Source organism: Nicotiana tomentosiformis, chromosome 7 (genome assembly GCF_000390325.3).
Source record: "Nicotiana tomentosiformis chromosome 7, ASM39032v3, whole genome shotgun sequence".
Classification (NCBI taxonomy): Eukaryota; Viridiplantae; Streptophyta; class Magnoliopsida; order Solanales; family Solanaceae; genus Nicotiana; species Nicotiana tomentosiformis.
This window is the reverse complement of record NC_090818.1, coordinates 53,142,916-53,215,004: the sequence shown is the minus strand read 5'-3', so window position 1 is coordinate 53,215,004 and position 72,089 is coordinate 53,142,916. Positions and strand designations below refer to the sequence as shown.

Here is a 72,089-nt window from a genome sequence, read left to right as displayed (position 1 = left end):
ATTTTGAGCATTTGCACTTCGCTCGGTAGTTTACGGGCATGAGTAGCTCTGTATGATGTATTATGACTTGTGAGAATCGTCGGTTTTGATTTTCAAGTTATTCGGAATCGAATTGGAAGAATGGATTTCTTTATTAAAGCTTTAAATTGGGAGAGTTGACCAAGTTTGACCTTTTGTGAATTTGAACCCAGAACAGAGTTTTGATTGTTCCATTAGCTCTGTTGGGTGATTTCAGACTTAGGAGCGCGCCCGGATTGTGATTTGGAGGTCCGTAGTGGAATTTGGCTTGAAATGGCGGAAGTTGAAATTTTGGAAAGTTTGACCAGGAGTGGACTTTTTGATATCGGGGTCGGAATCCGATTCTGGAAATTGGAATAGGTCCATAATGTGAAATGTGACGTGTGTGCAAAATTTGAGGTCAATCGGACGTAATTCGATAGCTTTCGGCATCAGTTGTGGAAGTTGAAGTTTCAAAGTTCATAGATTTCGATTTGAGGTGCGATTCGTCGTTTCGATATGGTTAAGCGTGATTTGATCCCTCGAGTAGGTTCGTGTTATGTTATTGGACTTGTTAGTATATTCGGACGGGGTCCCGAGTGGCTCGGATGAGTTTTAGACGATGTTCAGATCATTTTCACTTCATGTGCAAAGCTGGAGGCTGCTGGTTCTGGTATGATCGCACATGCGGTTGGTTTGCGCATGTGCGATGGCCGCAGAAGCGACAAAGGCGTCGCAAATGCGAGAATAGTGATGGGTGAGGAAGACCGCAGAAGCGGAGATTTGGGTGCAGGTGCGGCAGCTCGAGCGCAGGTGCGGAGTTGGAGGGTATGAGCAGAGGTCATAGGTGCGATGTGATTTTCGCACCTGCGGTGGCGCAGACGCGGGCAGCGAGTCACAGAAGCGGAAATGGTGAGGAAGCCGGGCAGCGCAGGTGCGAGGTGTTTCCGCAAATGCAGTGGTCGCAGGTGCGACGAATTTTCCACAAATGCGGATGTGCTGGGCAGAATGTTATATACAAGGGTTCGCGATTTTGGCTTCATTTTTACATTTTCAAGCTCGGATTGAAGCGATTTTTGGAGCAATTTTCACCATATGAATTTTGGTAACTGTTCTCTACTCGGTTTTGGTTATATTCCATAATTCTATCTTCGATTGTAGCTTTTGGTTGATGAATTTTAAAGAGGAAATTCGGGGTTTTGACCTAAAGTTTCATAATATGAATTTTCGAGTTTTTAACATCGAAATGGAGTTGGATTTGAGTGAAACTAGTATGGTTGGACTCGTAATTGAATGAGTTGTTGAATTTTGTAAATTTTGTCGGGTTCCAAGGTGTGGGCTCTGGTTGGGCTTTTGGCCGGTTTCGCGCTTTTGATTCAAGATTTAATCTTTTTCGATCGGGATCGGTTCCTTTAGCGTTGTTTGATGTACTTGAGTTGTTATTGGTTAGTTTCGAGCTGTTCATAGGTCGAAACGCACGAGATGGTATCTTTGGAGCACCGCTTGGCTTATTCGGCAATGATATTGGCTTGTTCGAGGTAAGTAACTCTTCTAATATTAGTGTTGAGGGTATGAAACACTGAAATACGTGTTATGTGATTGGTATTGAGGTGACGCACATACTACGTGACGGGCGTGTGGGCGTGCACCATCTGAATTGGGACTCTGTTATTTCCATGGCACTGTATATTAGTCCTACTTTGTTGATATCCGTGTTTTCATCATGTGATAAAGTAGTTAAGCTGTCAATCATGCTTGATATCATGTTTAGGCATTTTGCTGATATTGTTTGGACCCATAGTGATCGTTTCTTACTGTCATCTCACTGATTTCATTGACATTTCATACTCAGTCATATTCATGCATTCATATCATGTCTCAGTCTCAGTTATTTATCGATACTTCATATCATTGTTGTCGGGCTAGTTTCATGACATTGTGAGCCCGTGAGTGAGACTGGAGAGATTGATGACTGAGTGAGGCCGGGGGCTTGTTTGTGAGGATCTTGTCACTATAGCAGGTGATTTGTCCGTACAGCACGTGAGTTGTCCGTGCGATTCTAGATGTTGATATTATAGCACCTGAGTTGTCCATGCGGCATGTGAGTTGTCCGTGCGATTCCAGATATTGATATTATGGCACGTGAGTTGTCCGTGCAGCACGTGAGTTGTCCGTGCGGATTATAACGCTTGGGCTGAAAGGAGCCCCTCCGGAGTCTGCACACTCCCAGTGAGCGCAGTCGACTATAAATAGGGATCGAATTGCACGCCGCAGTGGGTATGGTACAACATTGAGTGTTTGAGTGTGTTGAGCATAGTGAGAGAGAATGCGAGACAGTGAGATTGAGTACTCTGAGTGTATGAGTACATGAGCTCACCATCGAGATGCATTGCATTTGACATGCGTACTTGAGATACATGCATAGAGGTGCATTTCCATCTGCTACCCAGTTTTGGGGACATTTATGATTTTACCTGTATCTTTACATGTAGGCATAGATAAGTACCTTCCTCATGCTATCTGAAAATGAAACATCTTTCTATTTGTTGAAAGGAGTTTTGGGAAAAATCACAGTTTTCAAACTTACTCGTACATTGGCTTTTCGGTAAAAGATTTAGATTTTTACTGAGATACTTGAAAAAAAATGCCTATTTTTCTGGAACTGTGAGCGAAGTGAACCTTTTATTTCAGAGATACTCGTTTGTTACTTGTACTATGCTGTTATGAACTATTGTGGAATATTGGTGTTGGACCCGACCCCTTTTTGTTAGCTCGCCACTACTTTCAACCTAAGGTTAGGTTTGTTACGTATTGAGTACATGGGGTCGGTTGTACTCATACTACACTTCTGCACCTTGCCTGCAGATGTTGGTTGTTGATGTTGCTGTATTCGGTGGGAGCTGGATTGAAGATGTACCTGCGTTTCGGTTGTAGGTGCCTCTTGTTCGTGGTAGCCTTAGATCTATAAAACTCTGTTTATGTACTTTTCAAACAGACTATGTATTTATTTCATTTCGGCTTTGTAAACTCTATTCTTAGAAGCTCATGATTTGTACTACCAGTTCTTTGGAAATGTATTAGATTCAGATATTTCTTTACTTAATTGCTTTATTAATTGTTATTGGAATTGGTTAGTGGTTAATTGGCTTACCTAGCGGGTTGGGTTAGGTGCCATCACGACTAGCCGGATTTTGGGTCGTGATAATTCCCTCTCTCTTTGTAGCCATTTATATTACAAATTAAATTATATATTTATTTACCCAAAAAATCGGATAACAATTGAATTTATACGTGGTTTTAAGGATACGTGATCTAATTTGATGCAAAGCGAGAAATTAAATTTAATATGAAAGAATAAGTAGAAAAGTTAATACAAAGCATGCATATTGAACAACTTAAGCCTCCCAAGGTTAATTTCCTTCGAATTTAGATATGATATTATTGAAACCATAATAATATGAACCAAGCTCGGAAAAATGGTATCTTGTTCTCTTAAGTATGTTACAATGTGTCCCAAGACTTACTCCATTCCCTTTTTATATATCGGAAGATGAAACCTTTAAGACATTATTTTATAGGAAATTATGTAGACCGTTGGCTCTCTTTTTGACTTAATCCCGTAATTTCCTTTATAATGATTGGTCAATGGCGAGAATCACGGATACTTGTCATGTGAATGGGTAAAGCTTTTCTTCGAGGCCGTTAGGAGCGGGGTCGGTCGTGTCCCCGATAAGCTCGCAAATCTGACGGTCTTGTTTGAACTTCGACTCTCGATATCGAGCTCAGTTATATCGGTACCTTCGATCTCTTATGCCGAGCCTTGACCCATTATTCCATATGCCTCGATCGATCATTGAGCCCGGTTCTACCCGTATACAGATAGTCTCCTCATTTTTTGGAGAGTAAGAAATTAAAAACGATATGAACCCTCGGTCCTTACTTCGATAAATCATGACGACGGGTACATGACGTAGGTGATAAGAATAGTGGAAACGTCCCGTCAGTCCAGTCTTCGAGGCAATAAATATATGTCAGTTGACGGTCGGCTACCTCGGGAGACGAACCGCCGCTTGAGGAACCTATAAATATCCTTTAATCTATTTGTTAGAACTTTTACGATCAAATACTTCTTGCGTTCTAAGAACTTTATCTTCTTCATCTTCTAGTTTTCTCAAAGCTTCCCCTTATCAACAATCTCTTTCCTTCATAAAAATGGCATAAAATTCAAAGTCTGTTGCCCAAAAAGAAACTCTTTCTTCTTCAAGACCTTCTGAAAATACTTCTAACGCTGTTACTGAGGAACCTCCTCTGAGATCATATATTCCTACTGGGTTCCCTACTATGGCTGACTTCAAGGTTGAGAATACGCCCATGGTACCGGGTCAATGTGAACCGGTCTCGAGGTACATGTGTACGATTTCGGACAGCATCATCGATAAAGTTAAAGAGGACTGCAACTGGGTAGACAAACTTGTAGTGGTTCCTACCTCTGAAGAATCAATCACCACCCACGTGGAGGGTTCTTAAGTGTTTACACTTACTGTTGATATCCAATTTTGCCCTCATATTTTTCTAAATAGTATATATATCTTTTCAAAATGTTATTTTGCATCATTACTTAATTTACAAGATTTATACAAGCATTTTTCATAATTTTTCATAATTTTCAGAGCTTTTTCTTGCATTAAAATTACTTGAATATTTGCTAATTATTCCCTTAAATTATTTGCAATAACTCAATAATCTCAATTAATTATTTTACACCCACACACATATTTTAAAATATTTTTTTTATATCGTTTCATATAATTATATCTATATTTTAGTTATTTATGTAATTTTTGCAATAATAGCCTATGTTCATACATAAGTGCTCTTTTATTACATTATTTGTGTCAAAATAGCATTTTATATTTTAATAATGCTATAGCATTTTATATTTTTATAATGCTAAATTATTATTGTTAGTCATTTTAGTGCATAGATAATATATTTATTAAGTATTTTTATAAATTATTTTTTGGATAAATTTCGTGTATTTAAATATAAGCCCGGTTTTAAGTCCAATTTTCGGACCAAAATTGGCCCAATAACCTCAGCAACCCAACCAAATGACCCATTACCTTCTGACCCGCCCATTTTCCTATTCAATCTCGGTCGTTGATCTCAAATGATCAATGACCCATAATAAATCCCTACCTCCCCTTATATCCCCATAACCCCAAACCCTAGAGACAAATCCCCCACCCCGCCGCCTCTGTATTCTCTCATCTCTCCCTCTCCATCCTTTAGAAACCCTAGTTGCCTCCCCAATCTTCTCCAAATCTGAGCAAATCATGGATTCCTTCTGTGATTTATTTACCTTTTACGCGTTACCTCGTTATTACTTGCAAGACTATTGTGTTACTTAGTACTTGCCTAAACTTGGCAAGTACCATCTCTCAGATTCGGGCCCGTTCAACTTCAATCGCTAAGATCTGGACAATATCTCGTCCATATACACGGAAGGATAGTTGATTTCTCATACCAGTAGATGGATTTTAAAACATTGAACCCTAATTAGGGTTTGAATTTCGATTTATTTCCTTTACCGGTTGCTTTATGATTGTATGCATATTTTTTCTTTCCTTGTTTATATTTGATTGACTTCTTTCCTTATTTACTCATCTGATTTAACTACTATATAAACCTCTCCCCTAAATCCCCTTAAACGGACCTTGATCACTGTTATTTTCTCACTCCCACTCATTCCACTACTCTAAAATTTGAGACTTTGGACGGCTGAAAGCCAAGGCCACCGGAATTCTATTACTCAACCTCTCTCAGTGTGAGCACTGCCCTGGGTTCATTTGAAGCCCTTGGGAACTCTGACGTATTGAGAATTTTGGGGTTTTTGTTGTTCTCTCCGTGTTACTGATAAGCAAGTTGTTGGTTCTTAATCTCTGCCTTATTAGCTCGTTAATTCTACAAATTGGTGAGTAATAAGACTCTGGCAATTTATTCTACTTTATTGGTGTTCATGACATTCTAATTTTTGTGAATCAATACGATATTGTTTGCCTCTGTTCATGTTCATGTTCGTATTTGATTTCATTATCCTTGCCCCTGTTTATCTGAACCTACTTGAATTCTAGGTTTCATGCTTGTTATACGCGACAAGGCGGGTTGCTCTGATGGTAAGCACCCTCCACTTCCAACCAAGAGGTTGTGAGTTCGAGTCACCCCAAGAGCAAGATGGGGAGTTCTTGGAGGGAAGGATGCCGAGGGTCTATTGGAAACAGCCTCTCTACCCCAGGGTAGGGGTAAGGTCTGCGTACACACTACCCTCCCCAGACCCCACTAGTGGGATTATACTAGGTTGTTGTTGTTGTTATTGTTGTTGTTGTTGTTGTTGTTATATGCCTGTTATACGTGCGCAATTGAATAATTTATGATTATTCTCAGCTTGTTATGCTACTCTGATTACTAGCTGCTCTTCAAAAGCCTTTCCTCATGCCTTGCCTTAGGTTTCTGCATTTCTTAAGGATGTTATCTCCTGCCCAGAACTTGTTTGAGTGAATTTCTTTCCAATGAATCCCTCATGCATGTTCTAGTGCTCTTATGATTACATAATCCTTATGTGTCCATTATTGTCTCAATGTTTTAGTCTCATATATTGCTACTTTGGTATTTGGTCAATCTTGCGTTCTTCAGTATTGCCAGGTTTCTAGTTAAACCCCAATACACTTGGTTTTACCATTATGGCTGGCTTAAGTTCTAAAGTTTGTATATCCTATGACCTTAATATTGACTAATCTTGCTACCATGATCTTTGGACTTAGAAACCTTTGTGATTAAGATTCTTATCGACTGTTATAAACCATGCCTACTTGCTTGTTTACTTGCCATTCTCTGACTATAACTTTGTTAGACCTTCATGCCTTAATCTCCTAGTTTTGAGTCTCTTTTAGGCCTATTATTGTGCTTTGCTATAATCCTGTGTTCTGAAAACTAAGTATGTATGCTTGCCATGTTGATCTAAGTGATATGCCTCCTCAATTCTACTAATGTTGCACATACTGCTCTTTCACTTATTTGAACTTATATTGTCATTCTTTACGCTAAAACTACTCTATTAAGACTGTTCTCTGTTGATCCTTCAATTTTTCATAATTAGATCCCCCGCTTAAAATTGTCTTAAGTTGCTTTTGACCACGTCTGTGTTTAAAACCTCTTTAGTAATAGTCTGTTGTCAATCATGTCCAAAATGCAAACATGAATTTGCTTATGTGTGTCCAGCCAACATGCCACACGAATTTACTTATGATTTATAGTCCTGGGAAATAAGTATGTGGACTTTCTACTCTGTTCAATTTGTTCAACACAAAGTCTATTGCTTGTATGGTCATGTCCTTCATTTGGGCCTGGTATTTGGTTCTATGTGATGCTGGGCTTGGCTGTTGGATCCAGGCTTACTATACTGATCTTATGAGTGGGAATTCGAGGCTACTAGAGCTGTCGAAGGCCTGAAAAATACTGGGTTATCTGTACTGGGCATGTCATTGGGCCTATAGTGGTATGCTTATGTAATTATTCAGATTTAATTCTGGGTCTGTAATAACCTCGTAATGGAACAGATGGGGTGATTAATAAAATGGGCAGGGTACTTTAGTTCTCGCACAGTGGGTAGAAAGCATGCCTATCAGACTTATGTGCTCTATTTGTTATTTTGACTCTTATGTGTTGCACACTAGTAGAGATCATGCCTATAGTAATCACACACTCACTCAACATGTTTACTATCAAAACATAAGCTTAAGTACTTTATTTGTTCCCCATATCTATTGTTGTGTGTTACTAGACAACATACCTGTAAGATCACTAATGCTCATCTAGAAATCATGCCTATAGGACTTTAATTGACTAATTTTCTATTGTTATTGTTATCATATTGCTCGCCTAGAAAACATGCCTATATGGGTTAAGTATCACAAAAATCAGTTTCAATTGTCAAGCGTTAGAAATCCTGCCTATAGGGTATTGTCACTCGCTTAAAATGGTTTATGAGATCAACGTTGTTAATGTTGGACTCTCAAACACTGTTTCATTGCTTAACTATGCCACTATTAGAAATCATTCCTATAGGACAATGTCACCTTTCTAAGACGCATATCTATAAAATCAGCGCTAATAGTTCTAAGCTTACAAATAGTTTACTGCCTCCTCGCCTAAGCCATTAAGAGCAATAATGTTGCATGCTGGAATTCAGAATCACCTAGAAACCATGCCTATAGGACTTTAAGTCTTAATTATGAAGCTATGCACTTCCTAAATTGCCCGCATGCATTTGCTGTTTATGTGTGGGGGCAAACTTGAGCCTTTATTTGTCTTTGCATGAAGTCCTACTTGTTTTGAATATCGGTTAGTTTTCCTATTTTAAGTAACCTAAGTAAGTCTAGAAACCACCCAAATAGAGGTCCAATGCCTCCTGGACCATAGGCATGGGACGGGTAGTGCACGCATAGGGTGCGACTTAGATTTGAATTAGAACGCTCTACGTAAACAACTTCAACATAGTAATCGGGTAGCAGGAGATGATAGTTTGTGCCCGCTGAATAATATAAGCAACTCCTATCAAAAAGGAGTTGCCAAGTATTATTTATGTCGCACGGGGTGATCCTTTAGGCTAAAAAACTTAGGACCCCCCTTTCTCTTTATACACTTAGTCATCTAATATAGACCGTTATAGTTGTATCCTTGTAGTCCTTAAGATTTGTACCAATTCTCATTGTGTTATAATGAAAATCATTGACCTCTTTTGTTTATTTAATTATCTTGCCTAATTATGATCCACATAGTCTTAAGTTCGGCCGGGACCCACAGTTGTGGACCTCGAAGAGCGCCTAACACATTTTCTTTGAGGTAATTTGAGACCTTACCCGATCTTTGGTAGCGCTGACTAGTCAATCAGAGTTATCTGCAAATAGGTGCCCTAACACACCTTAAAAATTATTTAGGGGCGACTCTTCTCTTTTAATACTTCCTTAAAAGAGTTGTCACACGTCGAAACCCGATTTCGCGAGAAAAAGGGGCGCGATACTTACCCTTTCACGTTGGGTCCTGTTGACCCGGTTATCATAACTATTTGCAAAAGGTATGATGTGACTCTTGGGCAGATACATCCTTTATTTTGGAGGATCATTATTCTGCTTCGATTCTTCGTGATCAAGGTCGAGGGATGTCCATTCACCATCGACCATCTCATGTGCCTGTATAGCCCTCGGCTTTGCCGAGGAGGGTTAACTAAGCTTGCTCGCCGAGCCACCAAGACATTATTCTCCAGTATCGACGAGGATCGAGACCGTGGCTGGCTAGGTCGATTTGTTCAAATGAGGACCTCGGACTTAATCCCAGCTGCGGACATGCCATTTCTCGAGAAATGGAATATGAAGCGTAAGTTTAGCCTTGCCTTCGGTGTTCTTTTTATTACTTTTCATTCAGTTGATTTCTCATTGATGTTATATAATGCAGTTGTCGCCCAAATGCCGAACCCCATTCCTGAACTTAAAGAGTGGGTCGAGGGCATCGCGAAATAGAGACCTTACTCCGAGCGTTTATGGCATGAGCTCTCGGGGCCGATGGGAGGCATATAATCACGGTAAGGGTTTTTCCCTAATAATGCATCTGATCTCATTTTTTCATCATCAATCTTTGATCCATTATTTTTTCATTTTTTTAGGTTTAGGAAAGGACGTCGAGATGAGGCCTCCCTCAGCTGATAATGATATACATGTCGACCCTCCTCCTCCGAAATAGGGTAAAGAGAAGAAGAAAAGGAAAGCTCTGAGTCCCTCTGCCCCTGAAAGAAAAAGACTGAGGAAGCGACTTACGCAAAAACCTAAGAAAACCAGCACCCGAGAACTTTCATCGGACTCACTCAATCATTTGAGGGACGAATCTGAGGAAGAAGAGAATTCTGAGTTAGTGGCCCGCGTGAGAAGTGGCTTCAAAATGCCTTGAGCCGTGGAGGCCGTAAAATAAGCAGTGGCCGAAGTTTTCGGGAGGGTCGAGACCGATTTGTCTCGATCAGAAGATAATGTCCCCAAGGAGGCGCTTGGGGTAATTGACCTCTTCGGGTCGCCTTCATTTACTGATTCAATGATAAACGAGGCCTAGACACTGAAAGGTAACCTCGGCGAGGGCGCCCAAGGAGCAGTAGATTCTCTTCACCATTTCTTCGATGGTCTGGATTCTACCGCCTCAGAGGATGTTACCAGGTTGGGCAACTTACCAGTACCAAAATAGACACCGTCCTCAGAAGCCGGCGGGCCTTTTTCAAGCCCTCGATTAGTGAACCAGTTCCCAGCTCCGAGTGTTGATCCTATTCCGAGGCGAAAAATTTACATGTCCATCCCGGAGGACGCTCAGGTTCTTTCTGCCCCAGTGGGGATTGCCAGTTATCTTCGGTGCTTGGTGACCGAAGAGGATCAAACACAAATGAACGAGGTAGAGGCACCCTGCCTGTTCAACGAAGCTCAATAGGAGCTGAATCGGGTAATTTCGAATGTCCCTTTATTATGTACTTAGCTTTAATCATAAATAATCACAACATTTTTCCTTTGTGTTTGTAGGCCTCGGTGCTTCATCATGAGGCTTTTCTTCGATACCGGTAAGAGTCAAAATGTTTCGAGGCCGAGGCCTGGGAGCTTGCCAAAAAGAGTGACGCTTACAAGCTTCTTAATAAAAAATCCCAAGTTGAGCTGGAAGCGGCTCGTAGGGAACATACTGAACTGGTTGAGCAGGTAAGGAGAGTTTTTGGAGTTAGTGATGATGAGTCAGACTCAGTAGCTAACAATTCGAACTTGTAGGTTCAGAATAAACTTGACGTGATCGAGCAACTCCGAGGTGAGGTGGATGTGGTCAAAGCTGAAACCGAGGAATGGAAGAAAAATATGGATCGCTTAGCCTCGGAGAAAGATACCTCTCGGACACAGTTTGCTTCCGTTGAGGTTCAGCTTCGGACTGTAAAGGAGAAGAACTTGGTGCATGCCAAAATGATCGAGGGACTCCAATCTCAGCTCAGCTCGGCTATTTCTGGTCAAGAGAATCTGTCCAAGGAGCTCGAGGCTGCCAAGTCAGAAGTTATTACGGCCCGGAACGAAGCTGATAAAAAAGTGGCCTAACTCAAAGTTGATGTCGAGGCTATCCAGGAGCAAGCAAAAAAAAATGGTGAAGCATGCAAGGTGGGAATCTCGAAGGGAGACTCTCGAGAGAGTCAATGCTCACAATTTCGACATATTGACCGAAATCAAAATGCCAAGACATGCTAAACCAATGCTCGGAGGCTAGCTTTTCCCAAGGAGGATTCCGAGGCGTCTGAAGAGTCGGGTGAGTCCGGTGGTGAAGAAGAGCCTGTAGGCGACGACGTATCCCTAGATAAGGATTAGGCCATTTTTTGTCTTTTGTACTCATTTGTTTGTTGAGGCCATTTGGCCTTTGTAAAAACATGCATCGGGACTATCTAGCCTTTGTAAATAAATTTTGATATATATGTATAAGGCTTTTTGCTTTCATCGTTTCTCAAATTTTTTCCTTGCTTTTTTATTTATCTTAACGACGGTTGCACTACCTTAGCATGAAATAATTATCTCGGAATGGCCTTAGCCTTTTAACTCGGGCGATGCCAAATAAGCTTCATGTCCTCGCGTTTATTAACTCAGAACAGCCTTACCTTTTTAATTCGGGTGATGCCAAATAAGTTTTTATGCCCTCGAATTTATTAACTCGGAACGGACTTAGACTTTTAATTCGGGCAATGCCAAATAAGCTTCATACCCTCGAGTTTATTAACTCGAAAGGCCTTAGCCTTTTAATTCGGGCAACGCCAAATAAGCTTCATCCCCTCAAATTTATTAACTCGGAACGGCCTTAGCCTTTTAATTCGGGCAATGCCAAATAAGCTTCATGCCCTCGAGTTTATTAACTCGGAACAGCCTTAGCCATTGAGTTCGGGCATTCCAAATAGGCTTTATGCCCTCGAGTTTACTAACTCGGAACGGTCTTAGCCGTTGAGTTCGGGCATGCCAAATAAACTTTGTGCCCTCGAGTTTTATTAACTCGGAACGATCTTAGCCGTTGAGTTCGGGCATGCCAAATAAGTTTTATGCCCTCGAATTTTATTAACTCAGAACGGTCTTAGCCGTTGAGTTCGGGCATGACAAATAAGCTTTGTGCCCTCGAGTTTTATTAACTCGGAACGACCTTAGCCGTTGAGTTCGAGCATGCCAAATAAGCTTTGTGCCCTCGAGTTTTATTAACTCGGAACATTCTTAGCCATTGAGTTCGGGCACGCCAAATAAGCTTTGTGCCTTCGAGTTTTATTAACTCGGAACAGCCGTTGAGTTCGGGCATGCCAAATAAGCTTTGTGCCCTCGAGTTTTATTAACTCAGAACGGCCTTAGCCGTTGAGTTCGGGCATGCCAAATAAGCTTTATGCCCTCAGGTTTTATTGATTCGGAACGGCCTTAGCCGTTGAGTTCGGGCATGCCAAATAAGCTTTGTGCCCTCGAGTTTTATTAACTTGAACGGTCTTAGCCATTGAGTTCGGGTGATGGCCACAGTCCCCGAGTACAATGAATGTTCGAACTCGGAATAAGGTGGCCCTTGATATCTTTCAGGTGTAGGAAATTATTTAAAAAATACAAGTGGCGTTTTTGAAGACGAGATGTTTATCTGCAAAGAAGAGTCTCCTTTTTTATTCCTATACATAATAGTCGTACATGTATACACGTTTTGTGCCGGGACTCGAGTGATTTGAGCGGGCATGGTTTATTTGACCGTTTGGCCCTTACAATAAATCCTGTTGATCGAGGCCCTTTAATCTCGAAGTTAAAATGTCATGTTAATTTTGACATCCCCAAGGATCTTAGCCCCAACTGTTTGGGGTTGATCGAAGAGAAGCCTCAAATGCGGTCGTGATCATTGTAACCGACCTTTGATTCTAAGTTAGCACGATTTACTTGTTGCCTCGTTAAAAACCTTGCCCAAAAAAATCCATTTGGGAAAAACACAGTTCAAGGAAAAAAGAGTGCAACGCGTGCTTTCAGACATAGGATCTCGTATCATCCTTTGTAAGTTGCCTGCAAGTGTCAACTTGAAATGTAAAAAAGAATAATAGAAGAAAGAATTGGGGCCGTACCTTAGCAATAATATCATTTTAAGTGAGATATATTCCAGTTGCATGGTAATTGCTCGCCGTTCATTGTTCCAAGCTTATAGGACCCTTTTCCGGTGATCCCGATAATTTGGTACGGTCCTTCCTAGTTCGGCCCCAATTTTCCTTCGTTCGAGTTTCGGGTGTTCAGTATAATGTTTCTTAATACTAAGTCCCCAATATTAAAATATCGAAGATTGGACCTTCGATTATAATATCTCTCGATCTGCTGTTTTTGGGCGGCCAAACGGACAAGGGCGGCTTCACGCCTTTCATCTAATAGTTCCAGGCTCGTACTCATAGCCTCGTCATTTGATTCCCTTGTTGCATGTCGGAATCTGATACTTGGTTCTTCGACCTCGACCAGTATTAAAGCTTCGGTGCCATAAACCAAAGAGAACGGGGTGGCCCCGGTACTAGATTTCGAGGTTGTGCGGTATGCCCATAGGACTTGAGGTAGCATCTCCTTCCATTTTCCTTTGGCGTCGATCAATATCTTTCTGAGGTTTTGGATTATGGCTTTATTGGTGGATTCTGCTTGTCCATTCCCACTGGGGTTTTAAGGAGTGGATAAGATCATTTTGATCTTATAGTCTTCAAGAAACTTGCTTACTTTGCTGCCAATAAACTGTTTTCCATTGTCGCACACAATCTCGGCCGGTATTCCGAATCGACATATAATGTGATCCCAGATAAAATCGATGACTTCTTTTTCTCTCACATTTTCATATGCATGTGCTTCCACCAATTTAGAAAAATTGTCAGTCATAAATAAAATAAATTGGGCCTTACCGGGCGCCCGTGGAAGGGGGCCAACGATGTCCATCCCCCATTTCATGAACGACCATGGTGATAATACCGAATGTAATGGCCCTCATATTCGATGAATCATCGGAGCATGCCTCTGGCATCCATCGCATTTTCGAACGAACTCCTTTGCGCCTTTTCCATGTCAATCCAGTAGTAACCAGCTCTGATTAATTTTTGAACCAATGATTCGACGCCCGAGTGATTTCCACAGGTACCTTCATGGATTTCCCTCAAAACATATTCGGTATCTCCTGGTCCAAAACATATTGCCATCGGTCCATCAAACGTTCTTCTGACTAAGGTTCTATCCTTGGATAAACTAAATCGGGCTTCCTGGGTACGCATGGCCCTAGATTCTTTTGGGTCTGAGGGTAGTTTTCCGGTCCTGATGTATTCCATGTATTTATTTCTCCAGTCCGAGGTTAGGCTCGCCGAGTTGATTTCGGCATGGCCTTCTTCCACTACCGATCTCATAAGTTGTACGACCTCTCTTGTTTTAAGCTCGTCTTCTTCGAATGATGATCCCAAGTTAGTGAGGGCATCGGCATCACTGTTCTGATCCCGAGGTACATGTTGCAAATTCCACTCTTTTAACCGATGTAACATCACCTGTAACTTGTCTAAGTATCTCTGCATTCGCTCTTCTCTGACCTCAAATGTTCCGTTAACTTGGTTTACCACAAGGAGGGAGTCGCACTTGGCTTTGATCACTTATTCTCCCAAGCTTTTGGCTAATTCAAGGCCTGCAATCATGGCCTCATATTCGGCCTCGTTTTTAGTCAATTTCACAGTCTTAATAGATTGTTTAATTATATTACATGTTGATGGCTTTAGTACGATACCAAGTCCGGACCCTTTGGCATTCGAGGCCCCGTCTGTAAAAGAGGGTCCATATTCCCGAAGGTGTCCCCGAGTTAATCAATAACTCTCTTTCGACCTCGGATATCAGGGCCGGGGTAAAATTGGCCACGAAATCTGCCAATATTTGGGACTTAATGGCGGTCCGAGGTCGATATTAAATATCGTACCCGCTTACTTCTACGGCCCATTTGGACAATCGTCCCGAGAGTTTGGGTTTATTTATAATGTTCCTTAACGGGTAAGTAGTTACGACACATATTGGTGATATTGGAAGTATGGTTTTAGCTTCCTCGAGGCACTTAGCAAAGCGAGCGCCAATTTTTTCAGTTGGGGGTATCTAGTTTCAGCCTCACCCAAGGTCCGGCTAACATAATAAACCGAAAATTACGTACCTCGTTCTTCCCGGAAGAGGACTCCACTTACCTCTATCTCTGATACTACCAAATACAAGTATAGTTGTTCGTCCGTCTTTGGTGTGTAAAGCAGCGGTGGGCTCGATAAGTATCTTTTGAGCTCTTCTAGGGCTCGTTGATATTCGGGGGTCCATGATAAGTTATTTTTCTTCTTCATCAATGAGAAAAATTGATGGCTCTTATCGGAGGACCTCGAGATGAATCGCCCCAGGGCGGCGATGCGCCCGGTTAGTCTTTGCACGACCTTCACATTGTCCACTACCGTGATATCTTCGATAAATTTGATCTTGTCAGAGTTGATCTTGATTCCTCGGTTGGATACCATGAACCTGAGAAATTTACCTGACCCGATTCCGAATATGCATTTTTTCCAGATTCAGCTTCATGTTGTACTTCTTCAATATACTGAAGGTTTCCTGCAAATGCTTTAAATGGTCCTCTGCTCGCAGGGATTTAACAACATATCGTCAATGTAAACTTCCATCGATTTTCCTATTTATTTTTCGAACATCCGATTTACTAGGCGTTGGTATGTGGCACCGGCATTTTTTAATCCAAACGGCATTACATTATAATAATATGTGCCATTTTTTGTGATGAAGGAGGTTTTTTCCTGATCACTCGGGTCCATCAGTATTTGGTTGTACCCGGAATAGGCATCGAGAAAACTGAGGATCTCGTGGCCGATCGTGGCATTGATCATACGATCGATGTTGGGCAAAGAAAAAGAGTCTTTGGGGCATTCCTTATTCAAATCTTTGTAATCTACACATATTCTTAGTTTATTCCCTTTTTTAGGGACTACCACTATGTTTGCTAACCAATCCGGGTATTAAACCTCTTGAATGGATCCTACACTTGATGAAGATTTGATGGTACTGCTCTCATATGGTGGATTCATGGCCTTTCGAGAAGGGCATTGTACCTCATATCCCCTTCGATCACATAAAACTTGGACTCCCGTATGATTCTGGCGGTGTTGACCGGTAACGTTATCTCCCCTTTGGTGGTTTCACATACCATGTTGAACCCGTTTAGGACTCGGACTGCTGGCATGATCCTGTCTTATAGACCGAGTTGTTCTACGACCTTCGATCGAATAATGTTGGCCGAGCTACCTGGATCAATTAACACACATTTGATTCTAGTTTTATTTATAAGTACAGATATTACCAGTGCGTCATTGTGAGGTTGTATGATTCTTTTTGTGTCCTCATCGTTGAAGGATACGGCTCCTTCAGGTATGTTGTTTCGAGTTTGTTTCTCCCTGGTGACGGAGTTTCTGGTGCATTTCAACATTGGCCCTTGTGGGATGTCGACTCCACCGATGATCATATTTATGACGTGTTGAGGTTCGGTATCTTCTTGTCATGTCGGTTTGTTAGAATCCCTGTTTCTAAAGTGGTTCTTGGCTCGGTCGCTCAAGAATTCTCGAAGGTGCCCATTGTTGAATAAACGGGCTACTTCTTCTCTCAGTTGTCGACAATCTTCCGTTCTATGACTGTGAGTGCCGTGATATTTGCACATCTGGTTAGGGTCCCTTTGAGTTGGATCAGATTGTAGAGGTCGAGGCCATTTGGTATCACTGATGCACCCGATAGCAGATACGATGGCGGCAACATTGACATTAAAGTTGTACTCCGATAGCCTTGGTGCTTCTTTAGGCACGATGGTCCCGTCGAATCCATTTTTGGTCATGAGCCCCCGGTTGCTTCGACCTCGATCACTTCTCCTGTTGTTCCTCACGGCCCCCACCCACTGATCCTTCGATATCCATTATAGGGTCGATATCGATCCTCGTTTGATCTTGGTTCACGATCGATGTCGCTCTTGGATCTATCAAGAGCCTTGGCGGGATACATAGACTTCGAATGTGCCCCGAGTTGATCATCTTCGACTCTAATTTTCGATTGATACCGATTGTGTACATCGGTTCAGGTAATGGCAAGGTATTCTATCAGGCTTTGCTTTAATTACTGCGAAGCCACCGAGCTTCGAATATTGAGTCCCTGAGTGAAAGCCTGAACAACCCAATCATCAGCGACCGGCGGCAGATCCATTCATTCCATTTAAAAACGGGACACGAACTCTCTGAGCATCTCGTTTTCCTTCTGTTTGACTTTGAAAAGGTCCGATTTCCTGGTTTCGACCTTGATGGCACCAGCATGTGCTTTTACGAAAGAGTCTGCAAGCATAGCAAATGAGTCAATAGAATTAGGAGGTAAGTTGTGATACCATATCATGGCTCCCTTCGACAGGGTCTCCTCAAATATTTTTAGCAAAACAGATTCGATTTCGTCGTCTTCTAAGTCGTTCCCTTTGATGGCACATGTATAAGAGGTTACATGCTAGTTTGGATCAATCGTTCTGTTGTACTTAGGTATTTCGGGCATACGAAATTTCTTGGGGATCGATTTTGGGGCCGCGCTTGGGGGAAAAGGTTTTTGCACGAACTTTTTGGAATCCAGTCCCTTCAATATCGGGGGCGCTCCTGGATTTGAGCTACCCTGGAATTATAGGTTTCGACCCTTTTATCGTTCGCTTCGATCCTCTTTTCCCATGACTTTATCCGCTTTGTCAGCTCCTCGAATATTTTTATAATTTTGGGGTTAGTCCCCGATTCTTGTTCATTCGATCTTACCACGGTCGGTTCCGTTCTGTGGGTGACTTCTTGGGGTGGATCGGGTTCAACCCTGATCGGTGCCTGGGTTTGGCTTTGCAACTGAGCTATCGCCACCTATTGAGCTTGCAGCATTTCGAAGATCATGCGCATACTAATCCCGTCTTCTTCAATGTTTTGTGTGTTTCGAGCTGCAGATCGGGCTCCACCACGGACGCTATTTTCAGGGTCGGTCCGCAAGTTCGCGTCTATGGCCATATGTGAATTTATATCGATTGGATCTGCAGTCTGAATCCCAACGACATCAGCGGGTGGGCCTGCATTAGCGGGCGCCATGTTGTTATTCTCAGCTTGATGATCAGCCTCATTGTCAATATGTAAAGGTGCAGTTGAGAGTTTGCCATTTTCGGCCCGAGATCAAAGATACTCCAAAGAACGAGTGTAAAGTAGTATGTGTTATGAAGGTTTATACCAAATAACCACTATTATCCTTAGCCCCACTGTGGGCGCCAAACTGTTTACCCAAAAAATCGGATAACAATTGAATATATACGTGGTTTTAAGAATATGTGATCTAATTTAAAGTAAAGCGAGAAATCAGATTTAATATGGAAGAATAAGTAGAAAAGTAAATACAAACCATGCAGATTGAACAACTTAAGTCTCCCAAGGTTAATTTCCTTCGAATTTAGATGTGATATTATTGAAGCCAGAATAATATGAACCAAGCTCGAAAAAATGTTATTTTGTTCTCTTAAGCATGTTACAATGTGTCCCAAGACTTACTCCATTACTTAATCCCGTAATTTTCGCTATAATGATTGGTCAATGGCGAGAATCACGGATACTTATCGTGTGAATAGGTAAAGCTTTTCTTCGAGGCCGTTAGGAGCGGGGTCGGTCGTGCCCCCGATAAGCTCGAGGGCAAATCCGACGGTCTTGTTCGAACTTCGACCCTCGATATCGAGCTCAGTTATATTGGTACCTTTGATCTCTTATGCCGAGCCTTGACCTATTATTCCATATGCCTCGATCGATCATTGAGCTCAGTTCTACCCGTATACAATATTTGCTTCCTCTATTTCTTTTTAGATCTTTATTTGAACATGATTTTAATTATTTTCACTTTGTATCCTTCTAATATATTATTTGTTCCTTGATTTCCAAATATTTTTTAGATTGATAGTATCAACATAGATAAGATAAATCCATCTATATGTAGATTGAAGCGATATATTTGTTTATTTTAATTTTTATATATATATATATATACACACGTTTTAATCATATTATTAAGAATTTGAATCGAGAAAATTAGATCACATTGGACAAAACTTATTCAGTTTATCCACCAAAGATCTTGTACATTGAACTAAAATTTTCAAAATGGATAGAAGTGACTCGAACCGAATTAATTCAAAGCGGATCGAATCTACGAAATGCACCCTAATTCAATTTACTTCGCTAATGGTAAGTTTGCATTAAAATAGTGACACTCGTAGTTATCAAATCCTAGATCCACCTCTGTTTGAAGGGTAGGTTTCTTTTAGGTATAACAGGTAAAGGAACGATAAACCTGAGTAATGTCATCAAGGCACAGAGTAATATGCTAAATGACAGTTTGTTTTTTTAGATTTTGCTGTATCTTTTTATAGATTTGGAAGTCTAGACCAAAATCACAGTAGCAGATATAACACTGTTGATAAAACAAAATAACTTTTTTAACCATGCAATTACCTTGAAAAATAAAAATAAAACACCCAAAATAGAATTTTCGAAAGTAGCAAACACTTCAACCTTTGATTAATTCTAAAACGATGTGTTCTTCTTAGGAAAAACGAAACAAAATATCCAAAAGAAAACCTCTTCAAACCAATGGACACCGCAGCCCTCAATTAGGTTATTATAACTTTCAGATTCCACAAATCCAATGAAATTTGAACTTTGGTGAGAAATAGTGCGAAAATTACAGAGAAGAAGCTTGCTAAGGAGAACAAGCTAAAGGATAAAGCAAAACCTGAAAGCGATGACCGTCAATTGTCATAAAATTACCGAGAAACCATTTATTGAACAACGAAAGTCCACCTTCAGAATGACATAGTAGACATTGGAAGTCCACACTCAGATTGACATAATAGATATTTTAATATAAATTTATATGCTAAATGACCAAAATGTCCTCTTGGAAGCAGGAAAGTCAATGAAGAGTACCATGCTTCACCTGGTTTATTCGCACATCTTATGTAGGGAAAATTAGAACGACTAGTCATAGAGTAGAACTCAAACATAAATAGAAATTAGGTACTTGAACACCGAAGATTGTGGTGAGATGGATATAATCTCTCTACTCTTAACTAAAAATCTTGGATTTCAACCCTTTGAATGAAAAAAATTCTGATAGTCACCAGTTTTTCCTTTAAAGGGTCTTACACTGCATGAATCCGAATTAGTTGCGGTCTCAATCTGACATCGGACACTCGGTGAAAAGAAAAAAAAAAAGGGGGAAAGAAATTAGGCAGCTCACGTACAACAAACAGATTGACACATGTCCATGCCTAGTAAAATGTGGACCAACAGCCAAAGTACTATATATCTGGAAAAATAACTTGTAATCACATCAGTCCTGATACTGCACTTTGGGCACCCAAATTGCTGCTAATATTGCGAAGACTAAGCAGAGATGAACCAATATATCCTTTTAGAAGTCATAAATTGCACCTACTTTGATGGTTGATTCTCTTATATTTTGGAGTACTTTTGGGTCTTTGACAACTCAACAATATTATGGTTGTTAGGATATGCATCTCTTTCAACTTTCACTTTGTATACTGTTGAAGTCGAGCTCGATTTTGACCTGATAGATTAGCAAGAATCTCGACACGTATCAGCAAGGAACCAGTAATCAACAAATCAAGAGATTTTTTACCTTATATAGAATTGTACCTAAAGTAAGACTCATCTACTATATAAAGGGGATCTGATTATTTGTAAATTACATTGTAACATGCATCTCAAAGCAATAAATTATTATTTCTAATCATTATTATCTCATCACTTTGTTCCGGCGCCGATTGCAGCACTTGAGGGTGACCAACCTTCAAGGTCAAGATTGTTCAACCTGTGTGGTTTGCATTTACTTTTTTATCATTAATTTCAATTTGAATCTGATTTCTCATTTTGTATCAAGTTAGATCATGTATCCTTAAAATCGCGTATAAATTCAATTGTTATATAATTTTGAGGGTAAACACACTTGTTTGTCATTTACGTTTTGACAATTTTCGAGAAGTTTGTGGAAAACAGGAAACCTGCAAAATGTTTTGTTAAAAAACAAAATCCAAATTTTTGTTCTTAGAAATTTTAGTCAGTTGCAAGCCAATAGAGCCTTCTCATTTAATTAATTAGGACACAGTTCATTAGCTAAATGACTAAATGGCCAAACCAAACAAAGGCCTTAGGCATTTGGATTGCATACCAACCCACTGTCTCAGGTTTGCATAGTCAAACATCTTTGAATTTTATTGGGCCCCCCTAGAATATTGGTAAGCAATCGTAACTATTTGTCATTCTGATTATTAACCGTAGAAATATGGGGGCTCTACTGTTTAGGTATTTGCTCCAAGTGTTGGAGATAAAGAAATGTCATGAGTTAATCTACCCATTGATATAAGATTTTAGGTTAGAAACTCAGAGTCTCACTTGATTTTAGCTCTTCCGAAGTACATTTCCGTTTTAACTTTATCATTTCATGTGTCGATCCCCAAACTCCTATTTCTATCCTTGACACCATTTGATTATAATCAGGCCTCAAATGTATTTTTCTCTTCAGCTTAGACTGAATGCAGATGGCTTCATTAATCTGATGACTAATATAGTGGGTAGTGTGATGGTAATGATAAATAGATTAGCAATCTAACCTAGTAATTAGTAGGAATGTTGCCATCCTGTTAGCCCGCCAAGATTTAGCTTACTGTACCCAAAAGCCCATAAATTTTAACCAAATCATTCTCTGCGTCCATGAATAAACCTCACAATGAAAATGGGCAACTGACAATATTTAATTTTGAGCAAAAAACATAAATAGACAAAATTTAAGAAATATTACCACAAACTTAGCAGTAATAGGTATTTTACACACAAGGCAACTAAATAATTATATTCCTAGCAGAAAACTTTAAACCATGTCACTAAAATCACGCATCCTTAATGTTCATTTCCTTAAAAATAAAATCAACAAATGATTGTTATCTTTTATCTCTCTTCTAAAAATGGAATTGTCGTTAATTATGATTTTGTTGGCATTTTCTCTCTTTCAATTATGATAACATTTTATTTAGTGGTATAACCATATTTTATTGGTAAAATGTGAATGCTTGTATAATAGTTTATGCTTGGATGAATAAGTGATATATATATATATATATATATATATATATATATATATATATATATATATATATATATATATATCATATAAATCTCATAATACATTAAAAATTACTTAATAAGTATATTATGAAGTATAAATTAAAATAAATTTATTTGGATATACATACTATAATATAATTTTTTTTCAATATGATAAATATACACGACGTATTTTCGTGATATTAAATTTTATAGTAATATAAAATATACCATATATTTATTGTATAAATATTATATATTTAGGGCACATTATAGTTATGTAAAATATTACTATTATATATAAAGTATAGAAATGATTCATGAATGCTTCACTTTCGATAAAGCCTTTCATTTATTTAGGGGTTAATTTTATGGAAGGGAGAGAAAATAGTGAAAAGGAAGAGAAAAACATGGCTTAAAGTATTTTTAAATTTATTATGAAAAATTTATACTAAAAATATAACATAAATCTTTAAACTTATTCTAGAAAGATACCATGAATCTGCAACTGTTATATTCAAATGTAACAGAATATAAAATTTAATTTAAAAAATATGTGGTTATACATTGTATATGTCCGTGTTTATCCACGTTATTTAAAAAACATTCCTAGTATATTTACAGAATAGGTAAAAAAAAATGTGTAATATATATATATATATATATATATATATATATACACACACACACACACACACACACGTTAAATACTTATGAAATAATTCTAGTACATTGTAAATTTAGTTAGAAAAATGTTTAATTATATAACATGTATAATAATTGTATAATGTATATGCTTATATGTTTATATTCGTATTTTATTTAGAAAATATTTCTGATCTATTTAGAAATTAGAAAGGGTTTCTTTTAAAAAAAATTAGTTTTATGAAAGAGAAAGAAAATATGAGAAGCTGAGATTTTTTTACCAGATCATTAAATAAGATAGAAAAAGCGCTGAATTTTTTCCTAGGATTTTGAATAGGAAAGAGAAATATAATTTATGGATGAAAGAGAAAGATAAATAAGATAATTATTAAGAATCTAAACGTACCCCTAAATATGGGAAAGAGTTAGGGAATTAACAGTTACAATATCCTACGTTTGTTATAAAATGTGCTATTATTATAATAAACCAAAAAATGTGATATTAATTTGAATACTATTTTATAAGAGACCAACGATGTAAAAATCTCTTTAATTTTTGGGAACTTTACATAACTGTCACACTTTAAAAGAAATATAACAAATTCTTAGCATGAAATCCAATATTACAGTTGTAGCAGGAAAATATTTATATTTGTAGTAAACGGTTCCATTAAAATAGGAATATTAATTATTAATCCCTAAACATAAGCAATTTGAATGGAAAGTCAATAATTCTTTGTACAAAAATCATGAATTTTCTCTCTCTTTATCTATTAGCTTTCCTTCTTTTTCTTCATCTTCTTAATTTTGTTTTCTACCGAAGCCAATATATTTTCTAAATTTGTTCCATTTATTTTTTTTAATTATCTTTCTTAAGTTTTTCTCTTCCTTCTTTATTCCTTTCTTAACATAAAGATCTATGTTAAAATATACAAAGTGTATATATAAAAAAATATACATTGAATTAACACATATAAAATGACAAAAAATATACATAAAAACACATCTTCAATTAAGATGACACTTAGACATATGAAATATACATAAAAAAAATATCTTAAATTTAATTAAAATGGCATATAAATATACAAAAAACATATACATAAAAAATACATCCTGAATTAAAATGGCACTTGGCATATAAAATATATTTAAAATATACATTAAAAATACATCTTAAAATAAGATGGTACTTCACAAATAAATATACAACAATTATATACATAAAAATACATTTTGAATTAAAGTGATACTTGATATACAAAGTATAAAAGACGTATAAATCAATACATCTTGAATTTAGGTGGCACTCACATATGCATAAGATTTTCAAAAATGGAGTGAAGAAGATGAATGTTGGAAAGGGAGAATGGAGATGGACAAAAAAAGTACTTCTTGTGATTAGTGAGTCAGTTAACTTATTAAATGTTGAGCTTAATTTTTATAATATGCTAATAATGAAAAAAGTGCTCTTTATGGAATAAACAATAAATGATGCTATTTTTTAAAATAATAATTTAAAAAATGATTAAGCGTGTAAAAAAGCCTTAATTTTTGGTGGGTTAGTGACCATATATGAGATATTGGTGGGCCATAACTTTGGTAAGAGTAACTTGTAAAAATAGCACGGGCTAGTCAATTTTCGGACTGATAATTCAAAAATAGTCACTGTTTACAAAGTCATTGAAAAATAGCCACTATTTTGCTACAACACGGACCGGTCCAGCATAATATACTGAAGATTGGTGCACGTGTGTATGAACTTCCATCATATTATGCTGGAACTCCAATACGTAGAAAGTTCCAGCATAATATACTGGAGATTGGAGCACTTGTGTATGAACTTCCAGCATATTATGCTGGACCGGTATATTATACTGGAACTCCAGTATATTATGCTGGAATATTTTTCGGATTTTGAACAGTGTTTTCGTTCGGATTTATCTTTAAATGAAAAGTGACTAAATTTCGATTACTTTTGAAACTGTGGCTATTTTTCACTTATGACAAGTAGGAATAAGGAAATTCCTTTTTGAAAATTTAAATATTTAATCATAGATAAAATACAATTTATAAGCTACTCATAAAAAACGTAAGATCACTCACCATTTCTTATTGTCTCCATTTTTCTAAGTATTCGTTTATATCCGTGACATTTGTTCTTTTAACCATGATTGTCAAGGTAGATATTACCATTATTTTTAAAAAGAAGTGCTAAGTAACTTTGATTAAGCATTGGTTATTTCCGAAGCACTAAAAAGAAACATATAGCGAGCATAAGAATATAAAGTTTTACAAATTCAGTGCTAAGACAACAGTGAACAGGATCTCTCGAGTCTTAGAAATGGTTAGGGGCTGCGTGGGTCCCTAGGAATCATTTGGAAGTCTCATGCCTAACAACAATATAATCATCTTCTCCTTATTCTTCTTTGTCAAAAGGCAAAAGAAAAGAACAGTGAAAATTAGTTAGGGGTGCATACTCATTGCCCGTTGCCTGTTGGGTTAAAATAAAACAAAGAATGATCATCTTTTCCCCACCTAAAAGCCCAAAAGTGGACGATATTATTCCTTTCTTCAACTTTCATGCACTAAATCAGAGCTATACAATCCCACAAATTTCCCCACAATTGCGGACTCATCTCAAAAAGAACTTAAAATTAGTCAACTACGCAAATAAAGATTCTAATGAAACAATTTATCAATTAAACATTGTCGGTAAGCAAGAAAGATTTAGTTTTCTCGGAGAGGAATACGAGCTTTGCAAGTTTAATTTCTTGTACCCTTATATCATAAAACTTTCTCCCATTGTGATCAACATTTCCTTTCCTTTTTTTTTTTTTTTAATTATTCGATATCGAAGTCTATTGGCCCCACTAATTTAGATGGTATCAATAGACCTATTATGGGTGTAAAACGTTCTCTACCAAGAATTTTTTTTATTCATAGAGCTCAAATAAGAGTGTCAAGTGGGCCGGTCTAAACGGTCCCAATCCCAAATTAAACGGGCTAAACGGTCCCGGGCTAAGTGGTCTTTTTGTAGGGACCGGCCCGGGACCGTTTGATCCCGGGCTAAACGGTCCCGGCCCGCGGGCTAAATGGGCAAAGTGGGCCCAACGGATTTTTTTTTTAAAATTAAATAGATATTAGAGACAAAAGTATGTTAAAAAAAATATCTAAGGCAGTGCTTTATAAATTTTATTATAGAATTACGACCTAAATTTTATTTAACATCCTAAATTTTAAATATTCAATATTTAATTACGAATATAGCTTTTATATATATATATATACACTATACTATACTATACTATATATACATCTTATATCGAATATAACTTATATACTATACTATACTATACTATACTATAATATACTATACGTACATCTTATATAGCTTATATACTATACACTTAGTGTGTGTGTGTGTATATATATAAGCTATATATATAGCATAGTATAGTATATATACTAAATGTATAATATATAAGCTATATATACAGGGGCGGCCCAACCTCATTGGAGGCCTAAAGCAAAATCTTAATAAGAGGCTTATATATATATATATATATATATATATATATATATATATATATATATATATATATATATATATATATTATTTAATGAACATCGTTTTAAAAAAAATTAGACAAGTGATGATGGAGAATTAAAAAATGAGAACTTAATTTTATAAAATACAGAAAATTAAATGAATCTAACGTTGATTGCATCACAACTGAAATGGAAGAACCCAGAAAACATAAGTGACTCCTTTTTTTTAGTAAGTCCCTTTCTATATTTGGTAACAATTCAACTTTAGATTTTTTTTTTTACCATTAATGAGATGATTTCTAGCCCAAAAACTTCTATGATTTATTTAAAATTACAAGTTTCAAAAGTCTTCCTTTATTTCATAAAATCCATGTCCAGTCAAACACTTTCATATAAATTGGGGCGGAGAGAGTATAATTTATGTAAGAAAAATAAATAATAAGTTAGATTATTAGATATAGTTACATGACCAACTAATGAATAAAGAAATATAATTAAGTAAAAAAGTAAAATAAGATTGACAGAAAACTATTTTAGTTATATTAATTAGAGGAAGAAATCGAGTTATTAAAAATTAATATGACAATAAAGAAATAGATTTATCAATAATAAAAAATAATTATATAAATAATATACTACTATATATAGAGAATACTAGTAATTTTGGGGCATAAAGCAAGTGTTTCACTTGCTTAGGGTTGGGCAGCCCCTATATATATATATATATATATATATATATATATATATATATATATATATATATATATAAAAGCTATATTCGATAAGCTATATATACATCTTATATACTATATATAAAATGTATATATAGTATAGTATATATATAAATATTATAGTATAGTATAGTATAGTATAGTATATATATATATATATATATATATATATATATATATATATATATATATATATATATATATACACACACACACACACACAAAGTTGGGGGGTTAAATGACTATTTTATAAATAGCCAACAGCTATGTTTGACAGCCCAACGGCTATATTTTTTTAATTTTTTTTTCTTTTCAAAATATAGCTGTTGGGACCGTTTGACCCGCTAAGGGACCGGTCCCAAGTCTATCCGATCCCTTAACGAGCCAAACGATCACGGGCCTGGCAGGCCTAAAACATAGAACCGACTCAGGCCCACTAAAACCGAGCCAAACGGTACTGGCCTGTTTGATCCACGGTCCCGAACCGGGACCGGCCCACTTGACACCCTTCTCTCAAAAATGCGTCCTCTAATTAACAAAGAGTAAATCTTAACCATCCACCAAATGGTTCCCTTTTGTTATAGGTGCTAGTTTTGTCGTAATTTGGACGCGTCGGGACTCGAGAGATACTACAAGGATAGTCACAAAGCTTAGTGCAGAACAAATGTAAACAATTTGTAAATCTGTACTACTATAAATTACATAATGGGAACATTGCGTATTACCATGCTACCATTGAGATCCAAAATCTTGGATAGATCTAGGATTCACCCGTGCCAATATAAGGTGGGGATGAATGTTTGGGCATGGCTGATAAGAAAAAGAATTAAATAACGAGGTTTTGAAATTAAAAGTTATGAACATTTTTCGTATGAAAATCTCCTTAGTAACAAATTATATGCATGTTTTATTCTTGGTATTTATCTTCAATTATTTATATGAGGTGTTAACAATCTGTGAAGTGCTGATGCGAGGAGTTGAAAATTATTTATATGAGGTGTTAACAATCTGTGAAGTGCTGATGCGAGGAGTTGAAAACCAACTTAAATATTGCTTATCTTTGTTGACCAATTGTTGTTGTATTATAGAATTGTATTGTGAAAGAATTATACGAGCATTCAATATAAAATTTTAGTAGTCCACTTCGAGAAGCAGCGTAAAGCACTTTTTTGTTTTGTTTTGTTGTGAAGAACAACTATTCTGTTTTCTTGTCGTAACATATATTTTGGAGCTTCACGGATTAAAGAAGCTTAGTAAGAACTTTGGAGCAAGCTAATCTATCGATGATATAATTCAACTTGAGAATTAAATGATGTTATACCATGTAAAGGGAATATCTACCACCAAAGTTGAGGTGAGATGAATAAGAGGTAACATTTATTTGTATTTAGTGTCTATATTCAATAAATATATGACACATATCTTCACATAACTTTTATCACTAAATCATAATTAACTTATGCACATTCCTACCTTAATTTATGACTTAATTATGATAAATTAGTATTGTTTAATATAAGGCCGGGTGCATATAAGTTTTTCTATAAATAAGGGTGTGCAATATTCGGAGTAAACCTAAAAATTAAATCGAACCAAGCCAAACTTTAATCTGGATTTTTTACTTCTTTTAATTTTGTTTCACATTTAGAAAAAATTAAATTATTTAATAATTATATATATATATGTATACACACACATTATTTGTATTCTATATATACAATTTAAGGAATTTGACATTATTACTTCTCATTCTCTATAATATTTGTTGTTTTTTGGCATTCAAATATAACCATTCGATTATGTTAATTATCTTATTTGACACAACCGAATAACTAAAGCGAAAAGAAAAAAATCGAATCAAACTAAACTCATTTTGGGTGGGATTGAATTGTACTTTTTCAAAATTGAAAATCGAAAAGCCAAAATCAAACCGAAAAACCGAATACACACTCCCAACTATAGATAAAATTCTTTCATCCTTAGCTGGAGGTCTTGATTCGAGCCCTAAAAATAAAAGAAATTATGGTACAAAGTGCTTTCCACTTTAATAGGCCTTACACGATATGAATCCTAATTATGGGTCCTAATGCAAGTACCGAACATCTGATGAAAAATTTAAAAAAGAATATACATCTAACTCTAAATCTTATAATTAAAAATAATAGCTCAAATTTATTATTAATATTTTGGATACACTTACACAAGGGCGGCTCAAGCTTATTTGTGGCATAAAGCCAAAGTTTAATGTGAGACCTACCTTTTTTTGAAAAAATGTTATAATATATATCTTTCTTTGAAGTCTATTTTTCTAGATTTTTGAGATACAAAGTTGTTATAATCTTTTTATAATTTTTTTTTTCAAATAATTCCTTTTTAACTAATATAGCCAATCCATTTAATTTTTTTGAGACATTATTGATCTTAGTTAAGATTTTATCATTTTTTATTTTGAAAAACTTCTTTCGCTGAGGCAAATGTTATACGAATTAGTATTAATATTATTCTATAAGCAATATAAGCATTTGGAAAAGAAAAGTCTTTTTGTTTAGGTATATCGATTAGAGTAATATCTTCTACTTGTACTATTTCTTTGTCAAATCAATTCTAATTCATACGTTAGCTATTCATATTACCCATTTAAAAGTAAGCCAAACAGTTACTTTATTTACATAGCTAAAAAAGAAATCTTTCCTTTTATATGAGAAAATCTACTTTTGTACTAAAAGTATTAAATATTATTATTTTAAATATCTTTAAACCTATTATTTCTAAAAATGGAGCCTCCCAAATTTGAGAGCCTAAGGCACAAGCCTTATTAAGTATAACATTAGAGCCGGCCCTGCACTTACACATTTCACAAGCGTTGCCAATTATTCGGTAGCCAAAAGCTATAGTCAAAGGCCTCCCCTTAAAAGCGTTGCCACATAAAGTTTTGACAACGTTTTTCTGGCGTTGTCTAAACTTGGTGTGGTCTTAGGCCAATTTTATTGCAGTGACAATCAATTTGAGATACATATTTCTAACACTGAGCATGGGGTAAATCTTTAGTGATAGATCTGTCTTTACACTTCATATAGGAAAACAGTGTGTATTTGTTTGTTAGCATTGTCGTACGGTATGCAATATCAAATGTACAAATTAAACTTTTTCATTCAAGAAACCATTAACCTTAGAAATGCAACTTTGTCATTACCAATATAGTCAACGAATCCCATAATAATTAAGCATGATCAAGAGATCTTTGATCTAGATAATGGTGTCTCCTCTATATAATTAGCTCCTTTTTCCCTCTCTATTTTCATCTATTTTTTCTTCGTTTTTGTTCTAGAAAGGGGGAATGGAGAAGCATTTGTTCGGTGCAATTAAGGTCTTAAACACACCATTAGGGGGCGAAGTGTGTGGCCGAAGCTGGTCAACTGAACACCTTTCGCCGAAAATTATATTGTGCATAAGATAAAATATTAAATGTTATTGGTAAAAAAATAAACTTTAAACACCCTTACAAAACTCGCTGGCAAGGAATGTTCTGAATATTCTTATTGAATTTTCTGACCTCGCTACTGCCTACCATTAACTCAAATTAATTATTCATGTTGATCACTCTTGCTGGTTCAATATTTCACCAAAAGCGAGGCCAGTAATTAGTACTAGTTACTTAAGTAAGACTCAGTAAAAAGGAGACAAGAGTGACGAAGTAAAAGAACAAAAGAAGTTCTTTTTTTTTTTTTTTGGGGGGGGGGGGGGGTTGATTCTTTAGAATAATTTTTTCTTCTAGTGGTCCAATGACGTACAGTAAAAGGTGACCTGATAAGAGCTTTGCCTCTTAAATCATTCAAAAAGAGAGTATCCAACGTTCATGTTTTTATACTACTGGACTTTGTTCTATATATTCGCTCTTTTTTTATTTTAAAATTAAACCCCAACGTTCACGATTTTTTTTGGTTGATTTACATCTGCACCCTCACTTGTAAAATAGTGTAAGTATTTTGTTTTTGTCAAAAAATACCGTGTTATTTTCTCTTAAAATAGTGCTGTGATTCCTTCCCCTGAATTTTATGTTTGTTCAGAGAATCTACTCTCCGATGTGGATCTCACCATGTTTTTTTTTTATCCTGTCCTGTACTTTGGGAAGGGAGAACTGAATTTTCATATCACTAACTTGAAGTTTGACCAGCATTCCTAATGAATCTTCTCTAATCCACAATTAATTGGAATTTAAAAAAATAGTTGACATGACTATTTTTTGTTTTATAGTTCATACACCTGTATTTCGTTGTCCAATTTGATTTTGAATATCTGGTATTCTATTTATTAATCAGTCCATTTCCACAAAAGCCAAGCTCCATAAATGACAATATTCTTTTATCTCTAAGTGACATTATCAATTAGTACATTATTCTAGTGTGGACATCAAGGGGGAAATGATTTTTTATGATCTGCCAAATTTGAATGTTTAAAAGAAAATGATCGTGCAAATATCTCTTGTGTTTTATTTACTGATTTTCTATAAATAAGGTCATATAATTAAAAAATATCTGTAATGGGCCAAAAAAATTCGATCTGTTCATGTCTTATTTACCCATAATTTCATTTTCTTTGGTAGACTATGCCTAATTCACTCAATAATATCACTAGAGTATTATTTGGAGAGCACAGAGGCGGATCCAGAATTTAAATCCTATGGGTTTAATTTTTAAAGTTATGAGTTTATATTTACTATTTTTATAATTTTAATAAATTTTTACATATAAATTTTTACTCCGCGTCAAAAGTTATGGGTTCAGTTGAACCCGTAATCAGTACACTACATCCGCTTCTGGAGAGCACAATGTTTCCTTTAACTATAATTTATTGTAAACTAATATTGTAATATGTAAATTTTATCTTAAGGAATTAAGAAGTCGAAACTGAAATTGATTAATAGAAACTAGATGCATTGACTAAACTATACCATTCTTTACTACTATTAACTCTCTTTTATTTTTTGTAATTTTCTGAGGTCAGAATTCAGAATTTGGGGAGTCCAAGGGCTTAAAGGGAAAGTAAAAATGCCATGAATTTGGCTAGATCTTGCCGCCCAGTCCAACGTTCAATGGGTCCCAGCGTAGAATCCACCTGTCACTACCTGAATTGCTCCATAGCTCGCCACGTGGAAGCGTTACCCATCCCCATTAAATGCCGTTAAACCTTAACAGCCTTGTCCGTTAGTAAGAGTGTACATAAATCGGGTTGGTGCGAATTTTTTAATTACCAAACCAAACTAATTATATCGGGTTATTAAATCTAAAGATCAAACCAAACTAATAAAAATCGAGTTTTTAAATCTCAATTTTTTCTCGGATTTTTCGGGTTTTCGAGTTGTTTCGGTTTTCTTTTCATAAAGTCTTTATAGCACAAAACATAGAATTTGTGTTCCAAATATTTCTTTAATTCTAGTAAGGCAGAATTATATAAGGTATTTTTTAATAAAATAACATAAATATGAGATGATTCATGACATTGTACTAAAATATTCAACAATAAAGATGAGAATCACATAAAATAAATATTATTAATAGGTCATAATGAAAACAAACATAATTTAAAATTACTAATAAGATACTAAAATAAGTACGACTAATAAGTACTATTATTTACATGACTAAATCTAAAAGAAAAATAAGTTATACATTTTATCTAAACCATGAGAAAACTAAAAAATAGATATCCAACACTATTTTCATTCATAATACAATTGAATTGAATGTCTTTTATTATCATTAGTATTGATTTGATTTTGGTTTAATTTAGAATTTATTTGAGTTACTAACATTTATGGACTATAAAACTTATTGGAGCATCCAAAAATTATAAGTCAAAGTTTGAAATAATACGTTAAAAGATAAAATTATAAAAAAGCTTAAAAAATATTTATAAACTATACTACAATAAATATTCTCATGTATTAAATATATTTAAAACTTCTATACATATAATATCAGGTTGGGTTACAGTTTGATTTTTTTTAGTTAAAACCAAACCAAATCAAATATCATCGATTTTTTTTTCCAACACCAAACTAATCAAACCAAACCATAATCGATTTTTTTTTTCCGATTTAACTCAAATTATCGGATTGATGCGATTTGTCGGTCTGAAGTTTCATTTGTACACCCGTAACTGTCAGCTCCACTCCGTCAACTTCTGTTAAAACGAGACTCTTATTTTATTTCCAAAAGGGTTGGGTCCAAAGACTCCAATAAGAGAACGTTTTGATTTCTAAAAAACTTAAACATCTCTTTCTGGTTGGACTCAGAGTTTCAGGTCTCTCTGTTTTCTCTGTGTCCGTTGCATTAAATAAAACTCTTCATATAAGTTTGAATCCTTAATTACCTAACACGAGAAGCTCGTTCATATTTCAACATTTGCAGCTAGCGGTTCAGATCCAAATCCACAACATGAGTTTAAAGGCTTTTAAACTTCTAGTTTGATCTTCTTCATAGTTCTTTCACTTTCCAGACTCCGTTGCAATTTGCTTGCTTACTTTCTTCGGCACATACACAGTCTGAAATTCCAGTAAGTATTCTGTTAAGATATAGTACGTTTTAGTTATGTTAGTATGCTTATTTTAGGTACTATAGTTTTTAGTAGTCTTTTAATTCCATGGTGATTTATACGTATATCATTAGAAAAAGGAAAACTTTAAGTACATTTATTTCATATTATACTGGCATGAGATGAGATGAGCTTTGGCCTTAAGCGAGAATATTGGACGCAGTTGTTGTTATTGTGGTACGACAACTATGTTCATGCGACTGCTGCTTCACTTTTTTGGATTGCATTAATTCTCAGTTTCTTATTTAGTAAGTAATAATGTGCTTCCAAGACTGTCATATGTGTTATTTTAGTGAATTCTTTCATTCGTAATCATCTTAATTAATGTGATTAATTATGATCGTTCTTGAGCACTTGCTAGCATGCATGTACTAATTTTAATGCCGTTTTAGAATTGTTAAGAACTAATTTCATGATTTAATTAATGTTATAGAGGGGAAAATTAAAGTACTTGGCTTTGGCAGAGATAGGTGATTGAGGAATACTCAAAGATGCCGCAAGAGAATATTCACAATCAGAGCAACTCATTGTTCAATACTAGTAGCAGTGTCACTCCCGTCAAGAACTTGAGAGGATTGAAGAGTTTGGCTTACAACTCTAGTAATGAAGCTTCTTACACAGAGGAGATGTTCAACGACCGCGACTTAGCTCAAAGAAAAGCTGAAGAAGCAGGTATGTAGCTAAATTATTCACACACCCAATAATTTTTCACATTAAGGATTGAAAACAAGAGAGAAATCACCTAACTTTTTTTATCTCTGTTGAGATTTAAACATTAGTCTCCCATGATTTTCCTCTACTTCATCCACCCTTAAGCCACACACGCAAATATAACGGCTATTTACCTTTCTTGTTAGAAAATGTTGACTATAAATAATATGAACAAAAAAGAGTTAGATTATTCTATTTAGTGAAACATCCTAATAATATAATGGTAGTGGTGTTGTTGCACCAAGAATTTAAATTTAAGATGAAAAAGAGGAAAATAAAGAAATGAATATTGTCCGGCACATCATGATGTTGTGGAGTAGTTGGAAACTTGGGTATTAGCTCACTGGTCTTAGACTATCGCTGGAAAAATTTGGGCCACCCCCATTACTGTACTTTTGCCTAAAGAAAGTTAAAAATTGTGATAACTAATTGGGAGAATTATATTTTCCTTTAATGACGCTTTAAAGAAGTTCTTAATCATTAATCATTACACCAAAGTGCACTACCAACCTTACGCAACACGACTTGGTCTAAGATTGGATCCAAATAACATACATATGCTCTACTTTTATGTACATGTGGGGTACAATGCACTCATATATACTTGGTGTTGAGATTGTTTTGAACTTTTTCTTTTCCAATTGATTAATCCACGACTTCAGATTTTTTCTAACCCAGATAGCAATTTATTCAACATGTTTTGGCATTTATTTCTTGTGCCTTAATATTCGTACCTTATTAGTAGAGCTGTCAATATGGGTTGGCCCGCCCCACACGGGCTTTGTCATTTGATGAACTGGGCCAGACAGGTCCACTATTACGATGGGCCTTAAAAGGGTCAACCTAGCCTAGTCCTACGTGGGCCACGGGCATCCACGGGCCACCCCACCATTTTTAAAAATTATCTTTTATATTTTCCAAATTTAAGTTTTAACCTAAAATGCATATATATATATATATAAACATACTTGTTGGATAGAAAGGTTTTACAAAACTTAATAATTTTTGACATTGTTCTAATAGATTACTATAAAACACAACAAGAAAAACAATCCAGTGTAATCCACAAGTAGGGTTTGGGGAGGATAGAGTATACGCAGACCTTACCCTTGCCTTTAAGAAGGCAGAAAGGCTGTTCCGTTAGACCCTCGGCTCAGGAAGGGAAAAGAGGAGGGGCAACTAAAAGTCAATATTTAGTTCATTAAAAGTCAATACTCAAAACAAACTACTCAAAAATATTTTCAAAGTGCTCATGGCATATCCAACACCAACAAATTATCTTTATCAAGCACATTTGAATCCCATGAAACAATGATGTCTTAACATCTTCATTTTCATCTAAATCTTTAGTTATATGCAATATTAATCTGTTAAACATTAAGAAATAACTAAAGTTTTAATAACAAAAAATATTTAAATTCACATAAAAAAATATTACCAATTTGAGATTGGAATACTCTTTTTGTTATTTTAGTTCCCTATATTTTTTTATATCTTTTATATTTTTAATTAAATACGTTCATTAAGCTCACGGGCCGGCCCAGCCTAGCCTCGGTCAAGCCTCATGGGCCACAGTCTTACTTGGGCCGGGCTTAAAAGCATCAGTTTTAAATGAGCTCCAAAAATTTTAGCACGATCCTATTAAATCACGGGCTGGATTGGGCCTACTCAACGGGCCAGGCCCATGTCAACGGTTTACTTATTAGTCAATTTCCTCTTGTAAGTTCCCAATAACTTTTGTTAAGCATTTAAGTTTGGAGAGTAGATAGCGAAGGTCGTAACATTTATTACTAATCACTTGGAAATTCATCGTAATATGAAAGTGCTGTGTGGGTTCAATATTAGGACAAAGAAAATATGGTAAATAAGCCCTAGTCATTTATAGGACTATCGGAGAATGCAGTGTATGTGCCGCGGGTAAAGGTACATTCACTTGACTACTACTATAATATTTGAATATGTAAAATTATTTATGGTGATGTATTGGTTGTTAAATCACACTAACCCAAGGGAAGCTTCCAGTATAATTAATGACAAAGAAGGCTCAAAATTGTGTCGTGAGTTTGACTCTCAACCGGAATATTTTTATATTTTTTGAATCCCCTTACCTCTAAATTCCTATCGTCCATTTCTTCATCACATATAAGATTGAGGCATAAGGCTGGTCTACTTCAGAAGCCTCTACTTTTAGGTAGAGGAAACCTGGAAATGAAAGCAAAGTTAGAAAAGATGGGCTTTTGAGCTTCAAGTAGGGCTAGCTATGTCTTATACATTATTGAAATTTTATAGCTCAGATTATGCATAGATAAAACTTAAAATGACTAATTTCCTTTTAATTACTACAGATATTATAAATTTCTTCATGTTCGGAAAAGCTTGAATTGCAGATAAGTACGTATTTTGGTGGCACTCTCTCTCTCTAGAAGGAAAAGGAAGTGTCCTATAGTATATTTTACAAAGTACTAAGTAATAACTATTACTTCAAAAATAAAGATACTCCGCACATAACTACGTACTCAAAACTGATAGTTGATGATATGCAAGTGGAAAAAATTTATACAACAAAAAGGAAAAAAGGCGTAGCTGACAACGTGGCCAAGTTTGCTTTAACTATTGACAGGAGACTTTATAGAAACTTTTATCCAATCGAATTGTGTAAAAGTTATTGAATCAGTTAATTTGGCTGGGTAAATTGAGGGCAAAAAAGTAAGTGAATCAATCAGACTATATTAGTGCATAAAAATTCTTTATACTTTCTTATCATCTTAATCGGGGAAAAGGGTCCTCCGATATTCACTTCGAGTTAGTTGTGTGATGTTTTTTTCATTAAGAAAGGAAACATTCGCCTCACGATGGAAAATATGGTTAAGTTGGTGAAACACAACTATAGGTACAAAGTATAGTGTTAGAATTTACCGCAGCTTTTATTTGACAGAGTTCTCATTACTGAAAATGAAATAATAATAATAATAATAATAATAGTAATAATAAATTTTAAAAAAAAACACCTTCACTCATTTAGATTGGAGGTTGGAGTCACATAAAGGATAAATGAATTATGAATATGTTAATTCTCTTAAAATGGAATAGAGGTTAAACTAAAGAATAATGTTAATAATTAATACTCTAATAGGAGTATATTTTTCTGAGGGAACATATGGAGCTCAATAGGGAACACACCGTAAAAAATACTTTATAAATTATTAAAGTGGGACAAACAGTAAACATAGGGAGATTTGATTTGGGTTTAGACAATATAATAGTAATGAAATTTAATTGCCACCTTGCATGGGGGAAAATAAGCTATATATACAGCTTCTAAAATTCTGACAGAAGAGTTGGCATTAACTTGCAGCTGCAAGGAGGTGCCAAGCGGCGGAATGGCTGCGGCAGATGGACTCCGGTGCATCGGAGGTGCTCCCAAAAGAACCCTCCGAAGAAGAATTCCGTTGTGGTCTTCGCAATGGCCTCATTCTCTGCAACGTCCTCAACAAAGTCAATCCTGGTGCTGTTCACAAGGTACCCTCTCTTTACCCCTCATTCTGTGTTTACTCATACAGTTTAAATTTTATATATTGAAGTTGAGGTCACCCAACACATTAAACTTCAGGTAATTGTTTAAGCTATTTACAATGATAGTGCAAAATTCTTTTACAATATCAATGCAACTTAACCTATTATCGAAGGTTATTAGTTTTTCCTCTATTTTCCAAGTTGCCATACTCTGTTTCATATAGAGAATTACATGTTCTTCTAAGTCAACTTTACCTAATAGTAGGGGCGGAGACGGGATTTGAAACTGGATTAAGCATTCTAATCCATTTAAGTTACTGAATTCTAAATTAATAATTTATATATATTCAATATATATGGTTTTGACCAAAGTTAGTGGTTCGGCCGAACCCGTAAGCTATACTCCAGCTCCACCCCCTGTCTAATAGTGTAAAAATCCTTTACTCCATCAGTGCGAAAATTATGAACTTGTGCATAAAAGGTGGGATAGTAACTTAAAAAGTGAGCAGTTATATGTTACAACAAGTTAAAATATACTGTTAATTTTACAGTAAGTTAATTCTTATATACAACAGAGGTTGTACACTTAGGGATCATTTGGTAGCCGGTTAGAGAGGAGTTATCCATCTATTAAAACTAGGATAACTTTATACATTGTTTGGTTAAAAGAAGGGGAAAAAATAATCTCCACATGGAAGCTAGCATAAGTTATACAATGTTTGGTTATTTTTTCCTCTTTTCCACATAAAATGTATAGCATTGCTAATACAATGTTTGGTTCATATTTTTCTTTTCCGCATAATTAATACATGTTTAAGTTATGAGGGAATCTATGTATTATTTATGCAGAGTAGAATGTGGAATAACTTATACATTGTATTAGTAATACTTGTATTAAAACACAAAATGACAAGAATACCCTTTATTCAAACTTGTATTTTTTTGTTTAAAAATATATATTTAAACTATACTAACAATTTTAATAAAATAAAGTAAGCTAATAATAAATCACACTCATGTTACATTTATATTACTAATCCTTATATAACTACCGCATAACTAATCCCCGCATAATTAATCCATGCATAACTAATCCCAACATAACTCAACCTTGCATAACTTATCCCTGCATAACTAATACATGCATTACTTATTCCTGCATAACTAATACCTGTATAACTAATACATGTATAACTAATACCTGCATAACTCTAACCGGCAACCAAATGACCCCTTATGTCATATCTAGCCAAGTGTGTGAAACTATTTGATACATAGATAATAACTACTAAAAGGGATCCATGTAACATATTTTGTACTTAAATGGACAATGTCCTTGAAAGAAGGAATTCTTGAACGCCCAAGTAACTATGTGTTGGTACTTGAGATATAGGTGGTGATGAATTCGGTGGTTGATATGTCCTCAGAGGGTGCAGCCCAGTCTGCTATTCAGTACTTTGAGAACATGAGGAATTTCCTCGTAGCAGTTGGCAAAATGCAGCTTTTAACATTTGAAGCATCTGATCTTGAAAAGGTTAGATTTCCTCAGCTTTATTTCACCAGTGTTTTTCTTTGTATCTTCACAGATTTTGGTTCTTTCTCCTTGACAATTGGTGGGCGGGGAGTAGAATTAAATTTTTGGGGCCAAAGTCGTAGTAATGTACATTTTGTGTGTTTCGGGGTGGCAATGACTTCTTGTATTTATTTATCTGCAATATGCATAGTGTAATGTTAAAGGATGCTGTTAAGTTATAAAGCTCTTATGGAGCTGAGCTCTTGTTTGGCCTATTGATAATCCTCTTTAGTCCACTGGATCAATTTGTTCACATTGGTCCGGATTGTGCACAAGAGTGCTTCACATTGTTTTCCAAAATACAACAGTATTGAGCAAAAGTTTTGAACTTGTAGGGTGGCTCATCAAACAAAGTTGTAGACTGCATTTTGTGCCTGAAAGGATATTATGAATGGAAGGAAGCTGGAGGAATTGGAGTTTGGAAATATGGTGGAACTGTAAGGATCACGTCATGTCCCAAAGGATCACCATCCTCGTTTGGTGGTAGTGACAGTGCGGATGAGTCAGTGGATGACTCCGAGTCATCACAATTTGACCAGCTGTTGGAATTTCTCCACTTATCTGGCGAAGTCTCGTTTGAAGAATCAAATGCTGCAAATATACTGACCTTCCTCTTTGATCGCTTTGGTCTCGGGCTTCTACAGGCTTATCTTATGGAGCGGAATGGAGTTGAGGACTTCCATTTGAATTCAATGGTAGGTAAGACTATGTGTAGTTTATCTAAAAACAGGATTTCTTATTACATTGGTAACCTGAGTATTTAATTTAATCCAACAGGTCGTTGAATTTTTCTTTCCTAGATTAGAGTTTACTTGCTGACCTTGTTAGACTTAAGGCTCTCGGAAGACCTTTCTACTAATATAAATTCTATCCTATCCTACATGTCTCTGAGTCTGACGTCTCTCTAATTTTATTAGAAGTCGCAGCTTGTTAGAACAACTTTTGTAAACTCTATCAGCGATCAAGTAGTTGGTATACGCATTTCATTTATGCTTCATAATGAATGAATACATAAAGCAAGCGGAACATAATGATCAAAGGCCATCTTATAGTTTATCAAGGGCGTCTAAAAAGAAATTGAGTGATTAGTGAAATACCATTTCCAGAATTTAGAGGAAGAAGTTAGCGTTGAAAAGTTTAAAAATTGAACTGAAGGTCCAGGTGTATGTTGCTCTCCGAGTCTTTGTCACCATCAGGACATTGTTGGCTATCTCCTACCTTGATCACCATATCTTCCTCAAATAAGATATCATAAACTTTCCGCCATAGGTGTGACAATGATACAAAAATTACTACTTCTTCACTCACAACTGTGAAGGGGAACCTTGGAGCAAAGGTAAAGTTGTCTCTGTGTGACCTATAGGTCACGGATTCGAGCCGTGGAGGCAGCCACTAATGCTTGCATTAGGGTAGACTGTCTACATCACACCCCTTTGGGTGCGTCCCTTCCCCAGACCTGCGTGGATGCGGGATGCCTTGTGCACCGGGCTGCCCACTCACAACTGTAGGTGTCTACTAGTTTTCAGGCAGCATCTCATGTAAGACGAATTTCAAGCGTCATTCCTTCTGTGGACTAAGGATGAAAATTTGCAGGTAATTGATGCTGTTCTGAGGAAAGTAGTCAAGAACTTCTCTGGATTGTTGGTTTCTCAAAGCAATCAGGTAACAATGACAATTTGAATATAGGCTTTTTCTTGCGTAATACCAATTTTAATGCCAATATCACCATTATCACTGAATGTGGTTGATTGACAGTTTTTTTAACACCTGCAGCTCAGGCTTTTTTTGAAGAAAATACTGCCAGATGAGTGCAGTCCTTTATCAAGATCAGAAGTTCTAGAAACCATATCAAATTATCTGCGGCACAGAACTAGCTTGGTCTCCAGCGATGTCTCCAGATACTGCATTTGTGGTGGGAAACGGGAAAGCAGCTGGCATGACAATGGTTTCCATGCTGGCAATGAAGAAATAGTCGATGTTCAACAAAAGGAGTTAGAGGTATGATGATTTGACTACATCAACTTACAGTGACACACTCTTCCCCCTTCCCAGCAACAAGGGAGTGGGACTTCCCCTTTGAATTGACATATGTAGCTCTAGTTTGTTTAGTTTAATAATGCCCTCGATTATTGACTGAATTGTGGCTAAGCAGTTGTTGGTAGCAAATAATATGGGGAAAAAATAAAAAAATGAAGACTAATGAGGAATCAACCGATTCTTATGTGTCGTTATTTTATGTTTCAGGAGCTCAAAGTCTTTTGCAGAGAGACCAAGCTAGATGTCCAAAAGTATAAGTCAGGGTGGGAAGAAGAATTTAGAAGGCTTGGTTAGTACTACCTTAATGTCCTTTTGTGTTGAAAATGAATGGAACTTCCGTATTTGAATCTGAAAGAACTTTTCCTCAGTGCACCATATTAAGGGCCTCGAGGTGGCTTCCTCTTCTTATCACAAGGTTTTAGAAGAAAATCGCCTCCTGTACAATCAGGTCCAAGATCTAAAAGGTAAGTTTCTTGAGTTCTCTCATCTTCATAAAGAATATTTATAACATGGAAATAAGTTTACTTCTACTTCTCCAGGGACCATAAGAGTTTATTGTAGAGTTAGGCCCTTCCTATCTGGACAATCTGATGTGCAGTCCACAGTAGATTATATTGGAGAAAACGGAGACATCATGATTGTTAATCCTCGTAAGCAGGGTAAAGATGCTAGGAAGATTTTCACTTTCAACAAGGTCTTTGGAACTAAAGTAACTCAACGTATGTTTTCTTTCTCCAGCTCATTTGTTTTCATAACCACATATATGCTCAAGTATCAAGCTTAACTCTGGCATCTTAGCATGGGTACAAGAACCAGGCAACTGACAAAATCTCAACAAATAATCAAGAAAAGGCAGAAAACGTCTTTCTATTATAGCACGTGCTCCCTTTCTTTTTTTAATTATAAGTAGCACATTTCCCTTTTATTTTTCTCTTTACTATGACTACTTGTGTATATCTAGAATATCTATCCGTTACTTGATTTGCTTGAAAAATGAGTTGAAGCTGCCTGCTTTTCTCTTATCATAAATTATGTGTTTGTGAAATGTACTATCAATCAATATCTATCTTTTTATATTTGCAGAACAAATATACGTGGACACTCAGCCATTGGTTAGATCTGTTCTTGATGGTTTTAATGTTTGTATATTCGCCTACGGACAGACTGGCTCAGGAAAGACGTACACCATGGTAATTTTTAAAGTGATTTAAGTGCTATGATTCTCTTTATGAGATAGAGATGGTGTTATACTATTAGTTAGTTTTGTTTTACTAAATATTGTCCGAGCATGATGAGACGTTACAGTTAATGATAGTTAAGTCTCAATGTAATTATCTTTGCTTGATTGAAATCTTGTTCACTTGCCATTCCTATGCTATGTCTTCTCCTTTCTCTATGATATACCTCTAAACACTCTGGTGTCTATCAGATTTGCATATAGAACACTTTCAGAAGCTGAAGGAAGAGTAATTACAGTATGTTGCATTTGATATCTTACAACTGCATATATTTCATGCTTCCAGAGTGGGCCAGACTTGACAACAGAGGAGACATGGGGTGTAAATTATCGTGCTTTGCGTGATTTGTTCAGCACTACAAAGGCAAGACGGGACATGATAGAGTATGAAGTGGGAGTCCAAATGATTGAGATATATAATGAACAAGTGAGAGATCTCTTAGTCATTGACGGGGCTAACAGGCGATATCCTTTACATTGATATATGATGAACTATATTGTAACATGCTCACCTAAACTGCATCAGTTACACAACCAAAAAATTGGATTTAGTTTCAGGAAAAGTGACTTTTATTTTGTTGTCTAACCTTAACATTCCACACATTGGATATACGAAATAATTCTCAACTGAATGGCCTCAACGTACCTGATGCTAGTTTGATTCCAGTTAAATGCACTCAAGATGTTCTTGACTTGATGAGAATTGGGCATAAGAACCGTGCTGTCGGTGCTACTGCTTTAAATGAGCGGAGCAGCAGGTCTCACAGGTACTTGTTACATAAGATTAGATGATTGTTCTGAACTATTGCAGTGATCATAAAATGTATTCTTCTTTAATTCTTCCTACTTTTGCAGTATTCTGACAGTTCATGTTCGAGGAAAAGAGGTGGTATCTGGATCTACATTAAAGGGCTGCCTTCACCTTGTGGATTTAGCTGGAAGTGAGAGAGTAGATAAATCTGAAGCTGTTGGCGAGAGACTGAAGGAGGCGCAACATATAAACAGATCTTTGTCAGCATTAGGAGACGTCATCTCTGCTCTTGCACAGAAGAGCTCACATATTCCTTATAGGAATAGCAAGCTCACCCAAGTATTGCAAGATTCATTAGGTAGACAGTGAACATTTTCAATTTCTCAACTGCTTATTTACTGCGTTAATGCAGCTTAGCTTCTTTTACCTCCAATAGTTTACACTATACAGTGAACTAAGATAATTATCATTCCATGGATAGTATTACTATTTTAAACTAGGTCAGTTATACCCATGCATGATCCTGCTGAAAATGACCGCAAACTTAGTACCTTAGAATGGTTACATGATTCTACAACATCACTCCCTGGATGTTCTGAAAAGTAACTCAAAGCAATCTTTGGTTTCTGATGTTCTACGAGGCTTATATTGGGTATTATCTCACACACTCCCTTACAGGTGGTCAGGCAAAGACATTGATGTTCGTACACATAAATCCAGAGGCAGAAGCATTTGGAGAAACAGTTAGCACCCTGAAATTTGCCGAGAGGGTTGGCTCCATAGATCTTGGTGCAGCTCGATCTAACAAAGAAACTGGTGAAATTCGAGACATGAAAGAAGAGGTCTAATTGCTAAAATCACTGGTTGATAAAATACCAATTTTTTTTTTGCACATGTAATTGATGTCTTTGTGCTTTTCTGGTTGATTTAGATCTCAAACCTTAAGCAAGTGCTGGAGAAGAAAGAAGCTGAACTTGAACACCTAAAAAGTGGTGCAAATGCTCGAGGTCAAGCATCACCTCTTCGCATGATGAGACACAATGGTAATGCTAGCTTGAAGACTGAAGCCATTCAGCGTCCTCTAGATGACACTAGAGAGGTAAATGAGTTGGAAATCCAAGTAACATCATATTCACATAGGCTATGTTCCATCAGAAATCCAATTAAGTTTCATATTTACATAGGCTGGTTTGACTTAAATTTAGCTTCAAAAGACAATGTCATTCACAATTAAATCTCTTGACTACAAATATGTTTTTATTTTTAGTACATACTCTGATTAGTTTTAAAGTTCCTGAAGTATAGGAACTAACAACTTTATTTCCTTTGGGGGTATTTGCAATAAATCATTTTGAGAAAGTGATATACTTTTCATTGCTTCTGTTGAGGCGAAACAGGTAAGAAGCTGTTCATCAGGTAAACAAAGGAGGTCCCAGTTTCCCTCTAAGTTCACGGACAAGGATTTTGTACCAAAAATGCCCTTGCTCACAGAGGAAAAATCAGTAGCCTCGACCAAGAGGAGATCACCATCTCCCCCTGTTAGAAGATCATTATCAACAGATAGAGGTGCTCACGTCAGAAACAGAATAAAGCCTGAAACACTTGAAAATCCGCCAGTAATGAAACAGCCGTTTCCTGCTAGAGTTCCTGTCACAATTAACAAGTCTGTTACCAACATGCCGGCAATTGTCTGTTCGGATAAAATGAGAGGATATCAGGGTTCACAAGAGCAATCTAGGCAGGAAAATATCTCTGATGTTCTATATAGCCTCCAGAGGATCAACAACAGGAAAATTCCAGAACATGATGAGGAGCAGTTTAAGCAAGTGCTTAATGTAAGACAAGGTGCAATTAGAAAAAGTAAAAACGAGAATAAGATCAAATCTAAGCATCAGTTATCAACTAAAATACATATCAAGTCAGATGTTTCAGTGACATTGCTTTCTAATGGAGGCAGCGGTGGAATGATCGAGGAGGCTCAGAGAAGTGATATTTCTGAGTCTGAAAATGAGAACGGGCTGGTTGAGTCGCACATAAGTGGCAACATAAGAGTTGGTAATCTTCCAAGAAGCTTCTCAAGGAACTCTCAAAATGTCGAACAAAGGTATGATCTACTACTTTGAGAATTAATATGCTATCCAACAACCATTCTGATAATTTGTTATGCAAAGGTGGACAAAAGGGCAGCCCGGTGCACTAAGCTCCCGCTATGCGCGGAGTCCGAGGAAGGGCCGGTCCACAAGGGTCTATTGTACGCATGCAGCCTATATTTAATGGGTTCAACTAAATCCAATATGTTTTTACACAAAACATAGATATATATGTGGAAAAACATAATAATAAATCTGAACCCATAATTTCAAAGAACAATATGTTCAATGCTAATTAAGAACCTTAAAAGTTGAATGTATCAAGTTTAAATCTTGGATCCGCCTATGATAATTACGGAGCTAAAAGAGTTGGATGAATCTAGCACCTTTCCCGTTTGCATTAACTATTTGATTTTTTACAGAGAAAGAGAAATATCACATACAGTTGAAGCTTTTCTTGCTGGTAAATATGAAGACAGACCTTCAAGTGGCAATAACATGCTTCGGACTGCAGAGGTAAACAATTCATTCAATCCTGAATTCAGGAAACCTGAGGATAAACCTTCACATGCCAATAGAATTGCTCGGAATGCAAAGGAAGCGAGTAACTCATTGGCTCCGGAATTGAGAAGAAGCAGATCAACACCACGTGGAAAATTCATGCTTTTGCCCTGAGAACTTCCATATACACACATCATTTGGATCAACTAATTTGTTAGTTCTTGTACAGCCACTTCATGCATTTTGGAGCATGCCTTTCATACTAATTCGAGAAAGTTGAAGATGTCAATGAGGACTTCAACCAGTATTACTGTATCCTCAAACCATATTTGAAGTGATATTGCCATGTATTTATATACAATACCTGATAAGACTTTAAGATATATGTACAGAAAATTGTATTTGTTTTAATATAAGGAATGGCAGATCAATGGATTTTTGCGAGTTAATTCGAACATGGATTAAAATGGCATCCCAGAAGTATTTCCATAATGTTGTGAATAATCACGATAGCAATCCATTCAGTATCCGGCTGCTGCCTGCTAGTCAGAATCAATGAGCTATACTACCAATTCGTTAAATGATTGTGAAGGAAACTTGGTGAGCTTCGCGGCGTGTTTGGTATCTAGGAAAATATTTTCTTGGAAAATGAGTGATTTTATCACTTATTTTCCCATGTTTGATTGTTGAATGAAAAACTTTTCCGGAAAATATTTTCTAGTGTTTGGTTAGTGAGTAGAAAATATTTTTCTTAGAAAATTTATAATTTAGGCAAGGACTATGAGAGACAAATGGACAAGGACGAGGGAGGGTGGTAGGTCGGGTCTAGGGACCAAGGTGAGGATGGCCGAGGGGTTGGGGGTGAAGGGGTGTGGTGTGGTGTGTTGGTTGTGGCGGGGTAAGGGGTGGGCATGGGTTGGGGGTGAGGTGTAGGGGGTGGGGTGGAAGGTAATAGTGTGGGTGTGGGTGTGGGTGGGGTAGAGAATAGGGCGGGAAGGTTGAAAAAGAGTTTTGGAAAATGTTTTCCCTCCTCTTGGTAGGGATGGAGGAAAATGAGTTCATGAGTAAGATATTTTTCAAAATATTTAAGCCAACCAAACATGAAAAAATTAAAAGAATTTCCTTCATGCCAAACACACCCTAGTAGAGACTTTTCATTACAAATCAACTTTCTTCCTAGCAACAGCATTGATCATTTATATGCACTTCATATTCATATTCATTACAGTGATATACGTGATGGCAATATCTCATCCACAGGTCACCCCGACTAATAACATTCTAAACAGTACAGTTGGAAAAAGTTTCATCCCAAAATAAAAAAATGAAGTTCCAGATAATATTGAAAAGCAAAAAGTGAAATTTTCTTTTATTCGCGGAAGGCACCTTTACAACACCATTCTGAGAAAGAAATTTTGCACACGTTTAGCATTAGACTAAAGACCAGCAAATTGACAGTATTACAATAAAGAGGAGATTTAAAAAGAAGGTTTTCACCTGACACAATTACACCTTTAAACAATGTTTATGGCTTACTAACGTTTAAACTTCCTGCTTTAGACATGGGTTTCAACACTGATGCCATACTTTAAAGTTTAAACACCTGCTTTATGGTGCTGACTCTTCATTAGTGAGCAGTCCCAAGAAGAGATAGAAGAAAGGCCCGATATACACCAGATGTCTCCGAATGAACTGCATCATTCAGAGATTTCTTATGCTTTTTGTGGTACTCTGCTTTTATATACTGCATATCGATCTCAGTTCGCGTGACTATTATCCTAATGAGAGTTGTATCGTCCGTACCCATACCCTTCATTGCCTTGTGCAACTCCTGCATCGATTAAACATACGTAAGGTAAGGTGCAGATAAACAGCGCTTATAGAATACTTTTCATGTAAGAGATCAGCAGAGAAAAGAACGACTTACTCAATTAAAGATAAAAATGATCGAACAGGTCATTATAGCAACGTGAATGCTACTAAAGATTATTCTAAAACCCAAAACGGAAAATACTGTAATACAAACATAAACATCTTTAGAAGTTTCACTTCCACGTCCAGCTGCGATATAGAGCCAAAAAGAATAAGAAGTATCCAAAGTAGAAAGAGCAGTATGAAACATGCTATATGAAGGAAGAACATATATCATGGTAGAGAGGGGCAATGCATCTCGACGACAAACAAGTTGAAATAAGAGTGTTTTCTTGAAGGAAAAGAAGATTTGGAGGATAGTAATCTTCGGCAAAGTAAACGACATCCATAATCACAAAACACAAACCCCAACCCCATGTGCCAAATCTTTTTTTATAGAAACGGATGAAAAAGGGGATAATGGCATTTGAGGAAAAAAGAAAAAAGAGCTTACGAGAAGCATGAGTTCAAAAATATTCCGTGTTGTAGGCAGAATGGTTATCACATTTATGATTTGATACATATAATTTGTACCTTCGCAAAGTACTTTGCTGGATTCTCAGCACACTGCAAAATAGTCAAGAGGGCAAACTCAAAGGGTCCAGAGGTCTCACTTTTTACAGCCTGTAACAGTTGCTGTCCATTAGTCAACTGAAATTGAAAATCTAAAAATGGTTTGCTAAATGAAGTCAGCTTACCTTTTTCAATGAGTTACCATACATGCTATGATAAGCAGCACTAACAGCAGCCAAATGCGCCCTGCTTCTTTCAGAAAAAATTCGTATAAAAGCCTTCTCATCGGTTCCCAATTTCTTCTCCCCAGCTTTGAAAAGAGCTTTAGCATCATGTTCCACCGAAGCTCTGTCAACTTCTGGCCCTTCATAGCGCATTGTCCTTGCATATGCTAGAAGCAACTGTAGTGATTAAGAAAAAATAATAAATCTTTATCAATATGTATATGACTACTTGATTAAATTTAAAAGACAATACAAGGAAAGACTCCCATTTGCATCAAGAAAGTAAGACTCCACAACAAATACCAATGAATTGGAAACAGATACCGTACTAGAAACACGTCAGGATCCGACAAGTGCACCTCACTTTCCAATCAACAGAGACATAAGTGCCCCAGCTAAAAGGGTAACTGCTATAAATACACAAGTTACTTGAGAGTTCTCAGTTTCCCCTCATCTTTCCCAAAGTTGCAGAAATTGAAAGTAACAGACTACTTGATCGTTGTATGTCCAGTTTACGTAGTAATCCCAGATTCTTCTGTTCTACTCTCCAAACCAACATCAAATTTGCTATGAGGACTGCATCAATTATCTTCTCCCTCGTACTAAGGCATTTTTATGTCAAAATATCAGCTTTCTGATTACTCTTGATTCGTTCCGCTAACAATGTAGCAACAATCTTATATAAACTGCCAATTATACTGATTGGCCAGTAATCTTTTTTGGTATAAGTGCAATGAGAGTAACATTGTAACTTCTCATCATCTATCCATTCAAATGAAAAGCATTCAGAGCCCTCCTCAGATCTCCTAAACTACTTTTACTTATTTATTTAAAAGTTGTTCCTAGGATTTTCTTCTTTCACGTACTTGTGATAATCATTTAAGAAAGAAAGGTTTCACGTGCGTACAAACGCAGAGGATTACTACCTTTTTGTGATCATCATAAGTCTGAACCTCAATATCCTGTTCAAGGTAGACACCAAACATGGAATGGTAAAGTTGTTTAAAATATTGTATTTGAGAAGGAGTCCGTGAACATATCACTTCAGTGGCAGCTCTGGGATCAATAACATCACCACTCAAAGCCTTCCTAACTAGGGTAGCATCCCTTCCTGCCAGATCACACATCCATAGCAACAATGCTTTCTGGAATCATTCAAAAAGATAAAAGAAGATCATGAAACAGAAAACTTGAAATAGAACATAAAAAACACGGAATCACATTATTGGCCAATTGCAGTTTCTCTTTGAATGTATAAGCTTTCGGCCTCTGAAGTCCATGTTTACTAATAGTAGTGGCAAGTTATTGAGTTATCAAAGTTATTCCAAAATTGCTACCATCCATCAATACCTCAAGGTTACCGCTAAGCTCTTTGGCCAAGCGCTTGTTTAGCTCTTCAGAGTACATAGTTCTGTATTCCTGTTGAATAAGAGCACGTTGAGTTGCATCACGGTGGGCAAGGATGTTAATGACTGCTGCTTTATCACATCCAAGTCCTACATTACACAGGCAAGTAATTAACTCAAAGGCCAGCTGCAGAATATAAACACACCATCATTTAACGAATGGTACCGCTTATGAAGTCAATTTCTGATTTTTCAAGTATTATATATATGCACTCATAAGAAATTATGTTAGAGATTACTTGATATTGCATTTAATTTCTACTTTGGATTACATACATTCTAATTCCGGAAACTAAACCCAAACGGGATGATGACATTTATCTGTTAATCTGATAGCAATTATAGGCGAAAGTAGTATATTGCCCTCTAAGTCATAGTTTACTAGGAATTCAAGAAGCAAAATGTAACATCTATCTTGTCCTGTCTGATATTTTGACTGGTTCAAAGTAATCCGTGTGATACAGAAACTACAACGCCTGCACTAAAAGAGAAATAAAATGTGAAGATTAATCCATTCTCTCAAGATAAGCTACCCTTAGTGCCATGAGAGACAACACCGTTTCACTTGCTACATTTCCTTGATTCTTCAGCACCAAAAAAAGGTTTTTAACTAGAAAACATATCCAATTGGAGTGGGGATAATACCCACTTAGTCTCCTAAGGTTTACAGTATGAGTATTTCATTATTTGCAAATACTGAAGTATGTTCAGTATTTGCAAATAAAGGTGTGGCCATCAGTATTTGCAAATGCTGAAGTACTTCGGTATTTGAAATAAAGGGCAGTGCACCCGCTATGCGTAGGGTCCGAGGAAGGGTTGGACCACAATGGTCTATTGTACGTAGCCTTATCCTGCATTTCTACAAAAAACTATTTTCACGGCTTGAATTCGTGACCTCCTGGTCACATGACAACAACTTAACCAGTTACGCCAAGGCTCCCCTACACCAGTATTCAAAATACTAGTGAAATATTGAAAAACTTATTTGAAAGAGTATTACAAGTGAAATAATGTGTTTCACTCACAAATCTTCAAATTGTTTTGCAAGATCTATTTTTAATTCAAGAAAACAACTACAACTCAGTCTCAAATAAGTTAGGATCGGCTACATGAATCGTTACCGACCAAGTTACTATATGTATTGTTACAGACCAAGTTACTCCATTTAAATTCATCTCATGTTAAATTCGATGTTATATATTTTTAAAGACACGATATAAGCTTAAGTACATACTAGAACTACACGTGTTGTACTAGATCGACCCTGGAGCATAACTATCAGTGCTTCAGTAAGATAACACCCTGGTAAATATCTGTTTTAAGCTTTCTTTACAGCTGAATTACAGCTTGAAGTAGTATGTGTCACCAAAATAACTGTCTTTTTCTCTTTTTTTGGGGGATAAAGAACTGTCATTCTCTTCATAAACTTTTTAGTTTTTATCTTTCTTTAGAATGTTAAAAGAGTATTTCCTTTGTTCGAAAGACAAACCTTTTCGGAGTACGAGAGTCAAATTAACTAAATTTTTTGTGTGAATTAAATATAGAATTTTTAAATTTTTTGAAATAAATTTACATACATAAAGAGTATTAGTCGCAATAGTAACAATTTAAAATATTTAAAAATTATTTATAAAGAATATGGTCAAAGAAATCATTGGTTGACTGAAATATAATAGGTTCACAAGCTGGGCCTAATGATGTTCCTTTTTTGTCATGCTTGAAGCTTAATTCACTGAAGTATCAACTCATCATCTAAAACAAAAAAACAAAAAAAAGGAAAGCAACAAATTAAGCAAATGAATTACAGTACAGAAGAGAAGACAAACATAATTTGTGAAAATTAATCAGAGGAATTTTAATTGTACCTTTGAAAGCTTTATATAGTTGCATGGCATCATCACGAGGTGAAATTAGAACTGAAGGAACAGTTAGGCTTGCCATTTCTCTCTTTGTGCTTTCTTTTCTCCTTCTTTACGTTCTCTCTTTTTGCTTTCTTATGCAGGTGTTGGTCAATACAGTTTGAAGTCGTGTATAAAAGGGTTTACTTCATTAGCTAAATAAGAAAAATCAAACCGTGTGGGGAAGTACACTACATTGTCGACAGGTCAACTACTACAACCACCTCTCATTTTCGTGTTTATCTCTATCCTTATAAAAGGCGAAGCTCCAATATTGGTGAAAGGGCCAAAGTTGGTCCTTTCCTAAAGGGCGGACCCACATAGGCCAAGCCGGTTCAAATGAATCCGGTTCGTTGAATACGGAAGTTAAATTCTGTAAAATGGATATATAAAAATTATTTGAACCACTTCCAACAATTTCATCGCGTGGAATAAGTGGGCTAGTTGGGTTCAAAATAAACTGAAACGTCCCGAGGTCGAAACCTGACGACAGCCTTTTTTTTTTTTTTTAGTTTTGCTCCTGTGTGCTTTTTAAGCGCACGTGCATTTCCCTTTAATGCCAAAGGGCATAATAAATAGCTAGCATTGTTAGGTAATTCTTTTTTAAATGAATAGCCAGCTAGTTTATTCCCTGAGTGTGTTTTTATTTTTTTTTTTATATTTATTTTATTATACATTTGATCTCCTAATGAAATCCAATAAGAATTAATCTACAGTCTATTTAACTCCAGTAGATGAAATCTTACAGTGTTTTTGCTAAAATATGCAAGTGCATATCTTGAAATTATTTATAATGTGTTAGTTCATATTAAACTAGGTTATCCTAAATTGTTTATTTTTGTTACAATTAAATTGTTAGTTCACTTTATAAGCTATCTTTTCTTATAGTTTGTACTAGTTTATTTTAAGTTATAATTCTTTATTTTTTGTTGTCCTATTATTTTTGTAAATTAATAACTTTGTTATTTTCTAATTTATTAGAGTTTAATAAAACTAATTGAGTAAATAGAATGTTTTTATAACTTTGTTAAATGTTTTAAGTTTCCTGCCCTATTTTTTTGAAAGAAGAACAGAATTAGGACCTCTTTTTTTTTTTTAATTTAATTATTTATTTTAAGATACCCTAATGAACCCCAAAAAAGTGCCTGACAAATCCCGCTTATAACCACTATCGTTGGTTAACATCTTTTTTATTGAACCCGCTTGCGTAAAATTCTGAGTCTGCCAGTGCTTTCCTATATGGAGGAGGAAAGGGACAAACGTGAGCTACTTTGCTAATGACGAGAGCAACTTTGGTTGGGCGCAATTACGACTCAATTCTTCTAAGTTCGAATTAGCGTCCGAAAATGATGATAAAGTTATTCTATTTGGAATAGTTTAGACACAAAAATTAGTTATTTTGATGTTTTATTCATATAAATTTATTTCCACTCGGTTCCGTACTTTTTAATTTTTTTTTTATTAAATTAAAAATATTCCTTAATTACTCAATACGGTTGTAAATTTTTATTGAAACTTATGTATTTACTACAAAATTTAATTATTGGTTCTGTAACGTTCACTTCAATCAGCTCCATCGATTTTCAAAGAATTATTAATATTCTAATAGTACTAGGATTTGTTTTTTCAAAAGGGTATAAACGTTTAGGAGGAACATATTTTGATGGACCCGATTGTACATCAGGTTTAATTAATACAATTATAATATTGGATAATATCAGCATAACAATAAAAATGTAAAAGAGTTAATTTTACGAGAAGATTATTTAGGAAAAAGGAATTTTTTTTACTATCTGTCACATACAACTATATGAGCTTTTTCTTTTCTGAAAAAGTAACTTTTGTGGGTCTTATTCCATCCAAAAAATCCATTTCTCTCTTTACTCTCTTTTCTTCTTTCATTATCTCTGTTTACCCTCTTACTTGTCCCTTGTTTCTACATCCCAAATTCCTTTTTTTTTTGTTTAAAGATAAGAGTTAATATTATATTAAAGATTAAGGGGTAGTTTGGTAGTGTGTATAAGAATAGTGCAGAATACAGTGTATTAGTAATGCAGGGATTAGTAATGCATGGGTTAGTAATGCAAACATTAGTTATGCAGATATTATTTCTTATAAACTGTTTGGTGTGGTGTATTAAAAATTATAATGCATTGCATAATTTTTAAGAAAAATAATTGTTTACAAAAATGCCCTCCATATTCTCTAGCTTTAAGGAACTTTAAGGACAATTTTGTCTTTAACCATACTAATGCATTGCATTAATAGCCTTGGTATTACTAATGTCATGGTTTTCTATGCATTACTTATACATAGGCTAATACCAAGTATGATGTATAACTAATACTTTAGTTATACATAAGTTGAAAAAATATACCAAACAAGGTATTAGTAATGCATAAAGCTAATGCTTGCATTATTTTTTCTAATACCTCCTACCAAACGACCCCTAAGAGTAAAGTACAACACTACTAAAAGCAACGTCATAGGTGATACAAAGGTGTTCAAAGCATAGTAAGCTATTATATACTCCCTCCGTTTTAGTTTATGTGAACCTATTTTCTTTTTGGTCCGTTCCAAAAAGAATGACCCCTTTCTAAATTTGGAAGCAATTTAACTTAAACTTCCAATTCTACCCTTAATGAGAAATTTTTATAACCACACAAATACTCTAGACCCTTTTTTGACTTGTTTAGGATCACAAATTCCAAAAGTTTTTATTTTTTCTTAAATTTCGTGCCCAGTCAAACAGGTTCACATAAAATGAAACGGATAGAATATATTGTGTGGGACTAGCTTATTATGAGAAGCTCCTAGACTATCATTTAAAATTGTAGTATGCACTGCCGATGGTGGAGCTTAAACAAGTTGTCCTGTCCTGCCTTGGAACCTTCTTTAGCCAAAAAGTGTGCCACCTTAGCTTGTTACCCTCCCTGAAGTTATGCCGTAGAAGGTTCCTCAATTCCTCCATTAGCAACGACCTGCAATCATTTATAGTAGATGTATATATTAGTGAATCATTTTGTATTAGGGATATATTATCTCGGTTGAATCTGTACGTTTCAATTTCCAAAGGCTGAAGGCCTTGCTCTCTTGTTATGTTCAGTACTATTGCCTTTCTTAAGGCTAATAGCTCTGCATGCATGAATATAAGTTAGTGCATGAATATGTTCATAAAAACCCAAAACCTATTCACCTTTACAGTTTTGTAGAACTTCTCTTGTTCCGCCTTTCTGTCTGTCAAGATTAAAAGCACCTTCAACGTTAAACGAAGGGGATGCCATTTAACATTAATGGGTTTCATTTAATTTATTATTGACAATGTATACGGTCAAAACCGAGTTTTTCCTTCGTATGAATAATCGAGATTGGAACATGATAGACCAAGGTTCAACTTCGTGTAATATCGAGCCATGATGCGAAGTTAGCTCGAGACCCAGAGACCGATCAAGATCGAGATCGGCCAAGATCGAGGTCGAGCAAAATAGAGACCAGTCAAGATCGAGATCGGCCAAGATCGAGGTCGAGCAAAATAGAGACCGGTCAAGATCGAGATCGGCCAAAATCGAGATCGAGCAAAATAGAGACCGATCGAGGCCTAGATCGACCTAGATCGAGGAAAGCTTATCGAGCCAAAAAATAAAAAGCCGGAATATCCGCAATTGGGCAAGAATCTCGGCGGAAATCACGACACATATCAATGAGAGGCCAATTAATTAATCTATCATGAGATTCCTTGATGTATTTAAAAAGTATATTAAGAATATGACTCCTCTACTATATAAAGGGGGATTTGATCATTTGTAAGGGGCATTGAGATTCAGATTCATAAAATATAAAGCAATATACTGCCTTTTCTTCTGGTTTTGATATTTAGTTACTTTGTTCTTGTATCAGTTACTCTCCATTCAGTTTGAGGGTGATCGAACTTGAGGGCCTAGGCTAATTAATTCATTCGTTACTCTCCATTCAGTTTGAGAGAGATCGAACTTGAGGGCCTAGGCTAATTAATTCATTCATTACTCTCCATTCAGTTGGAGGGTCATCGAACTTGAGGGCCTAGGCTAATTAATTCATTCGGTTTGCATTTATTTCTTTTACAGTTAATTTCGATATTCATTTATATATTTTCTCAATTTGTACCAAGTTATACTACGTATCCTTAGAACCGCATATAAATTTAATTGTTATCTATTTTTCAGGTAAACAGTTTGGCGCCCACCGTGGGGCTAAAGATAATAGTGGTTGTCTGATACAAATCTCTGTAAAAACACACTATTTTACACCTGCTCTTGGAAGTATCTTTGATTTCAAGCTAAAAATGCCGAACTCTCAATTAATGCCCCTACATATCGACAACGAATCTGGCCATCAAGGTAAGAATAACAACGGGACGCCCTGGGATGAAAAGCCACCCGCTGACCCCGTTGAAACTCGGGCCGTGGATCCGATTGATGTTAAATCGCATGTGGCCATCGAAGCGAACCAACATTCCGATCCCAAAAACAACATCCATGGTGGAACCCGATCTGCAGTTCGAAATACCCAAAATATTGGAGAAGACGGGATCAGCCTGCATATTATCTTCGAAATGCTGCAAGCCCAACAGGTGGCGATAGCTCAGTTGCAGAGCCAAACCCAGGCACCGAGCAGGGCTGAGCCCGATCCACCTCAAGAAGTCACCCACAGAACGGGGCCAGCTGTGGTAAGGTCAAACGAACAAGAATTGGGGAATAACCCCGAAATTATAAAGATGCTCGAGAAACTGACAAAGCGAATAGAATCAAGGGAAAATAGGATCGAAGCAAATGACAAGAAAGTAGAAACTTATAACTCCAGGGTTGATCAGATTACGAGGGAACCACCAATATTGAAGGGTTTGGATTCCAAAAAGTTCATACAAAAGCCTTTTTCCCCGAGCGCAGCTCTCAAACCGATCCCCAAGAACTTCTGCATGCCCGAGATTCCTAAGTATAATGGAACGACTGACCCCAACGAGCATGTGACCTGTTACACGTGTGCCATCAAAGGGAATGATCTAGAGGACGACGAGATCGAATCCGTATTACTAAAGAAATTCGGGGAAACCCTGTCAAAGGGAGCAATGATATGGTATCATAATTTACCACCTAACTCTATCGATTCTTTTTCCATGCTTGCGGATTCTTTTGTAAAAGCACACGCCGGAGCCATAAAGGTCGAGACTAGGAAGTTAGACCTTTTCAAGGTAAAGCAAAAAGAGAACAAGATGCTAAGAGAGTTTATATCTCGTTTCCAAATGGAACAAATGGTTCTACCACCAGTCACAGACGATTAGGCCGTTCAAGCTTTCACCCAAGGACTAAATGAACGAAGCTCAGTGGCTTCATAATAGTTAAAGCAGAACTTGATTGAGTACCCCGCTGTTACCTGAGCCGATATACATAATCGATATCAATCAAAGATTAGAGTTGAAGATGACTAGTTGGGGGCTCCTTCTGGATCTGTTACCAAAAAGGACATCGATCGAGAACCGAGGTTGAACAAGGATCGATACCAGCCGTATAATAGAGATCGTAGGGGCAACGGACCTGGGCACAACTCCGTATGAGGTGAGAGGAGAAGTGATCGAGGCCAAGGCTCTCGAGGGCTTATGAGCAAGAATGGTTTCGAGAGGCATACCATGCCTAAGGAAACACCGCGATTGTCAGAGTATAACTTCAATGTTGATGCATCCGCCATCGTATCGGCTATCGGACACATCAAAGATACTAAATGGCCTCGACCTCTACAGACCGATCCATCCCAGAGAAATCCCAATCAAGTATGCAAGTATCATGGCACCCATGGCCACAGAACGGAAGATTGCAGGCAGTTGAGAGAAGAAGTAGCCTGGTTATTCAATGAAGGGCACCTTCGGGAGTTTTTAAGTGATCGGGCCAAGAAACACTTCAAAAACAGAGAGTTTAATAGACAAAACGATCAAGAATAACCGCAACACATTATTCACATGATTATCGGAGGTATAAATGTTCCCCAAGGGCAAGTGTTTAAACGCACTAAGGTGTCGATCGTAAGGGAGAAGCGATCTCGGGCTCAGGATTACATACCGAAAGGAACCTTGTCCTTCAACGACGAAGAGGCAGAAGGAATCATGCAGCCCCATAACGATGCACTGGTAATATCTGTACTCATGAATAAGACTCAAGTTAAGTGTGTGTTAATTGATCCAGGTATTTCGGCCAACATCATTCGATCGAGGGTCGTAGAGCAACTCGGTCTACAGGACCAGGTTGTGCCCACGACCCTAGTACTAAATGGATTCAATATGGCATGTGAAACTACTAAGGGCGAGATAAATTTTCCAGTGAACGTGGCCGGGACCATCCAAGAAACGAAGTTCCACGTGATTAAGGGCGACATGAGGTATAACGCCCTATTCGGGAGACCATGGATCAACAACATAAGAGCAGTACCCTTGACCCTTCACCAGGTTCTAAAATTCCTAACACCAGAGGGAATCAAAATAATTTACGGGGAACAACCCGCCACAAAGGAAATGTTTGCCGTCGACGAAGTGATTATGATATCGACACTCTCATTAACAAAGGGGTCAAATTTGAAGGGAAAACAGGAGACCAAATAGCAATCACAAACGCCGGCCTCGACCCAACTAGAAAAGCAGGAGTCTGACGAAGATGATGATTATGTGGTCCCTCAATCCTTCATAGTCCCCGATGATTCTGACGCTACCAAATCAACGGTCGAAGAACTGGAGAAAATCATACTGATCGAACATCTGCCCGAATGAAAGGTATACCTGGGCACGGGGTTAAATCCCGAGCTTCGAAAAAAGCTTATTCAATTTCTTATAGCTAATATGGATTGTTTTGCTTGGTCCCATATTGACATGATAAGGATCCCACCGGAAATCACCACTCATAGACTAAGATTGGATCCGAAGTTCCACCCGGTGAAGCAAAAAAGAAGACCACAGTGCGAAGTCAAACATGCTTTCGTAAAAGATGAGGTAACCAAGCTTCTTAAAATAGGGTCCATCCGTGAAGTAAAATACCCCGAATGGTTAGCAAATGTAGTAGTAGTCCCTAATAAAGGAAACAAACTTAGAATGTGTGTAGATTACAAAGATCTAAATAAAGCATACCCCAAGGATTCTTTTCCTTTGCCTAATATCGATCGCATGATCGATGCCATGGCCGGTCACGAGATCCTCAGCTTTCTTGATGCCTATTCCGGGTACAATCAAATACAAATGAGCCGGATGATCAAGAAAAGACTCCGTTCATCACTAAGTATGGTACCTACTGCTACAATGTAATTCCATTTGGATTAAAAAATGCTGGTGCCACTTATCAACACCTAGTAAATCGGATGTTAGAAGAACAAATAGGGAAATCTATGGAAGTTTACATTGATGACGTGCTAGTTAAGTCCATGTGAGCAGAGGACCATTTAAAGCACTTGCAGGAAACTCTCAGTATATTGAAGAAGTACAACATGAAGCTAAACCCGAAAAACTGTGCATTCGGGGTCAGGTCAGGAAAATTTCCCGGGTTCATGGTATCTAACCGAGGAATCGAGATTAATCCCAACAAGATCAAAGCTATCGATGGAATCACGGTGGTAGATAGCGTAAAGGCCATGTAGAGATTAACCGGCATGGCCACCCTGGGGCGATTCATCTCGAGGTCCTCTGATAAAGGCCACCTATTTTTCTCATTGCTAAAGAAGAAAAATAATTTCACATGGACCTCAGAATGCCAACAGACCTTGGAAGAGCTTAAACGGTACTTATCGAGCCCGCCGTTGCTTCACACACCAAGGGCAGACGAACAACTTTACTTATATTTGGCAGTATCGAAGGTAGCGGTAAGTGGAGTCCTAGTTCGGGAAGAACGAGGTACGCAATTTCCCATTTATTATGTTAGTCGGACCTTAGGTGAGGCCGAAACTAGATATCCCCACCTAGAAAAATTGGCGCTCGCTTTGATAAACGCCTCCAGGAAACTAAAATCATACTTTCAATGTCACCCCATATGTGTTGTAACAACTTATCCACTTCGAAATATTTTGCATAAACCCGAGATTTCGGTACGGTTGGCCAAATGGGCCGTAGAAATCAATGGGTATGATATCGAATATCGACCCCGAACATCAATTAAGTCTCAAATTTTGGTAGACATTGTAGTTGACTTCACACTGGCCCTAGTATCCGAGGTCGAAAGAGAACTATTGATAAATTCGGGTACGTCCTCAGGAATCTAGACCCTCTTCATGGACGGTGCTTCGAACGCAAAAGGGTCCGGGCTCGACATCGTAGTAAAACCACCCACAGGCAACATGGTGAGACAATCTATTAAAACTGTGAAATTGACTAACAATGAGGCTGAATATGAGGCCATGATTGCAGGTCTCGAACTAGCTAAAGGCTTGGGAGCAGAGGTGATCGAGGCCAAATGCGACTCCCTCCTCATAGTGAATCAGATTAACGGAACCTTCGAAGTTAGAGAAGACCGAATGCAAAGATACCTAGATAAATTACAAGTAACTTTGCACCGATTTAAGGAGTGGACTTTGCAACATGTGCCTCGAGATCAGAATAGTGAGGCTGATGCTCTCACAAACTTAGGGTCATCAATCGAGGACAAAGAGCTCGATTCAGGGGCTGTCGTGCAACTCATGAGATCAGTAGTCAAAAAAGGTCATGCCGAGATAAATTCCACAAGCTTGACCTGGTATTGGAGAAATAAGTACATAGAGTATTTGAAGACTAGAAATCTTCCCTCAGATCCGAAAGAATCTAGGGCCCTACGCATTAAGGCAGCATGATTCACCTTAACCGAAGATGGAACCTTGTTTAGAAGAGTGTTCAATGGTCTATTAGCGATATGTCTCGGACCCGGAGACACCGAGTACGTTCTAAGGGAAGTTCACGAAGGCACTTGTGGAAATCACTTCGGTGCTGAATCATTGGTTAAAAAGGTAATTAGAGCCGGATACTACTGGATCGACATGGAAAAAGATACGAAAGAGTTTGTTCGATAATGTGACGAATGTCAAAAACATGCGCCAATGATTCACCAACCCGGGGAACTACTCCATTCGGTCTTGTCACCATGGCCATTTATGAAATGGGGAATGGACATCGTCGGCCCCCTTCCATTGGCTCCAGGTAAAGCTCAATTTATTTTATTTATGACTGACTAGTTTCTAAGTGGGTTGAAGTGCAGGCTTTCGAGAAAGTTAGGGAGAAGGAAGTCACCGACTTCATTTGGGATCACATCATATGTCGATTCGGGATGCCATCCGAAATTGTGTGTGATAATGGGAAACAGTTCATCGGCAACAAAGTAACCAAATTTCTCGAAGATCATAAGATCAAAAGAATCCTATCAACACCTTATCATCCTAGCGGGAACGGGCAAGCCGAATAAACCAACAAAACCATCATCCAAAATTTTAAGAAGAGGTTAACCGACGCTAAAGGAAAGTGGAAGGAAATTCTACCCAAAGTTCTTTGGGCATATCGCAGAACCTCAAAATCCAGTACTAGGGCTACCCCATTCTCATTAGTTTATAGCACTAAAACTCTAATACCGGTCGAAGTCGGAGAGCCAAGTATCCGGTTCCGATATACGACAAAGGAATCAAATAACGAAGCCATGAATACGAGCCTAGAACTATAGGACGAAAGGCGTGAATATGCCCTCATCCGATTAGCTGCCCAAAAGCAACGAATCGAGAGATACTACAATTGAAGAACTAATCTTCGATATTTTAATGTCGGAGATTTAGTGCTAAGAAAAGTCACCCTCAACATTTAAAATCCTAATGAAGGAAAATTGAGCCCGAATTGGGAAGGACCATACCAAATTATCGAAGTCACCGGAAAAGGGTCTTACAAGCTCGGAACAATGAATGGGGAACAACTACCAAGCAATTGAAACATATCTCGCCTAAAACGGTACTACTGCTAAGGTACGCTCTTCTTTCATTCCTTTTCTATTTTCAGATTAACACATACAGGTGGTCGACAAGAAACGACGACGGACTTTTTAGCAAACGGCACGAAGTCCTTAGGTCTGAAAACACGTGTTGCACTTTTTTTTTTCCTCTGACCGAGTTTTGTCCCAAATGGGTTTTTTCAACAAGGTTTTTAACGAAGCAACGATGAATCATGCTAACTTAGAATCAATCCCGATTATGAATCAGCATCAGAGATCCATTCGATATTATCCGAGGTTCCTTTGCACTCAACCTCGAATACTAGGGGGCTACCCTCGGATATACGTTATCTTCGAATATCAACTCTAGAAAGAAAACTACTTCATAAAGGAAGGATCTCGATAAATAGGATTTATTGTAAGGGTCAAATGGTAAAATCGAACCGTGCCCATATAGATTGCTCGAACCATGTTTCGATCGAGAATAAAGAGAAAGATGTTCCTTACAAACATCTTATGCTTTAAAATTAGCAGAATTTCTTTTATCTTCCTTTGCAAAAAGCTCCGTACTTCTGAATATAAACAAGCCCAAGGGCAATACATAACCAGAATATGAACGATTTCTCCCTCACTCAAGGACTGCCATCCGACTCAAACAACCCAAGTCATCGGGCCTCGGGTGCAAAAGACCTAATAGGCAACGCCCCGATTTCTAAAAGTCACGGCCACCCCACTCGGGAACTACTATCTCGGGCAAGCCCAGATAAAACGGAAAAACAAGCCCAATGGGTAACTCCTGAACTAAAAGGCTATGGCCAATTTAACACGGCTCGGAGACGTCCGAAATCCGTAACAAAAATAGGCCTTCAAAAAATAAAAAATTCTTTCACAACCGGTTCTAAAAGGCTACCCTCGGCAAAATCTCAGACTTAAGATATTTTTCGGGAAAAACTTTGATAAACATCAAACCCCAATAACGCCTAAACCCAGAAAGGAAATAAAGGCAAGGTTTGTTCGAACCCTCGAACACAACCTTATTTTATGCTAAGGCATATTCGACATTTTTAAATACAAAAAAGAAAAGGAAAAATATGAGAGCCGAAAGGGCAAGAAAAGCCTTATATTTATATACAATTATTTTTTACAAAGGCCAAATAGGCCTAAATTTACAACGACCAAAAACGACCTCAAAAAAGAAAAAATAAAAAGTCCTAAGAGGTATGGTCTTCTTCGGGGGTCGCATCTCTGTCCTCGGAATCTTCTCCGTCTTCGAATTCCCTCGAACTCTCGGAGTCTTTCCTAGGGAAGGCTAGCTTCCGGGCCATGGCTTCCTCTACTCTGGCCTTTTCGGTCTCAACCATGATATCGAAGCCCTGGGCCTGAACCCCTTCGAGGGCTTCCCTTTGGCCTGCCATTTTGCATGTTCCACCATGCCCTTGGCCTTGGCCTGGTTGACTTCGATATCGACCCTAAACTAGGCCACTTTAGCATCAACGGTTTTGTTAGCCTCGGCCATCTCAGATCTGGCTACGACCACCTCGGATCTGGCAACTTCGAGTTCATCGGCCAAGCTTGCCTTATCAGAAGCGGCCAAATCCAACCGATGCTGAAGCTCTTTGATGTTCTAGACCTGCACCGAGGCTTTCTCTTTCACATCTTGGAGCTGGGTCTCGGCCAACTCCAGTTGAGCTTAGACGATCTCCTTTTTCGAGGCTAGATTGTGCATGTTCTTTATAAATTCTTCCTCCTCGGCCTGTATCGCATCCACCTCGTTTGGAGCCGTCCAAATTTGTTCGAACCTCTGTCGGGACTGCAGAATTGGATCATTAGTAGTTATATCCAATTCATCTTCACTATCGTGAAGCACTCGAAATACCTACTCAGCCATCTCGGCATGCTCATCTCGAGCCGTTGCCAAATCTGCCCGAAGTTTCTCACTAAGAAGTTTGTAGGTGTCATTCTTCTCAGTGAGGTTCCGAACCTCAGCCTAATGCTCCTCCCGAATTTGGAGGAAAGCCTTATGATGCAACACCGAAGCCTACAAACAAGGAAGAAGAGGTTAGAATTATCTACAACTCTAAGTATAAAAGAAACAATAGAGATACCCTCAAAGTTACCCGATTCAGAGCATGTTGGGCCTCATTGAAAAGGTAAGCAACTCTTACCGTGTTCATCACGGCTTGATACTCTTCGGTCACCAAAGACCTAAGGTAACTAGCAATCCCCACTGGGGGAGAAAAAACTCGGGCATCCTCTGGGACGGAGAGCACTATTTTCCGCCTACGATTGGTATTAACACTCCGGGCTGAGAATCAGTCCACCAGTTTTGGGTTCGATGAAGACCCGATAGCGCCCGACCATGATGCTTTCTTCGGTACCGGTAATCCACCAAACCCGATAATATCCTCCGAGGCAGCGGACTCGAGCCCATCCAGAAAGCCATGGATATTAGTCGAACCTTGAATACCCTCGTAAGATCAACTTTCCAACATGTTAGCCTCACAGATTATAGCATCCGAAATCTGAGGGGATCCAATAATGTCAACTATCCCGAGCTCGTCCCTCGAGATATCTTCTGCTGCCCGAGAAGTCTTGCTCCCGATCTCTCCTCCAACCATCTTAGCTCGGGATGGAATGGCCTCGACCTTTCCTTGTTCAGGAGTTATGGCCAGAGCTCCCTTATCAACCTCCGTCGATTCGGAGGATTGTTGTATCACAACATTAGCCCGCACAAAGGCTACTTCCTCTTCTCCTTCTTTGGGATCATCCCTTAATCAACAGATCAAGTCCAGAGGCATAATACCGGAGCCCCCTTGGGCTTGCGAGATTTCTTCATTGGTTTTTTCTTTTCCGAGACCGGGGAACTCGGAGCCCCTTTTCTCTTCTTCTCTTTGACCTGCTTCGGAGTGGGGACTTCTTCGTCACTAGATGGGGGCCTCATGGCAATGTCCTTCCCAAGGCCTACAAATGAAAAAATGGGGAGTAAACAAGAGAAGAAGATCAAACAATAACCGTTCTAAGAAGGAAACTTACTATGACTACGGGCCTCCTATCGACCCTTATATAATTCCATCCAAGCACGCTTGGAGTACAGTCTCTGTAGCACCAGAACTTCAACTCATTGTTTAAGTTCCGAAATCGGTTTTGGTATTTGGGCCACCACTGTAATAAAAATAGAAAAAGTAGATAAAGAAAATGAAAGCAAAGCCACAAAATTGAACTTTCAAAGGGGAATACTACTCACGATTCATATTCCATTTCTCAAGAAACGGCATGTCGTCAGCGGGGATCAGGTCTGAAGTTCTGACTCGAACAAATCGACCCATCCAACCTCGATCACGAGTCTCGTCTATGCTCGAGGACGGTGCTTTGGTGGCTCGACGAGCAAGCTTGATTAGCCCTTTTTGATAGAGTCGGGGACTGTAAAGTCGCATAAGGTGATCGAGGGTGAAAAGACACCCCTCGATTTTGCTCGAGAAGAATCAGAGGAGAATCACTATTCTCCAAAAAGAAGGATGGATCTGGCTGAGGGTCACATTATATCTCTTACAAAAGACGACGATGACAGAGTCTATGGGACCCAACGTGAAAGGATAAGTATAAACACTTAAGAACCCCTCCACGTGGGTAATAATCGATTCTTAAGGCTGTGGGACTACCATGTGCTTTTCGCCCCAGTTGCATTCCTTTTTTACTTTGTCGAGGATTTTCTTGGTGATTGTACACTGGTACCTTGAGATTGGCTCACATCGGCCCGGTACTGAAGAAGCTTTTTCGACCTTAAAGTCGATGACGCTTGAGCACCCTACCAAAACGAATTCCTCAGGGTGAGGCTCCGCCGCATCCTCACCACCGGCGGGTCGTGATGAAGAAGCGGCCTCTTTTTATGCAACTATTTTGGAGGTTTTCGCCATTGATGAACAAGGGAAAAGAGAATTAGGGTTGTATGTGGTGTGAAAGTTATGAAGCAAAGGGATTTTCTGAAGAAGATGCAAGAGTATAGAAGAAGCTTTGAGTGAAAAGGTTTGAATGCGTATGAAAGTTTGAATACTTATAGCTTGGTAATGACGGTTAATAACTGGTAGTGTTTGATTAACGACAGACAGACATTTAATGCCTTGGTAACTGGACCGACGAGACGCTTGTCATATACATCATAATCGTGCTCGTTGCTGACGTCATTACCCATCTAGTCGGAGTTTAGAAATTCATATCGTTTCTCGTTATCTTCTTTTTGAGAAATGAGGGGACTATCTGTATACAGTCAACACCAAATTTTCCCTTCGTATGAATAATCGAGATTGGAACATGATAGACCAAGGTTCAACTTCGTGTAATATCGAGCTATAATACGAAGTTAGGTTGCCGAGCTCAAGACCCAGAGATCGGCCAAGATCGAGATCGAGTAAAATAGAGACCGATCGAGGCCGAGATCGGCCTAGATCGAGGAAAGCTTATCGAGTCAAAAAATAAAAAGCCGGAATATCCGCAACTCGGCGAAAATCACGGCGCATATCAATGAGAGGCCAATTAATTAATCTATCATAGGATTCCTTGCTGTATTTAAAAATTATATTAAGAATAAGACTCCTCTACTATATAAAGGGGGGTCTAATCATTTGTAAGGGGCATTGAGATTCAGATTCATAAAATATAAAGCAATATACTGCCTTTTCTTCTGGTTTTGATATTTAGTCACTTTGTTCTTGTATCAGTTACTCTCCACTCAGTTTGAGGGTGATCGAACTTGAGGGTCTAGGCTAATTAATTTATTCGTTACTCTCCATTCAGTTTGAGGGTGATCGAACATGAGGGCCTAGGCTAATTAATTCATTCGGTTTGCATTTATTTCTTTTACAGTTAATTTCGATATCCATTTATATATTTTATCAATTTATACCAAGTTATACTACGTATCCTTAGAACTGCATATAAATTAAATTATTATCCGTTTTCGGGGTAAACAAACAACATCATGTGAGAGAGTATTAAATTCCACATCACGCACTAAAATAATATTCTTATTAAGATGAAGATATGTGTTTACCCGAAAAATCGGATAACGTTAAATTTAAATATGGTTCTAAGGGTATGCAAATTTCTTTGATATAAATGACAATACAAGTATTTTGCTGTGTAAATGGAAAATGGTGGAAGGGAAGACTGAAAAATATTAGAAGAACAAGCACAATGAAATCTTTTTCTCCTTTCTCCCCTATTGCAGTCTATCTTTGCTTTTATAGTAGAGGGTCACTACTTTATTAGTAACAACATAAAATAATACATATAGTGAAGAACCCATGATGGTTTGTCTCTCCCTCGATTCTCGCCAAGATTCTCTCCCTAGGTGCGGTTGTAAAGGCTCTTGTCTTGCGAGTTCGGTACTGACTCGAGCTTGGTTCTAGATCGAATCTCCGATCTTAATTCGAGCTCGGTTCTACCTTGGAGCATAGATATTCGGGGCCCGCGTCGGTTGTCATTACCCCGTAGTTCGATCCGTACGTGGGTTCGATAATGATATCAAGTTTTGCGGTTGAATGGTCTTATGGCTCGAACCTCGACGTCTCTACTTCGGAAATCGTCCGAGCTCGCCATGCGGATACCCTTCGATTGAAACGTTATTGTCTGGACCGGTCTTTATGACTGAGAATCGGTTTTGACCGTACACAGATAGTCCCCTCGTTTCTCGGAAAAGATGTGGCGAGGAACGATATGATTTCCCTGCAGCTCGATCAAATTTATGCCGATGTTTCTATCGAACCCGATCTCGACGTATGCGATGGCTGTCCCATCGGCTCAGTTTTACCGAGACATTTAATGTGTGTCAGACGGTGGTCGGCCACCGCGGATACCGAACTGTCAGGCCTTAGTCTATAAATAATTGTTTCACACAACTTTTACCATTTTTGCGCCTTCTCTTCCTCCAGGCTTTCCTATTTATCCTCTCTACTTTGCTGCTACGGGGCCGTTCATACCCTAATTTGGGTGCTGTCCATTTCTTCCCTTGCACTCTTTCCTTTCAAATCAATGGCGAAAACTTCCAAAACTGTACCTCAGAAGGAAAAAGCCTCTTCCTCACGGCTGTCTGATGATAAGGCGCCGGTGGAGCCGTCAGTCCATGACTATGTTCCTGGCCTGTGCATTTTAAAAACCGATTTTAAGGTGGAGAACCCTTCTTTCGTTCCGGGTCGATGTGAACATGTATTGATTTATACATGCTCTATAATGGAGGATCACCTCAAGGCCGTCCGAAAGGACTGCAACTGGGGTTCCGAGTTCGTGCTGCAAATTCCGTCTTCCGAAGAGGATGTTACCACTTACGTGGAGGGTTTTTTAAGTGTTTACACTTATCCCTTCACACTGGGACCCGTCGACCCGGTGATTATTAATTTATGCAAAAGGTATCAAGTCACCCTTGGCCAAATCCATCCCTCTTTATGGCGTATAGTGATCCTATTGCGCTTCTTCTCTACCAAAGCCAGAGGGTTGGATTTTTCTCTGAACCACCTCATCTGACTGTATCGGCCTCAGATCTTTCGAGGGCTAATCAGACTTAATCGTCGGGCATCGAAGGCATTAATGTCAAGCATCGATGAGGACAAGGATCGAGGTTGGATGGGTCGTTATATCCGAGTGAGGACCCGTGATATCATTCCGGAGGAGAGGATGTCGTTCCCTGAGGAATGAAATTTTGACCGTAAGTAGTTTTTGTTCACTTTTCAGGTGCTTTTCCTATTTTTTCTGATGTCCTTCCCTGATGTTTAGCTGCCCCTTGTATGCCACAAGCGGTGCCCGACCTCGAGGACTGGGTTCAGAAGTTGGCCTCGACCTCCTCTTACGCCGAGCGCGCTTGGCGTGATTTGGCAAAAGGCAGATGGGAGGCCAAGAACCATGGTAAGGTTTGCTTCTTGTTTCCTTCGAAGTATTCTTTGCGTTCTATTTGTTACCGATTTCCTCTTGTGCTGGTGTAACCAGGGATGCCGTTTTGAGGCCTTCGAGCGACGAGGAAAGAAACAAGTCCCTGGTCCCTAAACAGGGGGAAGATAAGAAGCGAAAAGCTCCCTTTCGGTTAGGGGAACCCAAGCCCAAAACTCGAAGGGTGAAGAGAAAAACAATTGCCCTTTCGATTGACTTGGTCCAACAACTGGGAGAAGAAGAAAAAGAAAATAGCTCCTCGGCTTTGGTAGTTCGGTCTACAGAGGCCATCGAGGTTGCCAGAGCTACCGAGCTGATGGCGGCTGTACCTGTCGGGGTTGTTCCCGAAGACCAGAATCTCGACCGGAATACTCCGAGCGATTTGCTCAGGGCTATGACAATGGGTGATTCGCCTTCTCTTCCATCTTTTTCTGAGAAGGCGCTGAAGAAAGCTCGAGAATTGAAGACACCTGATATCGGCGCAGGCTCTGGTGCAGGGGATCCTTTCGAGGATTGTTTTACTGGAGTCGACGGCGGTTCCAATATCGGTGACGCTTCTATTTTATTGGAGGAGGCTCAGCGTTTCATTACTCGGGTAATGATTCTTCCATACTTCGTTTATTTGTTCTTTTCCATACTTGATTTTGTGTTTCTTGCTGTGCAGGCCATTAGTAGGTTTCGAGTCAATTTTAGCCATTGTGAGGCCGAGCTCCGGAAGGTCTCAGGTGAGAGAGATGCCCTGCGGCTTCTTTGCAGCAAAAAGGACGAGGCTATAAAGGACCTCCAAGCAGATTTGGCTAAGGTCTGTGAAGAAGGGGTCGAGCTTGATAAGCAGGTGAGCCTCGTTCTATTAAAGTATGGGTATGACTTAACCGTGGAAGTTAACCCTTCGTTGTCTCAGTTGCAGCAAAAGATCAAAAAGATCGGATTACTTCGAGAAGAAGTCGATCAAATCCGAGCTGAATGCAATCGGTGGAAGGAGACCCTCGACCGCCTGGCAACGAAAAAAGAAACTATCTTAACAAAATTATTATCGGCCGACGTTCAGCTTCGAAGTGTCAAGCAAAAGGGGTCGGTTCAAGCTAAGAAGATCGAGGAGCTTGAAACACGACTTTCCGAGGTTAAGGCGGAGGTTGAGTCGTCGAAAGTTTTGGCGGATAAGTCCATTGCCGTATATCGGGCTGATGCTGAGGCTGCTCAGATGGAGGCCCGGGAAGAGGCGAAGACCGCCGATACTCGAGCTCATTGGATTGCCAAACTTGCTAAGTGTAGGTCTCGGAGGGAGACCCTCGAGGAGATACGCGCTCGAGGTTTCGACCTTGCCGAAGAGGTAAAAAAGGCAAGAGAGCTTGAAGCGAAAGCTGAAGCCTTGGCTTCTGACGATGATGATGATGATTATAGCAAAAGCAGATCCGAGGACAGGGAAGAGCTCGACCAGGAAGCTTAGTTTCTAATTCTTGATGTTTGTACATTAACCTCGTAGGCAAATTTTTTATATACATGTGTAGTCAGGTCGACTTATTTTTTTTTTGTGAAGACTTTTAATCCAATGCTGACCTTGTAGTTTCTCTGATCGAACAGATTTGTATCCCCTGGGTTTGCTTGTTGAGTCGATGATCCAAACTTTTGGAGGGACATAATCCGTAGGCGTGATGTAATGGTTGAGTTAATGTAAACTCAAAGTAAAAGTAGCTTATTAGCCGTCGAGTGAATGTTTTGAACTTAAAATATTGTAGCCCGTAGGTGTAATGGTCGAGTGAGTGCTTGCTCGAACTCGGAATAACAGCAGCCCGTAGGCTTAATAATCAAGTGAATATTTCGAACTTGAGATCATGTGGCCCGTAGGCTTAATATTCGAGTGATTATTTCGAACTTGGAATGAAAGTAGCCCGTAGGCTTGATGGTCGAGTGAGAGCTTGCTCGAACTCAGAATAACAATAGCCCGTAGGCTTAATATTCGAGTGAATGTTTTGAACTCGAGATAATATGGCCCGTAGGCTTAATTGTCGAGTGAGCGCTTGCTCGAACTCGGAATAACAATAGCCCATAGGCTTAATATTCGAGTGAATGTTTCGAACTCGAGATAATATGGCCCGTATGCTTAATTGTCGAGTGGGCGCTTGCTCGAACTCAGAATAACAATAGCCCGTAGGCTTAATATTCGAGTGAATGTTTCGAACTCAAGATAATATGTCCCGTACGGCTTAATTATCGAGTGAGCTCTTGCTCGAACTCGGAATAACAGTAACCCGTAGGCTTAATGGTCGAGTGAATGTTTCGAACTCGAGATAACAGTAGCCCGTAGGCTTAATGGTCAAGTGAATGTTTCGAACTTGGAATATAAGTAGCCCGTAGGATTGATTGTTGAATGAATCTTAATTCTGGTTGAGCAATAAATCTCAATTCATTGCACATGTGTTTATGTTTAGGCCAATCTATATGAGCATGGTTCATTTTGACCATTCGGCTCTTATAATTTTTCCTGTTGTTGTGAGATGAACTTTCTTGTATCTGAACTCGATGTATTTGAGGGCCCTGATGCCCTCCTGGTATTCGAGGTCTGTCGGAAAGAGGCCTCGGATATTGTTGAAAGTACAGCACGATCGATGGTTGCCTCATTAAAAACCTTGCCGAAAAACCCATTTGGGAGAAAACCGGTCTAAGGGAAAAAGAGTGCAACGCGTGTTTTTGATTGGAAGATCTTCTTCAGCTCTAGTTCAGACTTCTGCATGGGTTAGTTAGATGAATATGGAAAGGCCGTGCCTTAACAGTAGTACCGTTTTAGATGTGATATATTCCAATTGCTTGATAACTGTTTGCCATTTATAATGCCGAGCCTGTATGATCCTTTTCCAATGTTCTCGAGCACCTGATATGGTCCTTCCCAATTTGGTCCCAATTTTCCTTCGTTTGGATTCCGAGTATTGATGGTGACCTTTCTTAACACTAAGTCCCCGGGCTTAAAATGGCGAAGTTTAGTTCTTCGGTTATAGTACCTTTCGATTCGTTGCTTTTGGGCGGCCAGTCGGATGAGGGCAGCTTC

At 37.8% G+C, this 72,089-nt stretch overlaps 3 protein-coding genes across 3 annotated transcripts; 2 read left to right on the top strand and 1 right to left on the bottom strand.

Moving 5' to 3' along the window:
* The first annotated feature begins 33,470 nt into the window (after positions 1-33,470).
* Positions 33,471-46,684, top strand: LOC104084476 (kinesin-like protein KIN-14F). The gene is made up of 18 exons (XM_009588339.4): positions 33,471-33,783; positions 34,287-34,494; positions 37,889-38,052; positions 39,440-39,580; positions 39,955-40,314; positions 41,213-41,281; positions 41,393-41,617; positions 41,864-41,945; positions 42,025-42,120; positions 42,196-42,375; positions 42,740-42,846; positions 43,180-43,358; positions 43,496-43,660; positions 43,749-44,002; positions 44,323-44,486; positions 44,576-44,743; positions 45,042-45,748; positions 46,157-46,684. The coding sequence occupies exons 2-18, from the start codon at positions 34,314-34,316 to the stop codon at positions 46,407-46,409; spliced, it is 3,495 nt and encodes a 1,164-aa protein (XP_009586634.1). The 5' UTR covers positions 33,471-33,783; positions 34,287-34,313; the 3' UTR covers positions 46,410-46,684.
* An 893-nt stretch (positions 46,685-47,577) lies between these two features.
* On the bottom strand, positions 47,578-52,437 carry LOC104084475 (annexin D5-like). Its single transcript, XM_009588338.4, has 6 exons — positions 52,155-52,437; positions 50,234-50,379; positions 49,810-50,028; positions 48,845-49,060; positions 48,681-48,770; positions 47,578-48,066 (listed from the first exon to the last, which is right to left on the bottom strand). Exons 1-6 carry the CDS (start codon positions 52,228-52,230, stop codon positions 47,863-47,865), a joined length of 951 nt encoding a protein of 316 aa, XP_009586633.1. The 5' UTR covers positions 52,231-52,437; the 3' UTR covers positions 47,578-47,862.
* Positions 52,438-68,158: 15,721 nt separating this feature from the next.
* Positions 68,159-70,493, top strand: LOC138895611 (intracellular protein transport protein uso1-like). Its single transcript, XM_070180319.1, has 3 exons — positions 68,159-68,268; positions 69,107-69,641; positions 69,711-70,493. Exons 1-3 carry the CDS (start codon positions 68,159-68,161, stop codon positions 70,491-70,493), a joined length of 1,428 nt encoding a protein of 475 aa, XP_070036420.1.
* Positions 70,494-72,089: the final 1,596 nt, after the last annotated feature.

Excerpts from the sequence above, each read along its gene's own strand:
- LOC138895611 (XM_070180319.1), top strand. The coding sequence starts at position 68,159 with ATGGCGAAAACTTCCAAAACTGTACCTCAGAAGGAAAAAGCCTCTTCC. Across the intron at positions 68,269-69,106 it reads CATGACTATGTTCCTGGCCT|GGATGCCGTTTTGAGGCCTT; the intron begins GTGCATTTTAAA and ends TGGTGTAACCAG. Across the intron at positions 69,642-69,710 it reads CTCAGCGTTTCATTACTCGG|GCCATTAGTAGGTTTCGAGT; the intron begins GTAATGATTCTT and ends CTTGCTGTGCAG.
- LOC104084476 (XM_009588339.4), top strand. The coding sequence starts at position 34,314 with ATGCCGCAAGAGAATATTCACAATCAGAGCAACTCATTGTTCAATACT. Across the intron at positions 40,315-41,212 it reads ACTTCCATTTGAATTCAATG|GTAATTGATGCTGTTCTGAG; the intron begins GTAGGTAAGACT and ends GAAAATTTGCAG. Across the intron at positions 42,121-42,195 it reads TCAGGTCCAAGATCTAAAAG|GGACCATAAGAGTTTATTGT; the intron begins GTAAGTTTCTTG and ends CTACTTCTCCAG.
- LOC104084475 (XM_009588338.4), bottom strand. The coding sequence starts at position 52,230 with ATGGCAAGCCTAACTGTTCCTTCAGTTCTAATTTCACCTCGTGATGAT. Across the intron at positions 50,029-50,233 it reads AGCTTAGCGGTAACCTTGAG|AAAGCATTGTTGCTATGGAT; the intron begins GTATTGATGGAT and ends GAATGATTCCAG. Across the intron at positions 49,061-49,809 it reads CTTATGATGATCACAAAAAG|TTGCTTCTAGCATATGCAAG; the intron begins GTAGTAATCCTC and ends TAATCACTACAG.